Here is a 72,089-nt window from a genome sequence, read left to right as displayed (position 1 = left end):
AAAAACACAGGTGGAAAAGTGTAAATGAAATTGGTAATGCTGTTAAAAATAAACTATGTAATGGGAAAAACAATGGTGGAATATACAAGACAATTCAAAATGTTTTTGAATGACTAGAACTATCAATGATTTATAGTAAAATAAGACAAAACATTGTCTTTATTTTCCAAATATTCTTAATAATTTAAAACAACATAAATTATTCTTTTCTGAGACAAATGACACTTATTCTAAAAAAATGTTCATTCTATGAGAAAACTATCTTCCTGGGAGTGGTATTCAGCTCTCAGGCATCAAACGTAGATATTTTATTGTCTACGCTTCAGTTCTGATTGTCTGGAATTTGTCAGATTGTTCAGTGACTAAATATTATTTAAAGTGAAAAACATTTTATCTACTTGTATCTGTTGTTGAACAAACAACTGACCAGAGGAGATATGATTGAGACCTGATGTTGCATCCTCAAGCTTGACCAAAATGGGAGGCAAAGTGATGAAGAACTGGCCCCTTAGTTCCGTTTGGAGGGCAGGGGAGGAGGTCAGCATCATGCTTATCAATGATGACTCCATGATCCTTTCTTTATTGCCTGAACTGAACTTAAATAAGCTATTCTTTTTTTTTTTGACAGAGGCAGAGACAGAGAGTGGAACAAATAGGGACAGACAGACAAGAAGGGTGAGAGATGAGAAGCATCAATTCTTTGCAGCACCTTAGTTGTTCATTGATTGCTTTCTCAAATGTGCCTTGACCAGGTGGCTACAGCAGAGCAAGTGACCCCTTGCTCAAGCCAGTGACCTTGGGCTCAAGCCAGCTAGCTTTGGGCTCAAGCCAGCGAGCATGGGGCCATGTCTATGATCCTACACTCAAGCCAGTGACCCTGCACTCAAGCTGGACGAGCCCACATCATAGTCGGATGTGCCCGCACTCAAGCCGGCAACCTTGGGGTTTCGAGCCTGGGTCCTCTGCATCTCAGTCTGATGCTCTATCTGCTGCGCTACTGCCTAGTCAGGCTAGCTATCCTTTTATTTTTAAATTCATAACTCCCTTTTAACTTTTTTTTCTTTAATTCTTTTCCAAGCGAGAGTAGGAAGATAGACTCCTGCATACACCCTGACCAGGATCCAACCAGTAACCCCCATCTAGGGCCAATGCTCTGCCCATCTGGGACTATGCTCACAACCAAGCTATTTTTAGTGCCTGAAGTGAAGGCTCCACAGGAGCCGTCCTCAGCACCCAGGGCCAATGTGCTTTAATCAATCCAGCCATGGCTACAGGAAGGAAGAGAGAGAGAGAAGAGGGAGAAGGGGGGGGGGGCTGGAGAAACAGATGGTCGTCTCTCCTGGGTACTCTGACTGGGAATTGAACCCAGGACATCCACACACCGGGCTGATGTTCTACCACTGAGAAAACTGGCCAGGGCCCCTTTTAACTTATTTTTAGAGTGTATAATTTAATGTATATGTTCACAGAATTTTGTAACTTTTATCTTCATAAATTTTAAAGCATTTTAATTACTCTTTCAAAGTAACTCTGTACCCAGTAGCAGTCATTTCTTGTTTCCCCTCATACCCCTCTCCCCTCAGGCTAGGCACTAAGCTTTCTGTCTCTATGCATTTGTTTATTCTGGGTATTTCATGGAAATGGAACTATGTTCAGTGTTCTGTGACTGCCTTTTGTTACTTAGCCTGTTTCCAAGTCTCATCCATGTTGTAGCACATATCAGTCCTTCACTTGTTTATGTCTGTGTAATATTCCATTATGTGGATATACCGCGGTATATGTATTCATTCATCAGTTTATAGATATTTAGTTGTTTCTGAGATTTGGTTATTACTACTAATGCTGCTATGAACATTCTTATACAAGTTTTTGTGTGGACAGATATGTTTTTATTTCTCTTGGGTATGTAACTAAGGATTGCTGTGTCATTTAGTGACGATGTTTAAACTTCTAAGGAACCATTAGACTTTTTCAAGGCAGTTGTACCATTTACATTCTCATCAGCAGTGTCTAAGAGTCTCCACCTAACTACATCCTCACCAACACTTGTATTATCTGTAGTTTTGATTCTAGCCATCCTAGTGAGTGTAAGTAGTATCTCACTGTGGTTTTGGTTTGAATTTCCTTGATGGTTCTTGAAACTACTATTATACTGTTAAAATATAAAGTGAGTTCATTAAAAGTTTCAAGTCATTTTTTTAGTAACCATACATTAAAATCAAACAACACCAAACCAAAAATGATTAGGAGCACTCCCCTGACAGGGCTATGGAAAAGGCTTGTGGAACAGACACAGAGGCAAAGCAGGGAAGTGATTTGATTGTCTATAGCTTAAGTGGTTGCTTTATTTGGGAAAGCTGAGCTGGCTCTTTGTGATTGGTTGTTCTTAATTTTTGTTTTCTTGGATATGAGTGCATTGATAGAAATTGGCTCTGCGTTGGGTTTTGTTTTGCTTATGTCGGCAACCAAGGCATTAAGGCCACCTCAGTCTAATGGCTTCCTTGTTTAATTAATACCCATATAACATTTGTCCTGACTGGAGTTATTGTGGAATATTGTGACTATATCAGGCATTCCTAAGTGTGGAATTGAATGAACAAGTGGCAATCAGAGATACGTTGAGCTCAGCTTTAACCTCAACATATGGAGGAAAATTTGATTAGCTGGGTCCTTGGCTCTACTTGATGCCAGCAATTTCTATTAAGGAAGACTTGTGTGTAAGGTATTCCCTTTAGACTGGAGCCTTTCCCTGCCAGCTGGCTGATGTCCATCAGTGATCAGCACATTAACAGATTGTGTCTGGTCCAACACCTTTGCACTTGCCTCAATAGTTTGTTTGTCTAATGGCTTTTCACCAACATGAGAAGCAGAATCACATCTCCCCTGAATATGCATTCATCTTTCAGTTCCCAAGATGACATTTGCTGCTCTGACCTTGGCAGTCTGTCTCACTCAGCCTCTTCATACAGCAAATGGGTTGTGTTAAAGCTTAGTTTGAGAACAAAAAGAGAACAAGACTTGAAACCTATCATTTTAAAGTAACTAACACATCAGTGAAGACAAATGACAGGACAGTGGTTTCAGAGGTCATGTGCCTTCACAGGCCCAGTTTGCCAAAGTAGTTCTCAAATATTGAGTGCATTGGAATTATTTGGGGAGATATTTTTTAAAGCATGCTCCCCTATATTTTAATGTCTATTGATCTGATTCAGGGAAAAGTGTAAATAATTGTTCTTTTTATTGTTTGCTTTTTTGTTTTTTAATAAACTCCATTCTTTCCCAGGTTGCTGGAACTAGGTAAGGATATGGATGATCAAAACCAGCAAATATTTTAAAATTGTATCCATTTGATTTCAGGAGAAAATGTAGACTATTCTTCGTATACTGGATTTACATTTCATGTTGAACTGAGAGTGTTAGGACACTATTGGAATAATATTATGCATATATACTGGCACAGAGACAGCCAGGAATAAACACTCTATTGGATGACTATAGGATAAAATGCAAACTTCTTCTATTTTATCCAAAGCCTTCCATAGTCTATTCCATGCCTATTTCTTCAACCTTATCTCTTTCAATCTTACCACTCAATAATCTACACTCCAGCCATATTATTATACTTAACATTTCTTTGAATGTATATATGTGTCCTTTCTTTATGGCTTTGCGAATGCTGTTGCCTTTGCCTGGAAAATTTCTTTCACAAACTTGTCAACCTGGTGACTTCATGTTAATTCTTCAATATTCAGCTCAACGCTCTTCTCTGGAAAGTCTTCCATGACCTTATCTGTACCCTTACTTCACAGCTGACCACTCTCTCTGCTGTTATATTTATGCCTTTAATTTATTAATAAATTATTAATGATTAAATATAAATTATTAATTTATTTTTTCCACATTTATTAAACACTTATTCTAGGCTGGGCATTTTTCTAGGCTCCAAAACAATTGTAACATGGCCCATTTCCCTCTCTCAGCTTTCTTGATATACTAGAGGGGACAGAAACACACACAGAAAATTACAATTGAAGTACGGAAAGAATTTGTTAGGGACATTTTTGGGATGCTCTGGGAGCAGACGGGAGAACCTATGGGAAGAAGATACATATTATTGATGCCTTTTGAATTAAACATCAATTTACCCTGATCTGAGTCTTGAAGGATGAATAAGAATTAGGGCAACTGGGAAGAGAGGGTAGGAGAGCAGGCTAATAGCAAAAGGAGAAGCAGCAGGCGCATCTGGATGGCAAGAGAGGGGAGGGCACATTTGTGAGGCCACCAGTCATTGAGGTGGTTGGAGAACATGGAATGAGAGCACTGTTGAAGGCAGGAGGGAAGGAGGGCAGGAGGGGTAGAGGGTAAAATGGTGAAAGTCAGAGCTGCAGAGGGAGGGAGATGGAGATCCATTCCAAAATAATTATGTGTTTATATTGCTTATTCTGTCCTTTCTTTAAGCGAAGGAGGTCTTGTTATATTCTGTCCATAGTTCAGTGATTAGTGCAAAATAAATTTATGGGGGGCATTTTGAAACCATTCATTGAATGAATGAATGAATGAATGAATAAATGAGTAAGCAGATGAAATATATGGGACTGGGATGATAGCTGTGAAAAGTTCACATGGAAGAAACATGCATTTTTCACAAACCATTGGTTGACTTTGAGAAAGGATGTTGATTTCATTCTTTTTACTCCCCATTTCATCTATTTTATTACCATATATTTCCTAAAGAGAAGGTCTGGCCAATATCAAAACAAAACAGACTACTCTGTTTTTAATTACCTTTTCCAAGGCCGCACTAGCCATGCCAAAGCTGCCTGGGTCTAAGGAGAGCAGCGAACAGAAACACTTTGTCTGTTTTCCTTGAAAGTGCTGAATGGAGCGCATGAAGCTTATATTGATAAGGGTTGAATTTTAAGTTTTATCTTTTAATAGGGGTGATAAGATTCTAGTGCCTCGGCCTGCTCTGCTATCTGGATGCTGACGGTGGGAACGGTCACCAGAGTGATGCACTTCACTGTGGCGGGGGGCCTAGGTTAACCTCAGAGAAACACAAATATGAGTGGGTGGAGTGGCTGCTGTCCATGAGAATCTCTTTCCGTCTCTTTCACAGCCTGGCCCACACCATCGGGACTTCTGCCAGTAAGCAAAGCAATGCATTATTTTTCCATTGGCCAAAGGAAGTTTTCTTTCTTTCTTTCTTTCTTTTTTTGCTTTTTGTGAATGGAGATAAAATGTTTCATTTTAAAGGGAAACAATTGGAATTTCATTTTAGTGAAATGAAAGACTGCTCAGATTCTCAGAACATATTGGGAGAAGGTGCAAAGCTGGAGGCAGCAAGCGCCCTGGAATCTTGCAGATGTGAGTGTAAATCCTGTTCCTACAGCAGCAACACAGCTGTGCAGCCTTTAAAGTCACTTTGGGTTTTTTTTTGGGGGGGGTTTGAGACTCAGTTTTTTGAACCTTAACACAGAGAAAATTTTAGATGAGTAAAATGATATGAGTGCAAGTATAATACTTTGAAGATGTGAATATTTGTTAGTTTCCTTATTTTGCTCTTGAACCAAGACAGAGGATCACACCACTTCCCACCAGTCTTCTGTGTATTTCGGAACAAAGTTATGAATACAAAGTTAAGGAACCCAAGGGAAAGCTTTGCACATACAATGTCTTATCCCGCCAGCTGATCTCATTCACTTCAACTCACCAAATATTTATTAAGTGTATGCTTATGCTTAAACCTGCTTGAGAATGTGTAGTTTATAGTTGGATGAGAGATAGTTACTGACTTCTATCCTCAAGAATCTTGTTTTTTACTATAATGACAAAACTTTATATGTAGGACAGGTTACATATGCATGCACACACATAAATAGGTCGGGGAGGTGAGAAATCAGCAAGGGGAAATGAAAGGAACTTCTTAATTTTTTTTGGCCGAGGTAGAAAAGGCTGGATAAGGAGCAAAAATGTCATTTATACAACTATTCTTCCTTAAAAGCCATGGTTTAACCAAAGACAGAAGTCTTTGGATTTCACAAATACCCGGTTAATTTTGCATTTAATACCGCTCACTATGTCTTTAAACATTGGCGCCCTTCCATCTCCAGACAGCTATTTTTCTGGCTGCAATTCCCTCTCCAGAAATCTAATTCATTCTCCCAGTCCCAGCTGAAAGTTTCTCTGTTAGGCCCTCTCTCCTTTTGTATATCTATTACCTAATGTAAACATGAGATATATGTTAAGAGCAAATGAAATCAGTCTCATAAATGGATTTGAAAGTTAATTTCTGCCAAAAATATTCCAGTGACCCCCAATCTGGCCAGAGACCTTTAATGACTTGTCAATACCTGCCTCTCAGTTCTTCTTATCTTCATTTTCCCCCAGGCCCTTCCTTACCAAGGTTGAAAAGCAAAAGCTTCCAAAAAACAGAAAGTCCTCTCTCTTGTTAGCTTCCCTTGAATATCAACTCAACAAGCAGAAGGAAGAGCAGAGCACCATAGATACCATAGGAATCAGTGGTCCAGATGTGGTTCAGACACATAAATGAAAGGACATGAAGAACACAAAGTGTTAAAATACTGTGGGTCATGTCTTTCATCTGTATCAAATTGATGTGACAAGTGAAAATTCACTCAGTTTGTATGGAAAATCAGAAGAGTGAAAGCAGAATAAAAACACGATGAAATTACTCGGCTGAGTAACTAATATTGCCAATTTTCTCTTCTGATGTTGGTGAATTGACTGGAAGCATTTTGATAGTCTTTAAATACTGTGGAATGACTTGTTAGGAAGGCAGTACTCCATGAATATTCTGCTTCATAGTTTGGTCTCCCTAAATAAAAATGATCTCTAATATACGAATAATAATTGTCTAAGACTAACTCACGGCCTGGCTATGCTTTAGGGCCTTAGCGAATGAGTCTTTCAAAATATCCTAAAAAAAAGTCATTGAATTCAACTAAAATTTATTAGGAAGCCATGAGATCTTTTAATATTTATTGAGGATCTTCATGAAACAAACTTTCTTGGGTTCCTAGGAGTATGGATCAAATTCTTGTTCAGTTCTGAGGAAGCTGAGTTCTACTTGTGCCATGAACACCTCCCTACCTGTCCCCAGTTCATCTCGCTTATTTCTGTGGGGTGTAGACAGGAAGATGAGCAAGATGGCCTTGTGGCAGAACAGACATAGTGGCAAGCTTGTTCTCGGTTCAGCATTCACATGTGTTTAAATTGCTTTCTCTGGGATTTCAGTTCCTGTCAAGATTTGTTTTTAGTCTTTTATTAGAAAGAACTCTCTTGATTCTCATGCAATTTGTCAGAAAGCGGGTAATTTCCCCCTTCTTTCTCCTTTCCCTTCACTCCACTTCCCTTCCCTTCCCTTCCCTTCCCTTCCCTTCCCTTCCCTTCCCTTCCCTTCCCTTCTCTTCCCTTCCCTTCTCTTCCCGTCCTGTCCCTTCCCTTCTCTTCCCATCCTGTCCCTTCTCATCCCTTCCCTTCCCTTCTCTTCCTGTCCTTTCCTTTCCTTTCCCTTCCCTTCTCTTCCCATCCTGTCCCTTCTTTTCCCTTCCCTTCTCTTCCCTTCCCTTCCCTTTTCTTCTCTTTCTGTCCTGTCCCTTCCCTTCTCTTCCCGTCCTGTCCCTTCCCTTCTCTTCCCTTCCCTTCCCTTCTCTTCCTGTCTTGTCCCTTCCCTTCTCTTCCCGTCCTGTCCCTTCCTTTCCCTTCCCTTCCCTCTCTTCTTTCTTTTCCCTTCCCTTTCTTTCCTTTCTTCCCTCCTCCCTCCCTCCCTCCCTCCCTTCCTTCCTTCCTTCCTTCCTTCCTTCCTTCCTTCCTTCCTTCCTTCCTTCCTTCCTCCCTTCCTCCCTTCTCCCTTTCTTTCTTTCTTTCTTTCTTTCTTTCTTTCTTTCTTTCTTTCTTTCTTTCTTTCTTTCTTTCTTTCTTTCTTCTTTCTTTCTGTTTGGAAGAAGCTCTAAAAAGTTTCCAGGGCATCAAACAGCTGGTTTTAACCACTTTGCTGCACATAGCATTTATACATAGCATTTTCTTTGTCTTTTCACCCTAAAATAAAATGGAAACTCATTGGCAATGATATGAAACATCTATGTTTTTCCACCTCTTTTTTTATCTGGAAAAAAAACATTGGAAAAACAGATTGCATGCCCAGGCTGTTGGCTTTTGAAATTCCCTCTCTCTTCAGACCTATTATCTCAGTAACAAGAACAGTTTAGATAACCTAAACCTAACCAGCTTTCACTTCAATTTGTCTTGGGACAAGTAGGCTGAGCTTTCCCTCCTCTGTGGAGACAGAAACAGGGCTTTTTTCAGGAGTTAAACTCCACCAGAAATGGAGCAGGAGTTTGAACCATACCCTGCCAATTATTTCCAAGTGAAATAGACTTTTTTTGGATTCACATTCAAGAGATAGAGGAGTGAGTACCATCTTTTATAGGCAATAGGACTGTTTTAGAGGGCCCTGTTCTGGCTCCTTACTTGACCTCATACCACCACTCTCCTTCTAGGTTACACTCAGGGTGCCTGTGCCTATAGATTGCCCATGGAACTCCTTGCCCAAAGCCTTAGCATGATTCCAGGGTTCTCCTGGGCCTCTTGCTCAGGCATGTTCTCTGGAAGGAGATCATATACATATCTTAATTCTGACAGGTGACCAAGGGGTTGCACTTTGAGAGGGTCAAGATGGAGACTAAGCGCTAACCAAATCTTAATATTTGTTCTAAGTGAGGTTTCAGGTCTTGGTCTCTCTAAATCTCAGCTGGGGAATACTTTGCGGATTTTGGCATGAGAATTGTGATGTCGTAAGAAAGCGGGTGTCCTATTGGGATGCATCTGGGGAAAAGCATAACAATATCTGGTTTTTCCTATAGAAGTAACATTGGGTGTAGGGTGCTCCAGCCTAGGGTTAGTGCATGGAGGAAAATCAGGACTAGAAGGGCCGCATTCTTCTCTTCTTAGAGGTAAGTCAATGCTTTACTACAGCCCAGAAGTGAGACTGAGTCTGATCTGTGATCGTGCAAATGTATTAAAAGATCTTATAGAATTGTGGCCAGGCCTCTCCTATTTCCCCTAGCAGAGCACTTACTCTTCAGATGCAGTTTTCTTTATTTTTTCTTTATCGTTGACAAACAAGAGACAGAAAATTTTAATTCTTCTTTTGGCATGAATATGGCTGATTAATATATAATATAACCTTATGACAAAGACTGTGTCTTCTATAATTCAGAGTCCTTAGGATCTTGAGCCAATAATGAGCACAGCATATATTTATCAAATAAATAAATTATTTGAAAGGAGGCTGATCTTCCATATACACAGTGAGGCATATTCCATTCTCGGCTGATTTGGAAATACAAAGTACCTTGTGTGCTCTGGTCAGTTCTCCAAACCAGTGGCTGTTCAGTCCTAATTGCCAAGCAGTGGTCCAGTGAAGACACATCAATGATGGTGCATCTTACTTGGGGTTTTCGTATTTAAGGCCAACCCCCATGGCACACAGGACACTGCCAGATGACGTTTAACATCTATTTTTACTTCTGATTGGGCCTTCTGGGTCACAGCGATTTCCCCTTTCCCCTTGGTTTTCGCTCCAGGTCAGGACAGGGGATCTCTTCTTTTGTTCCCATCCCCCAGGACCTCTCTCTCCCTCTTTATGAGACTCTGTGAGGCCCTGGCACTCATCCTTTGGCCACAGAGTCTGAGCCCGGTTTCCCTCACGGGACACTCAGGTGTCACCAGACTGGCCCTACTCTCATTGCTCTGTGAGTGCCTGTTTGTCACATACATGTATGAATTCTGAGCTTTGGGTCTTGAAATGTCAATATGCATCTATAGTAAAAAATTCACTCTTCAAGAAGCATTAGGTCTTCCAACAGTCAGTACTCAGGAAAACTTCTTGACATTGGCATCGTATGAGCTATGTGTTTTCTGGACTAATCTCCCTCTCTTCCTCTTAATAATTTGGGTCATAGTTGAGGGCTAAGCTGTTTGCGGTAAAATGGAGAGAGAATACTGAGTCTTTGTCCTTTCCCTCTTCCTTCTCTTGGCAGTGTGAACTTCATCCCAAAGCACTTGCAAAAAGGATGTATTCAGTGCAAAAACTGACTGACCAGTGGGGTCAGGAGGCCCATCATGCTTACATCAGTGTTTATTAAGGAAACCCAGTAGGAATAAGGATGTAGTCTGTAATCTTAAAGAATCTGTAATCTACTTGTGAAGATAGAACTAACCAACATGAGACCATATCAAAGTGTGTGAAGAGATTATTAAGTGCCTAACTGGCTCTTAGCAATAAGCTATCATGGAGGCTATGAAGATTTGAGAAGGCTGCTTAGAGGAGACTGATTTGAGATTGTCCTGTAATAATGTTGTGTGTGTGTATATTTATTATATTCCTAGTATCCAATGCAGTGACTGGCAAGTCAAAGATGATGAATATATATTTTGTATAAATTAATGCATTAGATAAAAAGAGAAGAGAAGATGGAGGTGAAATGTGAACTTGGAAGTGAATGTGACATATTTGTCACCCAATAATTAGGTGCCAAGTAAATGGAAATATGGCGAGATCGGTAGAGGCAGATGTGAGAAAAGGAACCCCATTAGTTGTCCAAGTCTCTCTTCAGTGCAACTCCTGCTGTGTGATATTACTGGTCGTGTTCATCAGGGCAAAGCGTGCTAAGCTTGGGTCCCTTTTCTCACTCTAAGAAGTTTTGGGAAAATGTTCCAGGTATCACAGAGATAAAAAACATGGGGCTGCAGATAAGGAGGGGAGGGTGACTGCAGGTGAACAGTAAGAGCCCCTGAGATAGGCCTCTATTCTGCAGCAAAGCCAAACAGTTCAGACTTACACACCCGCAGCTCAAACCCAAACAAGACCATAAAATAGGAGGAAGGGGCTGAAAAGAGGAAAACATGTGCCTAATGTGCAAAACTGCATCTTGGCCTCAATGACTGACCAGCACGGCTTTGCCTTAATATTATTGCTTCCTTAGGAAGTAAGAAGGTCTGTGCAAAATTTTGCCCAAATATGAGGTTGGGAATATAAGCGGCAGAATATATCTGCTGGCATTTGAAACATTTGTTGAATGTCCATTGGCTTTTAGGCTTGCATATATCTATGTCTATATCATCTATATGCATATCTATCTATCTATCTATCTATCTATCCATCCACATACACTTAGATTATTGTATTTGGGACATGGATTCTTTCTTATGGAACTTACAGTCTATTGGGCAGAGAGATAATAAGGAGATAAAGAAGAAATAAAAATAAAGGTGGAAAAATTATTTTTTTTCTATCAAGAATATTCAGATAGATAAAGGATAAGGAATTTAAAAGTTCTAAAATATAGCATAATATATTCTCCCTCCATAAATGGACCTTTTCTTATACTGAAAGTGAGGTTTAAATAATAAAATCAAACAAACTAAACAACAACAACAAAACCAAACAGGGCATAATGGGGCTGTTCCTTGAGCTGGGACTACTTTCAAGTAGAATTTATTTTATTTAAACTAAATCTGAGGACACATGGACCAGCCTAAATGTGCTTATGGAGAAAATGATATAGGGTATTTGAAAGTAGCCATGTTCTAAAAGTATATCTTTGTTGAACTAAGGGGAATCTATAAACTAATAAATGAGGGCTGCCTGGCCTGTGGTGGCACAATGGATAAAGTATTGATCTGCTTAGGCCACTGGTTTGAAACCCTGGACTTGCCTGGTCAAGGCACATATGACAAGCAAACAATGAACACCTATAGTGATGCAACTAAAAGTTGATACTCTCACTCTCCCCTCCTTTCTCTCTCTGTAAAATCAATAAATGAAATCTTAAAAAAAAAAATAAGTGAGGGCTGCAGGGAAAAGAATCTTCAGAGTCAGAAATATCTGAGTTTCAATTCAGTCTCTGGCTTTCCAACTGTGTGAACTTTAGTAAGTTTAACCTCCCCAAGCCTCAGTTTTCTCATCTGTAAAGACATCAATCTTTCCCGGGTGGTTACATTAGATTATTATGTAATATATCTAGCAAAGATTTTAGCATATAATATGTGCACAAGAGCTTGGAACTATTTCAACCTTGTGATACAGTGGGTGGGTTGTGGGTAGAGATGGAAAAGGTTGAGCTGCCAGGATAACACACAGGGAGCAGGGTAGGGAGTGACATTTGAATGAGAGTTGAGAGGAAACAAAAGACACTAAGACTTATTTGCTGGTTGAAAAGAAGGGTTGAATCTCCCAATTATCTGGATACTTGTCTAAAGAACATTGCTATACGTAGCAATATTCTCACTCTTACCTGAAAGTGAAGCATACTCGTCTCTTAGGATTTAAAGGTATTCAACCCTGAATGCTTGTCCTGTTTATTAGAATAGCTGAGGGATATGTTACTGAATAGAGAAGGCTGTAAGGGTGCACATAAATAGTCACCTGTGTAGCTGAATCCCAAATTTATGCAGTGTGTTCTGACATATAGGTAAATACTGCTTCTGATTTATTTTCTTGCATGAATCACTATCCATTTAGTAGTGTGTGTGTGTGTGTGTGTGTGTGTGTGTGTGTGTGTGTTATTTTTCAGAAAAGAATGCATCAAAAATTGTTCTTTAAAGAGGCTTTTTTTTTTGGATAAATAGTCTTTCAGGTGATTATGGTCTTTCAGATTCTTTTTCAACCCTTTCTGCTTCTCTCCCAGGTGGTATAGAAGAATGCTTATGTGACCTCATGGCATTAGGGAAAAGAGAGCCTCAGACCTACCTGCTGGGCTCAACAGTTGCTAGTCTATTTAGTGAATAGGCTGTTTTGAACAGCTCAGTATGGTAATCAGGCTGGACTGATGTTCATCAAGAAAGGACTTATTCTTTTCTGTATCTTTGGTCTTTGTTCTCACTCCTATTTGCTAACGTCCTCGGTCCCAGCCATCCAGTATGGTAGGGTAAAGAGATTCCATGTTCTCCTACTTTCTTGTGGCTCCCCTCCTGAGACCTGTGAAACTTCAGACCTTCTTGTATTCCAAACAGACACAGCCTCAAAGCCCATCTTTCTAGCCAACTGCCTCCTAAGTGCTCTGTGCTCTTTCTCTCCCAACCAGTTTGGAAGTGACACTGAGTTGATGGTCAGTCTTTTTAAAGAGCAGTAGTCTTGGCATTGGCTGTACATAGGAATCAGCTGGAAAGTTTTTCTAATACTGGTGCCTGGGTCCTATGTCCAGATACTATGTTTCAAGTGGTCTGGGCATGTAGAGATAATTTTGTGAAGCCAAGTTTGAGAACAATTGCTACCTTGCAGCCTCCCAGACTAGAAAGTGAGCCACTAGCTCCTGTATTGTTGGAACCCTATTACCCATACAGATGTTCTCACCGTGCCCAACCCATTGCTCAAGGTTTCTCACCCATGGTGGAGGTGGAAATGAGGACAGTGACTTTCCTGTCCCATTACTTCTTCTTTTCTCCTCTATAAAACTGGAAAGGAAAGACCTTATACTTTGCCTTCCTATCTCTTCCCAACTCCCTTTACATCACACATATTGAGTTCTTTTCACTTTTGCCTATTTAAGTTGCTCAGCACTGATATATCAACCATAGCTCAATGAATGCAGAAGAAAAATTTTTCTATCACTATAACATTTGGTGTTCAAGGCTATTATCTTGAGGGAAGATTCAAAAATGCCATTCTAGATTTCAAAACCAAAACATTCTTTCTATATATTTTTTGTATTTCTCTTGTAAAAATCTTAAAATCCACTAATGGAAATTTTAAAAAGGTGGGAGAAGAGAAGCCAATAATATATATATTATGACTGCTACTTGTGCTGGGCTTGAAGATGCCCAGGAGAGGTCAAGCTATGAACCAACGCTGGCTACCAGTAGTGCCAGCATACAGCCACTTATCATGCCGAAACCAGATGCTGCTTGTTTGAGAGATTTTAGTAGACTTTGAAGCAAGAACCAAGACAGGTCATTTGTATAATAAAGCCACTGGAAATAGCTTGCGTTGGCCTAAAAGTTAGGTGGGATGGAGTCTCAGATAATGGAAAGGGCTCAGCAAAGAAACAATGGCCTCTGACAGCACTTCTGTCTAGAAGAAAACTGCTTCACCAGCTCTTGTTTTTATGCCAGACAATTCAGTTTCTCCCTATGTGACCCTGGTGCGTTTCAACCCACTGTCCTAGCACTGGAACTCAAAATGAGTATGTCAGAGTAAGTTTGTTTGCAGGCCCTTTGAACAGAGCTTCCTGGACTTCACAAGCCCTCTGTCCCACTCAGCCACAATCCCTGCTAACTTTATAGCCAGAAGTAATGGGGCTTTCTTTTGGCACTGGAACCCTGATGGGGAGCCTGGTGTGGGGATATGACCCCTTGCTCTTCAGGAGGAAGTTCTGAAACCAAGATATCTCTCCAAATTTTTATTTACCCCATGCATGGGACCAGCCCATTCTGTATCTCTGCCCCTCCTACCAGTCTTGATGTGCTTCTTCTTTACATCCTTAGTTGTAGGACTTCTATTCCACTAGCTTTCAGGTGGTTCTGAATGATAGTTGCTCTGTAGTTTAGTTGTAATTTTGGTGTGGTTGTGGGAGGATGTGAGTATCACATTCATGCCTGCCATCTTGACCGGAACTCCTCCTTCAATTGTGACAAACAAAAATGTCTCCAGACATTGCCATATGTCCCCCAGAAGGGAAAATTATTTCAGATTGAGAAATACAGCCTTAAAGAAGTGACCTCCACATCTTTTAATTTAGGAGACTCCTCATATAATGTCCAGTTTGTGATTGATTACCTAATAGTAAAGATTAACAGTATTCAGGCTATCCAATCAGTTTTCTTTATTGCTTTTTCATTAAATATGAATGTACAAACATTTGAGAAAATAAAATACAAGGACAAGTGCTATAATAAAGGGAAATAATAAAAAATAAGGAACTCTCATTATTAAAAATATTGTTTTATACAAAGAGTTTAAAAATTTTGAAAAGTAAAGTCTAATAAATCTTCAAGAGTATGTAATAAAATGCAAAGATATAGAAAATACGGGACGAAAAGTTAGGGGCATGGCTGATGTATATAGGGAGTCAAAATCTGATTAACAATTTTACAGAAAGAGAGAGCTGTATAAATAAAGGGAAAATATATAAAGAATTAATTTAACTATCTAGAGCTAAAGGGTGCATCTTTATTACAATGACACAAATATTTAGCACAATAAATGAATAGAAGATTATATTTAAACATATCATTGTGAAATCACAAAATATCAAATGGAAAAGAGATTCTAAAATCAGAGAGAGAGAGGAGAAAGAATATGAATTGGTTACCTTACAAAGAAACAAAATAGAAATCATTAGGGCAACAATGTTAATAGTGTTATATTTCTTAATGAAAATGAGTTTTCAATCTAAGATTCTATACCCAATTAAACTATCACTAAATTGTTTTGGTAAAATAAAGACAATTTTTCACTTTTAATAAGATGACCCATCATCCTCCTTTAGGGAGTGATAGATACATGAATTTACCAGAACTTCCAACTGCCTTTTTTTTTTTTTTTTTTTTTTTTTTTTTTCTGAAGCTGGAAACGGGGAGGCAGTCAGACAGACTCCCGCATGTGCCTGACCGGGATCCACCCGGCACAGCCACCAGGGAGCAATGCTCTGCCCATTGGGGTGTTGCTCTGTCATGACCAGAGCCACTCTAGCACCTGGGGCAGAGGCCAAGGAACCATCCCCAGTGCCCGGGCCATCTTTTGCTCTAATGGAGCCTCAGCTGCCGGAAGGGAAGAGAGGGACAGAGAGGAAGGAGAGGGGGAGGGGTGGAGAGGCAGATGGGTGCCTCTCCTGTGTGCCCTGGCCGGGAATCGAACCTGGGGCTTCCACATGCCAGGCCGACGCTCTAACACTGAGCCAACCGGCCAGGGCCCCAACTGCCTTTTTGTTGTCCCACCTGGCTGCCTGACCTCACCCTTACTGGATAATCACCCCTGAGGCAGAAGAGTTCCAAGAAGCTGGTCAACTGCCTCAAGGAGAAATGTTCCAGAAAGCTGAAACTGTAAAACTGTAAAAGGGAACACACCAGAACTTCTGACTCAGTACCTCCTCAGGTTCTCCCAAACCCTATAAAATTCACCTCTAATCTGTTACCAGTGCCCTTCTCCCCAGAGAAGTGCCCAGCGGGGTTCCTTTCTTCCTTTCAATAAAGCCTGTTACTCTGGTCTTTTCGAATTCCTATCAATTCCAACATTTGGTGCCGAAACCTGGGATGGGTTACCGATTGCCTGGATGATCCCTCTTTGCTGTCCAAACAAAGCCTGGACAAACAATTGTAGGTCGATTGGCCAGCAGTCTAACTCTGTCCTGAACCCCTGCTGGACCAGAAGGTAAGGAGTTTTCTCCTTTCCCCTTCCCCTTCCCCTACCCCAGTAGGCTTCTCTTTTCCACAAAATTTTCTCTGGTCGGACGGTTCTCTCTGACACGCCTCAGCTTTTGAGGGGTTTGACTTTCAGTCTCAGTAAACTGCACGGAAGACTAGGTACCTAGCCAAACCTCTCCACTCTCTCGAACTTCTTGTCCTCAGAGCTCCCTGACAGGTGGTGATGACCTCTATCAGGGATGACTCCCACACACGGAGATTTTCTCCTCTTGGGACAGTGACAAAAGGCGGGGACGCCCCCTCTTGCTCACCTGTCTCCATGGCTCTTCAGAGTCTAAGCTTTCTGACCAGACCTCTCTAGGATGTCTCATAAAAAACCTCACTAAGTTGAACCTCTCTTACCTTAAGCCAAAAAAACTCATTTTCTTCTGTAACACAGCGTGGTCCCAATACAAATTAGACAATGATTCCCATTGGCCTGAAAACGGGACATTTGATTACAATATTCTGAGGGACCTAGACAATGTCTGCCACTGGACGAGGAGGGCATCAGAGATTCCTTATGTGCAGGCTTTCTTCTCCCTTCACTCCTGTCCTTAATTTCTGTACCACCTGTTCTATACACAGGCCGTTTTTGGCCAAAGAAACCTTACCTAAAACCTCTGCTCCTAATCTTTCCTTCTTCCTAGACTCCCAACTCTCTCCCACTCCTGCCTGACCCCTGGGGGTACCCCTCTCTTGAGATCCCTCTCTGGTCCCTCTGCAAATCTCTTTCACTTGATTCTCTTTCCTCCAGAGAGCCCCCTTCCCTCTCTTCACTGAATCCTGTTTCTCATTCACTTGCAGATACCAGTCTCTTTCTCCTCCCCTGCTGGCCAGGGGGCCCTCCTTCTCCACTGTGTTCTTAAACTGCTCCTCCCTCCTTACAGAAGGGTGGCTCTGTCTCTTTTTTCTTCTTTGACCCACTTCCCCCACCCTACCAGCTTCAGCTGTCTCTTCCCACTGGCTTCAGCTACAGCTATGCCCTTCTCCCCCTTGTCCTCTCCCCTCTCTTCAGAGCTCTAAATCTTTTTGACTCCTCTGACCACGTGGCACCACCACCAGCACTTTAAACTCCTCCTCCTCCTCCTGCAGATTCTGACCCTCCTTCTTTCCATCCAGCTGCTCACACTGTCCATCCATTTGCTTTCTTTCTTCCTCCCCTCTATGCTGGCAACTCCCTGCCATCTCAAAAAACTTAAAAAAGCAGAATTGTATATCAAGCTATGTGAGTAAGTAATCCGTCTTGTCTCTTTGTTTGTCAAAAAGTATCTCTAGTATAATTTTAATTGAAACAAGTAAAGTGCACTCATTTAAATTACTTAATTCATAATTTGTATGTGAAGTCTTTGTTTAATGTGTAACTGTGTCTGTTTCTAAGGCCTTAAACCAATAATTAACTTGCCTCTTAAACCAAGGCTTACTCATTCCCATGGACTCTCCCTGCAATACATCCATCCTTCCTGTTCGAAAACCTTCAGGGGCTTATCGCCTCATACAAGACTTACTCCTAATCAATGAGGCAGTAATTTCCTTCCATCCAGTAGTCCCTAATCTCTACAGGTTACTGTCACACATTTCCTCAAACACCACTCACTTCATGGTCCTAGACCTCAAGAATGCCTTCTTTACCATTCCTCTACACCCTGACTCTTACTTTCTGTTTACCTTTATTTAAACTGACCCAGACACTAATGCAGCCCAGCAACTTACATGGACTGTCTTACCCCAGGGGTTCAAAAACAGCCCACACCTGTCTGGGCAGGTATTAGCTCAGGATTTAACAGCATGCAATCTCAAAACTAATACTCTCTTACAATATATAAATAACCTACTCCTCTGAAGCCCCTCCCTGCCTGCCTCAAGGAGGCACTCCACCACCCTTCTTAACTTCCTCACTGTAAAGGGATATTGTGTCTTCTCTGCTAAGGCTCAACTTCATTCTCAGTCCATAGTCTATCTGGGCATCACCTTAACCCCCACCACCTGAGGTCTCACCCTAGATCTAACGCAGACACTCCGCAGTCTCCAACCATCTACCACCAGAGATAAATCCTTTCTTTCCTTGGTCTAATAGGTTTCTTTAGAAACTGGATTTACAATTTTGCTCTCTTAGTCAAGCCCCTCAGTGAGATCTTCTGAGCATGGCTTTTAAGGTCTATAATGGCCAAGGAAGTAACAGAAAAGGCAAATAAGACTCAAAAGAAGTCAGAAAATACCAGCTTTTGGCATACGCTCTTAAAGGCTCCAGCGCCCTAAAGGACTTCATAGGGTTCCATCAGGGCCCTGCTTCAAGTGTGAAAAAATGGTCATTGAACTGAAGCCTGCCAGGCTTCCCAGCCCCATTGGTTTATAAATTTTTGCTGTGGAAAGAGGGACACGAGAAGGTAAGCTGCTCCCTTGCTCCATGGAGGGAGGGTTCAGTCTCTTCTAGCCCTGCTCCAGCTACCTCTGACCTGAAATTGCCCAGTGTGCTGAGAATTGCCACTGAAGGCCCAAGGACATCATTTACAAGCCTAAGGTATTTCTTCCAAGTAGCAAATAAACTGATCTCATTTCTTGTAAACACAAGGGCCATCTCCTATGCCTTGCCTGAATATTTAAGTTTTATTTATCCCTCAAAGATCTCTACTGTGGGTATTGACAATCTGAATTTTTTGCTTTATTTAATGTATAGCATCTCCTTTATTTCTCTTGTCTTAATGCCTCATGCCTATTGTAGGCTGGGACCTGCTGCTAATTCCAGCTAGAAGCAGTGGTCACTAGGACTTAAATTCTAACTGCAAAGTATAGAAATGTAACCACCCTTCCCCTAAGTACTTGCAGGATTTACAGGTTACTCAGCAAACTGTTCAAAGACTGTCCAAGAGGCGCTTCCAGCATTACACCACCAAAGGGCTGACTTTCACATGGACAGGTCCACATACCGTGATCCTGACAACTCTCACTGCTGCTAAAGTAGAAAAACAGTATGCCTTACTCCAACCACAAACCAAAAGCTTGTTTGTCTATGTATAGTGAATATATAAAGAAACTAAGAACTTTTTAAATCAGACTTTGGGAAAAGGGAAAATAGGGTAAAAGAAAGTCAACTTAATTGTCACTAAAGGTTAAAGATTTTTAAATCAAGAGTTCTGACTAGAAGCCCTGGCCGGTTGGCTCAGTGGTAGAGCGTCGGCCTGGCATGCAGAAGTCCCGGGTTCGATTCCTGGCCAGGGCACACAGGAGAGGCACCCATCTGCTTCTCCACCCTCCCCCTCTCCTTCCTCTCTGTCTCTCTCTTCCCCTCCCACAGCTAAGGCTCCGTTGGAGCAAAGATGGCCCAGGCACTGGGGATGGCTCTGTGGCCTCTGCCTCAGGCGCTAGAGTGGCTCTGGTCAAAACATAGCGACGCCCAGGATGGGCAGAGCATCGCCCCCTGGTGGGCAGAGCGTCGCCCCTGGTGGGTGTGCCGGGTGGATCCCGGTCGGGCGCATGCGGGAGTCTGTCTGACTGTCTCTCCCCGTTTCCAGCTTCAGAAAAAAAAAAAAAAAAAATATATAAAAATATATATAAAAATATAAATATATATATATATCTATATATATATATATAAAAGAGTTCTGACTAGAAAGGAATTGTATGGTTTTGATAATAGAAGGTATAAGGTATGGAAATACTATTGAAAGAAAAAGAAAAAAGCAAGTTGTTATGAAAGCCAGATATTTCTGGATAAGAAAGTTTATGAAAGCTGAGGGTTTATGTAAGTTGCAGAAGGTTTGTGCAGGTTGTAGGAGGTTTGTACCGAGAAAAAAGAATTTGAACATTCAGAAAACTGGTTTTTCAAAGAATGTTTAATTAGCCACCCTAGCTAACAATCCTCTACTCTCCCCATTTATTAGAATGGCTCTTTCCTCCACCCTGACCATCTAGAACTCAAAAACAGAGAAATGAAACCAACCCCTTGTCCATCTATTCTTTATTCTCCTCTCAACCTGCCTCAACCAATCAGGGGCTTTCTACTCATGTGTGACCAATACCTATATGTGTCTCCCCACTAACTGGACAAAAACCTGTACCCTAGTCTATCTCACCCCAAATATCAACCAAATCCCACCCCATGAGCCTTTTTCAATTCCTAGTATATTACCAATCAATCTAAGGACCAAACAAGCTGTACAGGTAATTCATCTTGTTACTTTAAAAATCTCTACAGAAGTAGGTCTAAGGGAAGGGGAACTGGCCACTGCCCTGTCTTATTCCCACTCTCTCTCTATTAAGCCCAGTAAATTCGTAAGAAACAAACCAAGTCATGAAATCAGTGGTTTCGCACAAACTGGGTGTCTTGACTATTGCCTTTCATTAGTTCACTCACTCTCCTATTTATTTTTCTAACTTTTGGACTCTGCCTCTTACATTTGTTTACTAGTTTCTTACGGAACCATGTGCAGACCTTCGCCAATCAGAAAATTGGAAAAACCCCTTGTTCTTGATGCTAGCACCAATTATAGGACCAATCCTAATTCTGTGCCTAATATTAATATTTACCCCTTTCTTTATCAAGCTTCTGCAGGCTCGAATGAGAGAAATCTCCAGGATTACCTACAATCAAATGCTTTTACAACCCCTACCCCAACTACCCCAAGGGGGGGTGTCATCAATGAAGCCCCCAATAAGGATAACAACAGGAATTAGCTCCAGAAGATAGCCGGCTTGAGACAAACCTCCTTCCAGAACCCCCATACCCTTTTCTTCCCCCCACCTCTTTTCCTTTTTATCATACTACAGAGTTGAGAAATGATAAATATATGAATTTACCAGAACTCCTACTGCCCTTTTGTTGTCCCACCTGGCTGCCTGACCTCACCCTTACTTACTGGATAATCACCCCTGAGGCAGAAGAGTTCCAAGAAGCTGGTCAACCGCCTCAAGGAGAAATGTTCCAGGAAGCTGAAACCATATAACCGTAAAAGGGAACACACCAAAACTTTTGACTCAGTACCTCTCCTCAGGTTCTCCCAAACTCTATAAAATTCACCCCTAAACTGTAACCGGTGTTCTTCTCCCCAGAGAAGTGCCCGGCAGGGTTCCTTTCTTCCTTTCAATAAAGCCTGTTATTCTGGTCTTTTCAGACTCCCATCAATTCCAACAGGGAAGACAGTCCTTCTTTTGTAAGTTCTGTCCTCCCTCAAAAAGTGTCCTACATGTCCTCTTTTTTGATATTGGAAGATTAATCTGTAAATGTCCCTATTTGATTGATGCAGAGTTGATCCATTGCGTGTGATGTGACGTATTTGTATCTAAATCAGTACTTTCTTCTTACAATTATTATTAAAAATTAATAGGCATGTGTAAAGCCAGTAGGCAGGGCCAGGGCCACTATCAGAGCAGCCTGGCCCATGCAGGTTCACATTGGATTCGGACAGTCGGCAAAGAAACCATGGAGCCAAAAACTGGTGGGCCATAGTCTTTAATCTAGCTTGCACCCGGCGGGCAAGTAAAAATACACACTGGGCTCCAAAACCCAGTCACATTCAGTGCTCACAAAGCCACTGATTTATCCGAGTTTCCTAGAATCAAAGGTTTCTAGCTCACCAGCCTTATTCTCCTCAGTTCCCCATCTCCTTCCTTATCCCAGATACAAACTCTGTACAAACTGACATCTCACTCAGCACTCCGCCATCTTGGCTGCTTCTCCTGGCCTACTCCACGTGGCCTCCTTCTGCTGCTGGCTCTACTTTCTCTGCTCTCTCATGCTAATCTCAGGAACCAAGAAACAAACTCCCGCTCCGTTCCCATTTTATAGTGTAGAAATCCAAACCCTTAATCCAATATACATAATAGGGAAGTCTCTAATACAAAGTCACTTCTCTGAGGCATGATAGGATTGTACCACCTTACACCAAAAAGGGTAGGAAAGGCTTAATCCCAAAACCAAGCCCCAGGCTACAAGGATTCTCCCTGCCTTTAGCCCACCCCAACACACATTAATATCACCTGGGCAACGGCCTCTTTAACAAAGTGAGCATAATACATTTTATCTGCCCAACAGCATGTAAGCATAATTACAATATAAAATATTACAAATGTTTTTATTATGCATTATCATATTATAGTGTGTTATTGTTCCAATGAATAAAATGTTTCTTTTATTTATGATATTGTTTTCTTCAATTTATTTTTGTCCTCCATTTCATTGTAAAAAAGTTGGTCACTTTACTTTTAATAACTCAGAAAATTTACTCACACGCTCATTTTAGGAAGCTTCTTGAAAAGGTGCATCTGTCAGAAGTAGGTGCAAGGAAAGAAAATGTAGGGAATCACCCATTTAACCTTGAACCCTCTATCCCTTGGAACTTTAGTTAAAAGCCCTGAGTGAATGTCTCTTGGATGCAAAAACCAAGAAACTGTTTGTGAGTGACCTTTGTTCAGTGACAAAAAATACATGTGAATGGGCTTTAGAAAACTAGCCTAGAGGTTCTAGATTGCCCCTTCCTTTGTGCTTGTTAATTAGCAAAAGAAAAGAATGTTCTGACCAATTTAGCCCTTTATTCATGTAAACAAAATGGCCATTAATCATTCTTCCCCTTGTCACCTGATCTCACTCCCTTGTAATCCTGTCACCTCTGTTCTGCTTCTGATAATAAAAGCTAAGGAGATTCAGGAGGGCTCTCTTTGCCTCCCTTGGCAGGCCTCCCTCTTCCTCTTGACATTAGTTTGTGTCTTGAGTAGGTGTTTTCCATGCGACACCGGTAGTTCTCATCAGGCTGGAGTAGTACAAGAAAGCTCCAATTTAACTGGCTGACACAGAGAGAAAGACAACATCTCAAACAACAAGAAATCTAGAAGTGGATGGTTGATTCAGTTATATCAGCCGAGTTCTAAGTTCTTTTCATTTTTCTCTTCTGTCATTCTTGGTGAGCTGCACGGTTCTTGTCAGAGGATGATCTCTGCAATGAGATATGAAATACAGATATGATAATAGGCAGAGAAAGAAAGAATGTTTTATTCTTGTGAGTCTTTTTCTTTTTTAATTAAAGACTCCATTAAAGATCTATCAGCAAGTTTTCTCTCTTTTTTTTTTTACTGTCTAGAATAAATTATATGCCTACTTTTAAACCAATCATTAGTAAGATGAAAAGTATTAACATGATAGATATATCAAAGTACAGAATCATTAAGAGAAGGATGGGATACAGAAAGAATATAAGCTTTTTATTAGAAAAAAAGGAAAGGGATGTGAATATTATAATACAGCAGCAAAGCAGGGATTAAACCAACAGGAAGACAGGTTATAGATGTGTGGAACTGACCCAGGAAAAGAGTAAAAAGAAATACCAGGAAGAACAATGCTGAGGTCTAGAGCAGTGGTCCTCAACCTTTTTTGGGCCAAGAACCAGTTTAATGTCAGAAAATATTTTCACGGACCGGTCTTTAGGGTGGGACGGATAAATGTATTACGTGACCGAGACAAGCGTCAAGAGTGAGTCTTAGACGTATGTAACAGAGAAAATCTGGTCATTTTTTAAAAATAAAACACCATTCAGACTTAAATATAAATAAAACAGAAATAATGTAAGTTATTTATTCTTTCTCTGCGGACTGGTCCCAAATGGCCCACGGACTGGTACTGGTCTGCGGCCCGGGGGTTGGGGACCACTGGTCTAGAGAGCCCAGGTCTAGATTGCATCAGAAGGGTAAAGAAGTTTAAGTAGGAAAATGTTTTGGTCAAAAGAGAATATGATTTAAAATTTTGAATTGTAATAGAGTACAGGCAAAAAGTAAAAAAATATGCGTTTGAAATTCTGGAGAAAGAACTTTAAGAAAGATCTAGAATTATGAAAATACTACTTAATTCTGGTGTGTTCAACATTGTCATGGCCATAGAAATAGAGACATCGTTGGTTGGTTGACTTTCAACTTCTAAAATCAACCCATCAGTGAAAGTTGGTTATAGATGAAAGGTAACTACAATTAATTTTGACGTTATAGAAGAAAGTTACATGTAAAAAGCGGAGGTGGGAGGCGGGAGGGAAAGAGCTGAAGGAGTTAGCAAGGAGCTAATATTCCTATCTGACAGAGTGGTGGGGTAAGCAATCAAAAGTTACCCTTTTTTGTTAGGGGAACAAGAAATAAAAAAAATAATAATTGTAAAAAGGTAAAGACTAACTGACATATCAATTTTGATTTACTAAGAAAATTGGGGGAAGACAGGGTGAGACTGTATGAGCCAGATGCTGATTTATCATAGCTGGAATTCAAAAGTTAATGTATAAAATAAATAAGAAGTAGGAGCAAAAACAGATAATATCTAGAGATGTGACACTAACTCCTGGGGGAAAAACCCCCCAAAAGAGTTAGAAGTACTTGTTCTGGGGAGGGAATGAGCGGTAGGAGGGATGGGGTCAGATGCCTTTCATGTGTGAGCCCTTTTTATTATTTCTTATTTCAACCATGTGCACACATTCATTTGATAACTGAAGATGCATTATAAAAATGATTTATTTTAACTGTCTTAATGTAGAAACATTTTATATTATGTATTTTCCACGTAGAGCTGCATCATAAGCATTTTCTTAATATAACATAGTCTGTATAATAATTTAATTAATGGCCACATAATATGTTGCATTGTTTCTTTGGAAATTGTGATCCATTAATATTTGTTCTCTCAGTTGCCTGGTGTCGATAAACAACCAAAAAAAGTGGTGGAAATTTTCGGGAGCACTACGTGACCAAAGAATAAAGTTTTGTTTTGTTTTGTTTCTCTGGAAAGAACTAAATCTTGAAGTGGCCCTCATTAGCACCATGCATAAAGCAAGTTCAAAGCCTAGGCAGGGCTGTGTAGAGTTCGACGGTCATTGCAGTGACCCTGGGTGGTGTGCACACACCCTGAGACCTACAAGGCCAGAGAGTGCCCTGTGACAACCTGGACAGCATCAACCTAAGCCTGCCCTTTGCACTGACACTGCCCTCAAGTTCATTTGAAATGGGGTCTGCCAGAAAGATGAGGTTTCATTTGCGAAGCCAGGGCATGGTTTTAATTATCTTTTAGGTCCATAAAAAAGCGAGGGGGGTGGGGATAGATTTATGGCTTTAAATTCTCTTCTTTGCCGTTTATAAAACAGTATTTATCAGGTGTGGGGCACATGGCAGCTCTGGGGAGTGCCAGACAGGATCAAAAGCAAAGCATAAAACCCTTCCCCTTTCAACATACCTAATCTCCTCCTTCTATCTATAAATGGCCACATTAACCTTATAGCTCAGAAGAGAGATTCGTTCTGGCACTTTGCTGTCTGAGGTCTCAGGAGCAAGCGAGAAGCTGGCTTCTGTGTGCCAGGCCTGCCTTGCCTCTCCTTTGATGTTTCCTTCAGAGGAACCGAATCCCGGCCAACAGCATTGGGCGCAGGGCTCTGCACTGCCATTGGGGTGGAGAGCGTCCCTTCTGTAGGGAGATATTTACATCTTTTCTAGGAGAGTATTAGGTAGAAAAATGTCTGGAAAAAGAGCAATCAATCATTCAGGCATTCAGTGCTGTTTAGTGGTCTCCCATATGTCCCTCACACTTCCAGGTGGTGGTAGATTCTAATGAAGCACAAGATATGAGCACAAGTTTTCCTGCAGAAAACTTCAATGTCATTTGGCAAGAAAATCCTATGCATAATAGACTCAGGTTATTAAAGCAATTCTTGGTGTTGAGTTTTGGGAGAGAGTTGGTCATTAGTGAGGCTTCAGATTAAGTTGGGTTTGGCCAGGAAGGTGTGATGTGGACTAAACCTTGAAGGCTTGGTGGGATTTGAATAAAAAGGGGAAAGGATTTAGGGCGCAAATGAAGCAAAAGCCCGAGGCTAGCATGAATGTGACTGGTGCCCAGGAGGAGAGAAGGAAGTTTCTACAAGTGTGTTGCCTTTTCCTGAATTGCGGCATGTTCACCAATGGGAACCTGCAGAAGGCAGATTCAGGAAGCAGAAGTATCTTTGCTTCTAGAAAACAAAGTAACATTTTTTTGGTTCTTCTTCCACAGCTCTGGAAAGAATTTTGGTTTTCAATCTGCAAGTTGGGGATGTGCCATCCCTGAATCAAAGAGTATTGCAGCGAAAAATCTTAGAAGCAAAGAAACCTTACGGTTATCTAAAAAGTAACTTCCACAAAAGTGGGACTTGTTGTTGGTTTTATTCCCTTAGTGTCTAAAACAGTGCCAGGAATATAGCTCAATAAGCACTTATTGAAAAAATTAATGAGTAAAAGCCTAGTCGCTCACACAATTTAGAATCATCTGGCTCCTGCATTGTGAGTCAGAAGACTCAATTTCCAGTTTTCACTTTGTTTTTATTAGCTTGGGACTAATACATAGATATTTTTAGTAACCCCAAACTCTTAAAACAAACAAACAAACAAACAAAACACACCTTGGTCCATTGATTTAATAATTCTTATCTGTCTTAGGATCTCAATTATTGACAATAACTTTTGTTTTCTTCAGCTCTCAGTGTTGTTTTGTTTGTTTGGCTCTGTCTCTCATATTGAAGAATTTCCTCTAGTAGAGGGTGTTCGTTGGTTTTCTGTTCATATTTAAAAATAATGCACTAACAACTGGAATCTCTTTGTGCTTGAGTGGGGTTTATGGACTGGTGGGCTACACTGTAGGGTTATCTGATAGGTCATTTTTTTAAATAAATTTTTATTAATGGTAATGGGATGACATTAATAAATCAGGGTACATATATTCAAAGAAAACATGTCTAGGTTATTTTGTCATCAAATTATGTTGCAAACCCCTCGCCCAAAGTCAGATTGTCCTCCGTCACCCTCCATCTAGTTCTCTGTGGCCCTCCCCCTCCCCCTAACTCTCTCCCTCCCTCCCTCCCATGTCCTCCCTCCCCCCCCACCCTTGGTAACCACCACACTCTTGTCCATGTCTCTTAGTCTCATTTTTATGTTCCACCAATGTATGGAATCATGTAGTTCTTGTTTTTTTCTGATTTGCTTATTTCACTCCTTATAATGTTATCAAGATCCCACCATTTTGCTGTAAATGATCTGATGTCATCATTTCTTATGGCTGAGTAGTATTCCATAGTGTATATGTGCCACATCTTCTTTATCCAGTCTTCTATTGAAGGGCTTTTTGGTTGTTTCCATGTCTTGGCCACTGTGAACAGTGCTGCAATGAACATGGGGCTACATGTGTCTTCACGTATCAATGTTTCTGAGGTTTTGGGGTATATACCCAGTAGAGGGATTGCTGGGTCATAAGGTAGTTCTATTTGCAGTTTTTTGAGGAACCACCATACTTTCCTCCATAATGGTTGTACTACTTTACAGTCCCACCAACAGTGAATGAGGGTTCCTTTTTCTCCACAGCCTCTCCAACATTTGCTATTACCCGTCTTGTTGATAATAGCTAATCTAACAGGAGTGAGGTGGTATCTCATTGTAGTTTTGATTTGCATTTCTCTAATAACTAATGAAGCTGAGCATCTTTTCATATATCTGTTGGCCATTTGTATCTCTTCCTGGGAGAAGTGTCTGTTCATGTCCTCTTCCCATTTTTTTATTGGATTGCTTGTTTGTTGTTAAGTTTTATGAGTTCTTTGTAAATTTTGGATATTAGGCCCTTATCTGAGCTGTCGTTTGAAAATATCAGTTCCCATATAGTTGGCTGTCTGTTTATTTTGATATCAGTTTCTCTTGCTGAGCAAAAACTTTTAATTCTGATGTAGTCCCATTCATTTATCTTTGCCTTCACTTCTCTTGCCATTGGAGTCAAGTTCATAAAATGTTCTTTAAAACCCAGGTCCATGATTTTAGTACCTATGTCTTCTTCTATGTACTTTATTGTTTCAGGTCTTATATTTAGGTCTTTGATCCATTTTGAATTAATTTTAGTACACAGGGACAGGCTGTAGTCGAGTTTCATTCTTTTGCATGTGGCTTTCCAGTTTTCCGAACACCATTTGTTGAAGAGGCTTTCTTTTCTCCATTGTGTGTTGTTGGCCCCTTTATCAAAGATTATTTGACCATATATATGTGGTTTTATTTCTGGGCTTTCTATTCTGTTCCATTGGTCTGAGTGTCTATTTTTTTGCCAATACCATGCTGTTTTGATTATCGTGGCCCTATAATATAGTTTAAAGTCGGGTATTGTAATGCCCCCAGCTTCATTCTTTTTCCTTAGGATTGTTTTGGCTATTCGGGGTTTTTTATAGTTCCATATAAATCTGCTGATTTTTTGTTCCATTTCTTTAAAAAATCTCATAGGGATTTTGATGGGAATTGCATTAAATTTGTATATTGCTTTGGGTAATATGGCCATTTTGATTATATTTATTCTTCCTATCCAAGAACAAGGAATATTTTTCCATCTCATTGTATCTTTTTCGATTTCCCTTAACAATGCTTTGTAATTTTCATTATATAGGTCCTTTACGTTCTTTGTTATGTTTATTCCTAGGTATTTTATTTTTTTTGTTGCAATCGTGAAGGGGATTATTTTTTTGAGTTCGTTTTCTAATATTTCATTGTTGGCATATAGAAAGGCTATGGACTTTTGTATGTTAATTTTGTATCCTGCGACCTTACTGTATTGGTTTATTGTTTCTAATAATCTTTTTGTGGAGTCCTTCGGGTTTTCGATGTATAGGATCATATCATCAGCAAAAAGTGATAGCTTTACTTCTTCTTTTCCGATATGGATGCCTTTTATTTCTTTGTCTTGTCTGATTGCTCTGGCCAGAACTTCTAGCACCACGTTGAATAAGAGTGGAGAGAGTGGACAACCCTGTCTTGTTCCTAATTTAAGGTAGAAAGTCCTCAGTTTTATGCCGTTTAATAGGATGTTGGCTGATGGTTTATCATATATGGCCTTTATCATGTTGAGATATTTTCCTTCTATACCCATTTTGTTGAGAGTCTTAAACATAAAATTGTGTTGTATTTTATCAAAAGCCTTTTCTGCATCTATTGATAAGATCATGTGGTTTTTGTTCTTTGTTTTGTTGATATGGTGTATTACGTTAACCGTTTTGCGTATGTTGAACCATCCTTGAGATTCTGGGATGAATCCCACTTGATCATGATGTATTATTTTTTTAATATGTTGTTGTATTCGGTTTGCCAGTATTTTGTTTAGTATTTTAGCATCTGTATTCATTAGAGATATTGGTCTGTAGTTTTCTTTCTTTGTGCCATCCTTGCCAGGTTTTGGTATGAGGGTTATGTTGGCCTCATAAAATGTGTTTGGAAGTATTGCTTCTTCTTCAATTTTTTGGAAGACTTTGAGTAGAATAGGAACCAAGTCTTCTTTGAATGTTTGATAGAATTCACTAGTATAACCATCTGGGCCTGGACTTTTATTTTTGGGGAGATTTTTAATAGTTTTTTCTATTTCCTCCCTGCTGATTGGTCTGTTTAGGCTTTCTGCTTCTTCATGACTCAGTCTAGGAAGGTTGTATTGTTCTAGGAATTTATCCATTTCTTCTAGATTGTTGTATTTGGTGGCATATAATTTTTCATAGTATTCTACAATAATTCTTTGTATATCTATGATGTCTGTGGTGATCTCTCCTTTTTCATTTTGGATTTTATTTATTTGAGTCCTGTGTCTTTTTTCCTTGGTGAGTCTTGCCAAGGGTTTGTCAATTTTGTTGATCTTTTCAAAGAACCAGCTCCTTGTTTTATTGATTTTTTCTATAGTTTTTCTGTTCTCTATTTCATTTATTTCTGCTCTGATTTTTATTATCTCCTTTCTTCGGCTGGTTTTGGGTTGTCTTTGTTCTTCTTTTTCTAGTTCCTTAAGGTGTGAAGTTAAGTGGTTTACTTCGGCTCTCTCTTGTTTGTTCATATAGGCCTGAAGTGATATGAACTTTCCTCTTATTACTGCTTTTGCTGCATCCCAGAGATTCTGATATGTCGTATTTTCATTTTCATTTGTCTGTATATATCTTTTGATTTCTGCGCTTATTTCTTCTTTGACCCATTCATTTTTTAGAAGTATGTTGTTTAGTTTCCACATTTTTGTGGGTTTTTCCCCCTCTTTTTTGCAGTTGAATTCTAGTTTCAAGGCTTTATGATCAGAAAATATGCTTGGTACAATTTCAATTTTTCTAAATTTGCTGATATTGTCTTTGTGGCCCAACATATGGTCAATTCTTGAGAATGTTCCATGTACACTAGAGAAAAATGTATACTCTGTCGCTTTGGGATGAAGTGTCCTGTAGATGTCTATCATATCCAGGTGTTCTAGTATTTCGTTTAAGGCCACTATATTTTTATTGATTCTCTGTTTGGATGACCGATCTAGAGCCGTCAGCGGTGTATTTAGGTTTCCAAGTATGATTGTATTTTTGTTAGTTTTTGTTTTAAGGTCAATAAGTAGCTGTCTTATATATTTTGGTGCTCCTTGGTTTGGTGCATATATATTAAGGATTGTTATGTCTTCTTGATTCAACTTCCCCTTAATCATTATGAAATGACCATTTTTGTCTCTGAGTACTTTTTCTGTCTTGTAGTCAGCATTATTAGATATGAGTATTGCTACGCCTGCTTTTTTTTGGGTGTTGTTTGCTTGGAGTATTGTTTTCCAGCCTTTCACTTTGAATTTGTTTTTATCCTTGTTGCTTAGATGTGTTTCTTGTAGGCAGCATATAGTTGGATTTTCTTTTTTAATCCATTCTGCTACTCTGTGTCTTTTTATTGGTAAGTTTAATCCATTTACATTTAGTGTAATTATTGACACTTGTGGGTTCCCTACTACCATTTTATAAATTGCTTTCTGTTAGTTTTGTATCTAGTTTGATTCTTCTCTTTTGTTTTTCTATCATTTGTTTTTGTTTGTTTGTGTTCCATACTTCTTTCCTCTGTTGCTACCTTTTTTAAGTCAAGTGTTTTTGTGGTGGTTTTTTTAAGGGTGGTTACCATTAAGTAATGAAAAGGGTACCTACTATATTCATTGTAGTACCCTATCTTATAAGTATTTCTGCACTTCATCATCTTTTGCTACTGTTAATCTCCATCCTCTCCCCCCTTTTTTTCCTTTGTTGTCACAGTTTAAGTTTGGTTTTATTGTGTTCTTGGTGGAGCTGTTCCTTGTGGTGTTGTTTTCTTTTGTTCTTTGAATCTGGTTGGAAAACCCCCTTTAGTATTTCCTGGAGTGGGGGCTTTCTGTTGATAAATTCTCTCATCTTTTCTGTATTTGTGAATGTTTTTATATCTCCTTCATACTTGAAGGATAGCTTTGATGGGTATAGTATTCTTGGCTGAAAGTTCCTCTCTTTCAGGGCTTTAAATATTGGGGTCCACTCTCTTCTAGCTTGTAGAGTTTCTGCTGAGAAATCTGATGATAATCTAATAGGCCTTCCTTTATATGTTGTACTCTTCTTTTCCCTGGCTGCCTTGAGAATTTTTTCTTTGTCATTGGTTTGTGTCATCTTTATTATGATGTGCCTTGGAGTGGGTTTGTTGGGGTTAAGAAAACTTGGTGTTCTGTTTGCTTCTTGAATTTGAGGCTTTAGTTCCTTCCACAGGCTTGGGAAGTTCTCGTCTATTATTTGTTTGAGTATATTCTCCATTCCATTTTCTTTCTCTTCTCCCTCTGATATACCTATTATTCTTATGTTATTCTTTCTGATGGAGTCAGACAATTCCTGTAGGGCTTTCTCGTTTTTTATTATTTTTGAGTGTCTTTCTTCTTCTCTCTGTTGTGCCTCAAGTTGTTTGTCTTTTATTTCACTAATCCTATCTTCAATCTGGGCTGTTCTGTTAGCTAAGCTTGTTACCTCGTTTTTCAGCTCGTGAATTGAGTTTTTCATTTCTGTTTGATTTGTTTTTATAGTTTCAATTTCCTTGGTAATATATTCTTTGTGTTCATTGAGTTGTTTTCTGATCTCCCTATATTGCCTTTCTGTGTTTTCTTGTATATCTCTGAGTATTTTTAAGATTTCTATTTTAAATTCTCTGTCATTTAGCTCCAAGGCTTCCAATATGTTAAGTCTTTTCTCCATTGATTTTTCCACATCTATTTGTGTTACCTCTCTTTCTTTTGTATCCATAATATTCGATTTCCTCTTTCTTATCGGCATCTGAGGGTGGTCTTATTGATAGCACTAATTTGATTTAATAAAGAGTAAAAAGAAAAAAAAAAAAAAAAAGGTAAAACACCCCACAAAAAAAAACAGTAATAATTTATTATTTCCCCCTTTTTTTCTCTCTTCTCTTTCCCTCCTCTCCCCTCCTCAGGGAAATATCATGCCTATAATGGAGGGCCTGATTTGGGGTGAAGAGTTCAAGGGGCAAAAAAAAAGGGAGTAGGGACCTACTAAATGCAAAAAAAAAAAAAAAAAAAGGAAGAAAATCTTAGACAAGCATAAGATGATTTGCTTGTATGTGATGGTCAACTAAGAGATATAATGAGAGGGATAAGAGGGAACCAGAAAAAAGGACCAAAAAAGAATAATAAAGAAGAAAAAATAAAAATAATAAGTAAAAATCTGTTGTATTAAGTGGAGCGAAGACTAAATACAATGGAGACCTTGGGTTGGGAGGACCCAAAATGCCACAAAAATAAACAAACAAGAAAAAAAAATAAAAACAAAAGCAAAAAAGAGAAATAAAGCCAAAAAAAAGCCTTGAGTCCCAAATTAACTAATTTGTTCGTGATTGAGGATTATATGGGAGGAAAGTAAAATGAGAAAAGAAAAAACGAATAGAAAGGAAAAAATAAAAAAAAGAGAAAAACGAAGGAAGAAATAAAATAGGAAGAGAAAAAAAACAAAATAAAGCAAGACAAAAAAAAAAAAAAAAAAGAGGAGAGAGTGAGAGTTAAGTGTTTTGGAGTATAACCTTAAAAGAGGGTGAGGATGAAGAAGAAAAATAAAATGCAACACTCATGGGTAGTGTAGTTCAAGAAAGGGGAAGCATAAAATGGGCAGAGAATAGAAGGACTGAGGTGGAGGAAATAAAGGCAAAAAGATAGAAGAAACAAACAACAACAACAACAACAAATAGTGGATCAAGTTGTAAAGTCTGTGGGTTTTTCTTGATTTTGAGAGGTTAACTTCTTCCTTTTTCTTTTCTCTCCCTCTTCCTGGTCGGTGACTCTGTACCCCAGGCTCTGCCCCTGTGTCACTCTTAGGTAGGGATTTGCAGTTGATGGGATTCTATGGCAATGTCATATAATTGGCTTTAGTCTTGCTGGAAGTAAAGGCTTGTTGGCGTTTGCAGGGTCCAACGATGAGAGAGTTTGCTTTCCTGGATTCTCTCTCCTAGTCCCCCCTTTCTGAATTAGCAGCCTGGTGATCCAGCTATAAGGCTGCAACTGCTTCTGCCTGGGGAGTAAGAGGCTCAAAGAGCTGGGAAATCCCCACTCTATCCCCACTCAGTGCAAGGCTTTGGGAAAGGCTCTGACAGTCAGGGCCTCCAGTGTAATCAGGCGGGGGTGGGAGTCAATTGTTGTCAAGGTGACTGTTCAGCGCCTCTCATTTAGTTGGACCTCTCAACCCAGGCTTTCCACACTTTGTAGCCTGTTTTTGCAGGGAAGAAGAGGCACTAGTCTCTGCTTACGACTAGTGTAGTATAGACCTTATTATCTGCCAAGTCCTTCTTGTTAGCGTTTATCCCTAAATATGGAGGCTCTATTAATCAGAAGTTGCCCCCGCCCCTTTAGCGAGAGGCACTAAAAAATATCACGCCTCTTGTCTTGGAACTCTGAATTGAGAGAGATCTTATCAATTAGAACTGAGGGTGCGCAGATTTCATGGGTTAAGCTAATTTTAGTGATTGGGTCGCAGCTGTGCTTCCGAAGGTATTTTAGGCTGCCTGCGCGCACCCCTCCCCCAACGCTTGATTGTTAGCTTGAATGGCTGGGTGAGGTGCCCCGCCCACGGAGAGAATCTCCCAAGCCTCTCCCGCTCCGCCCGCCGCTGTCGGCTGGACCGCACCAGGCGCAGGATAATGGAGCCCCCTGGGTGTGCGGGCCAGCAGGGCGCCCTGGGCGCATGGAATGCCCAAGGCACGCGCGCAAATGGGGCGCTCCGGGCACCAGTGGCTGGCGACCCCCACTCGCAGTGTGTGGGCCGCTGGGAACGTCAGCGGTGCTCAACCGGACCGGGTGCGCGTGCGGCGGTTCGCGGCGGCCGCTCCGCTCACGGCGGCGGCTCGCGGTGGCGGCTGGCGTTGGCCACTCGCGGCGGCTCCCAGTTCCCAAGTATATGGGCTGACTCACCACAGGTGCACTTCCTTGCGGTTTGAAAGAACGTCCCTGTGGTAGATTCCTCCACACCCTCGTCTCTCAGATTCAAGTGATAACAGTCCTTTCGCTATCAGGTTGTGTGGAACTCCGGAATGCTCCGAGGATAAATTTTTCTGTTTCTAGTTCATAAATTTGTTGTGATTTAGGGGAGAGCTGTCGGACGCGCTGCTCACAGCGCCATTTCCGTGACGTCACTCTGATAGGTCATTTTTTAAAAGACTTCCCATATATAATAATCCTTTCTAGTTGATTAGGTAGTTTCCCAAAAAGGAATCTCTTGTCATTTGTACAGGAAGAATAAATTTGGTTACCTCTTGGAAGCCAAGTTGGGGAGGAACACAGAGTGGGATTTTATCATATGTGATTTAACCGGTTACTCTTGTTTTCAGTATAGTACTCCCACACTCTGCAGAACCTCATGTCTTCAGCTCTAGAATGTCTTTGGTTTGGCATGTGCAAAAACTATTCTTTGGGAAGAAAGGATGGGCAGATGACCAGCTGAGTGGGAGGGATGAAAATTCAGGAATATGGGAATATAAATATTTCCACAGAAACTTTTAATCAATCACTGTATTTTCAGTGTTATTTCCACCACTATTTTCAGAGGTCTTGTCACCTCTGATTCCTGATCCTTTCTCAGGTAGGGTAAATCAGTCTTCCATTGCTGCCAGAGGAAGTTTCCTGTTTCTCTGTCCTGCTAAGTCAGCCTGAAGTTCTGCTTGCTGCCTACTTTGCATATTCTACTGATATGTCATTAATATATAATATATAATATATAATATATAGTATATAGTATATAGTATATAGTATATAATATTATATATATATATAAAATTCTAATAGTAAATTCTTAATTTCTTCAACACCCAAACCTGCTGCTGTCCTTACATCAGTAAATGAAACCATCAATCACTCAGTACTCAGATCATCTTAATTTTTTTTACTTTTACCTTCCTGTTCAATACACCTTTGACTTTATCTCAAAGTAATCCTCAATCATGCTTTTTCATTGCCTCTACAGCTATTGACCTAGATCAGTCCACCATTATTTTTCACTAAGATTACTCCAAACTGTTAATTCTATTTTTCCCTGCTAGGAATGTTCTCTACACAGTAGACAGAGTGCTCTATAAATAATAATCTGTAAATGTGATTATGTAATTCCACTACTCAAAGTACTCCACTGGCTTCCCTTTCCCCTTACCTTTAAAATAGAATCCAAGATTCCTTCCTTAGCATTATATGTCTGCCTACTCAGATTATATGCCTCATCATGATTGCTCTCTCTTCTTTCTTTCTTTCTTTCTTTCTTTCTTTCTTTCTTTCTTTCTTTCTTTCTTTCTTTCTTTCTTTTTTTTTTGTTATTACAGTTTACATTCCATATTATCTTCGGTGGTGGGATTCAGCCGGTTTGCTCCAGTTTGGCCGAAGCGATACTTAATTTTTTGTTGAGTTTGGCAAAGCGGTTGTTAAAATGGCACTTGTGATCAGGGGGTTCTCTCTAAGTTGGATGCCTGGGCAGCTGCCCAATGTGGAAATCACAAATTTACATTCCTTACTCTTTGTTAACATTCATCTGTGCAACAGCGTATTCTAAGTACCATAGTAATGTTCATTCCATCCATAGGTGAAAAAAATTGCAAGTGAGGATGCCAATCAAGAAGCAATATGGAAATATCTTAAATAACAGTTTTATTGTTTTTGTCAGGTATTATATGATACATTTTATTAATATTTTAAAACTTTTAACATAATCTAGTTTTGTGTACCTCTTTTTTTGTTCTCATTTAGGTATTAAATGCATAAAATAATAAACTACCTTTTGGTATATCGTTTTTATATACTTAAAATGGTCATTAGAGCAGAGAACCAGTTGTTAAATTATTTGAACCCCACTACTGATTATTTTGTATTAGTTTTAGGTGCACAGCACTGTGGTCATACAATTATATACTTCACAAAGTGCTCCCTCTGATATTTCTAGTACCCAACTGGCACAAGACATAGTTATTATAATAATATTAATTATATTTTTATACTGTATTTTCAATTTATGTGACTATTTTTTTAATTACCAACTTGAACTTCTTAATTCCTTTACCTTTTTTACCCAGTTCTTCAACCTCCCTCGCTCCGTTCTAGCAAGCATCATCAGTCTGTTCCCTGTGTCTACAAATCTGTTTCATTTTTGTTTGTTTATTTATTTTGTTCTTTAGGTTCCACATACAGTAAAATCATATGGTATTTGTCTTTTTCTGTTTGACTTATTTCACTTAGCATAATACTCTCTAGGCTCATCCATGTTGTTGCCAGTGGTAAGATTTTATTCCTTTTTATGGCTGAGCAATATTTCACTGTATATACCCACCACTTTTCATCCACTTGTCTATTGATGGACACTTGGGTTGTTTCTACATCTTGGCTATTACAAATAATGCTGTAATGAACATAAGGGTGCATATATTTTTTCAAATTAGTGTTTGTTTGTTTTTCAGATGTATACCCCGATGTGAAACTCCTGGGTCAAAATGAAGTTCCATTTCCAATATTTTGAGGACCCTCCCTACCGTTTTCTATAGTGGATGCATCAATTTGGATTCCCATCAACAATGCAAGTAGGTTCCCTTTTTCCACATCCTCAGCACTTACTGTTTGTTGGTTTATTGATGACAGCCACTCTGTCTGACGGTCTGATATTGTGGTTTCAATTTACATTTCTTTGATGATTAGTGACATTGAGCATATTTGCATATATTTATTAGCCATCTGGATGTCCTCACTGGAGAAATGTCTATTCAGGACCTTTACTCATTTTTAAATTGTATTTCTTTTTCTTTTCTTTACTCTTTTCCTTTCCTTTCCTGTCCTTTCTTTCTCTCTTTCTTTCTTTTTTTGGTATTGAGTAGTATAAGTTCTTTATAAATTTTGGATATTGATCCCTTATCGGATATATCATTGGCAAATATCTTCCTCCATTTAGAAGGTTGTTTTTTTGTTTTGTTGATGGCTTCCTTTGTTGTGCAAAAACTTTTCAGTTTGATATAGTCCCATTTGTTTATCTTTTCTTTGCCTGAGGAGATATATCAGAAAAACTAGAGAACTATGATCTCTTGTACTCATTACTCTCAGCCATACTACCCTTCACTGTTTATTAAAGATCTTCTTGCCTCAAGACCTTTTGCTTGCTCATCCCACTATCTAAAATTCTCTTTCTATAAGTATTGTGATTCAAAAATAAAAATGCTTTCCCCTTTCTATCTTTTCACATACCACAGTGTAAGTTCCTCAGTTCCAAAGACCACTTTATCCACTGCAATATACCTAGTGGCTAGAATAATCCTGGCATATAATAGACACTCAAGAAGTATTCATAGAATGAATTATCAAAATTTCAATTTAATGAAGTGTCAAGTGGAAGTGTTAACAAATGCATGACTTAAACAGGCATCTTTAAACCCATGGTGGCTCAGTGGATAAAGTGCCTCACCTGGTCAAGGTACATATGGGTATTGATGCTTTCCTGCTCCTTCCCCCTTCTTTCTCTCTCACTCTCTCCTCTCTAAAATAGTATATGTGCTGCCGAAGCGAGCACACCTCTCTAAAATAAATAAAGAAAATCTTAAAAAAATAAAGAGGCATCTTTAACTGGAACATGAACATTTTTAAACATAGGAAATCAATTAAATTAAAAAAGAGCTATAATTTTAGTAACTATTTGCATACCTCAAGTCTTAAGAGTTCACCATTTTAGAGACAGTGAATTCCACCTTTAGGGAGAGCTAATGATTTTTAAAAAGTGTTTTTAGCTTACAACTTCACAACAATAGTTAAGTACAAAACCCCAAATAATCTGATTTAAAAAGGAGTTAAGTAGATATTTCTCCATAAAAAATATGGCTAATAAATACATGAAAGATGCTTAACATTACTAAGCATTAAAAAATGTGAATCAAAATTATTATAAGATACTACCCACACTCATTAGGATGGCTACCATTAAAAAAAAGATCACACAGAAAACAAGTGTTGTGAGAAGTTAAAAAAAATAAAAACTTTTTGTTCTGTTAATAGGAATGTAAATTGGCACAGCTGCTTTGAAAAATAGTATGATGGTTTCTTTAAAAATTAAATGTAGAATTACCATACTGTTCAACAATTCTACTTCTGAGGATGTACTTAAAAGAATGGAAATTAGGGACTCAAGGTGATACTTGTATATCCATGTTCACAGCAGTATTATTCACAATAGTCAAAAGGTGGAAGCAATCTTACTGTCAAGTGATGGATGAATGGATAAACAAAATGTTGTCAATACATACAACACAATATCATTCAGTCTTAAAAACAAATGGAATTATGATTCATGCTACAACATAAATGAACTTTAGGGGCATAAGCTAAGTGAAATAAGTTAGTCACAAAAGGACAAATATTGTGTGATTTCAATTATGTGAGATACCTTAGACTAGTCAAATTCAAAGAGATAGAAAGAAGAATGCAGATTACTAGGGGCTGCGGTGGGGGGAGTAATTTCTTAATGGGTTCAGAATTTCAGTTTGAGATGATAACAACATTCTAGAGATCAGTGGTAGTGACGGTTTCACAACAGTGTGAATGTACTTGATGCTACTGATCTGTACATTTAAAAATGATTAAAATAATGCATTTTATGTTGTGTATTTAACCATAATTTAAAAAATATATTCATCTAAAATCAGACAACCAGAATATTTCACCTACAGGATCTTTTTCTAGCCCTCTAGTAACAGGAGAAACCTCTTATGACATTGATAGAAACATTTGAAAACAGTAATTAGTGATGGAGCAAGAGATTGCAATATGTTTTCTAAATTAATGCTTTCTGGTTTCTTAGTTACCTTTCTCCATCATACAGTTTGGGAATGTCAGAGATCTCAGAACTTTTAGCAGTGTTCAACAGGCATCAAGTAACCTTCTCAGAGTTTATTTAATGGAATTGCTAATATAACTTACGATGTCATAAAGTATTATTAAAAAGGAAGAGTTTATGGTCATCATATGAGCTAACAGTATTGTTTGTGTTATTGTTTTGGCACTATTTTCCAGAGCATCTAATCAGCTAACGTGCATTGTCAATTTCCAAGAGTATTCTGGGCTTCTCAAGTATCATTGGTCACAACTTTCTTTTCCATTTCAATAGTGTTCCATGAAACATCATTTTGGAAAATTTTAAATAGTGTATTGTTAACTCTGTTGTATTTGCCTGAGTGTCATCAATTCAGTTTTTTTTTAACTGGTTTGAGAAAAAGAGAGACAGATCGACGTATTTTTCCACCCATCCACATACCCACTGATTGACTCCTGAATGTATCCCAATCAGGGATCAAACCTGCAACCTTAGTGCACCAGGACAATGCTCCAACTGAATGAGCTACCAGTCCAGGGAATTCATGTGCTTTTATTAAGTGTATGTTTCAAGGACAAGAATTATTTTTGCATCTAAGCTATGGGACATTTCTGCGCTTGAACATAATTTCATTGAATCGTTCTCTAAGAAAGTTAACATGATTTCTTGTGGGATGGTACAGAAACACATGCTCTGCATTCATGAGGAGCACTGTTACAATAACAGATATTTGCTGAGCTGTCAGACTCAGAATCATCTCATGTATCTTACGTGAGTGCCACAGACCATGTTTTGAATTTTTTTTCAGGTCTCTGGAAACACACAACTTTTATATACAGGTTCACATTTTTTTTATTTATTTATTCATTCATTCATTCATTCATTCATTCATTCAGTGAGAAAGAAATGAGAAGCATCATCTCATAGTTGTGGCACCTTAGTTGTTCATTGATTGCTTTCTCATATGTGCCTTGACCAGGGGCTCCATCTGAGCCAGTAACCCCTTGCTTAAGCCAGCAACCATGGGGTCATGTCTATGATCCCATGCTCAAGCCGGTGACCCCATACTTAAGCTGTGAGCCCATGCTCAAGCCGGTGACCTCTGGACGTGGGTCCTCAGCATCCCAGGCCAACTCTCTATCCATTGCATGGTCAGGGCACAATTTCTTATTCAAAGCCCAAAATTGCCAGGTATATCTTGTAATTGGAGATTTGTGAATTTTAGAAATATCACATTAACAACAGGCCCTCATATTCTAATCTTTGGGTGGGGGGAGAGTGGAGAAGTTTCCACAACAGGATTCCTTAAGAAAAATGGCTGGATGCAAGTGCTCTTAACTCTATCCTCCCTGACCTTCTTTGTCCAACTTTCTCTAATATAGTCTTAGAAAGATGAACACATTTGTTCTTACTTGCCACTTTCAACTGAGGAAGGTGAAAATACCCAAGTTATTGGAAAGCAAAACAAGAGTGAAGTTAAAATGGTTATAGGACCTAAGGTCAAACAGCAAATTTAAGATGAGATTGATAATGGAACTTTAAAAAATGAGTATAATTTAATTTATGTAGTAGGATAATTCAAGGCAGAAGTTAGAGGTGTGACTATATCACTTACTACTTATGGGGCTTTTGACAAAACCATCCTGTGATGTTTCTGTCTCCCCACCTACACAACAAAGATCGAGCAATCATTTTATTGTCCACTTAATAACTCTAATCAAAACAAATTACATTATAAATAATAGTGTCAACGATATTGTATAGTGTCAGATGGGTACTAGATTTACTAGGGTGATCACTTCGTTAGTTACATAAATGTCTAATCATGGGGTTGTACTCCTAAAACTACTATAATATTGTATGTCAACTGTAATGAAAAAATAAAAATATGTATTTTAAAGAAACATTATCTGCTAACAGGTTAACTGCAAGTGAAATATCTGTGTGGTGGAAATAAAAACAAACAACTAACAATGGCATTGTTTTGTTCCTGAAGGGAATCCTTCCAGAAAAGACCACAGGAACGAACATTAACCCCCTTGGCCCTCTCGGCCGTTTTACTCTACTGACAGCACATTGCACTACATATTTAATGTGTCCAGTAAGGATTTCATAAGTCAGAATTGCAAACATTAATGAACTGCCAATAGAATGATTAACAACAAGTGCTTTGAAGTTCCTCAAGTATGCACTGAGAGAGAAGAATTTATAAGAAAAATTCTAGATGTGGAACTTTATCCTGTAGTTTATTTATGGTAATTTTTTTTGTATTTTTTGAGTTGAAATACCTCTCAGATGCTCAGTTTTGAACAAACAGAAAAACAGCAGGAGGATAAAAAAACAAGGCTGAATTTCAGTCCCACAGACCTCAGCAAGAATAAGAAATAAACCCTGTAAATGATGTTCCATTTCCACAGCCCCCAGAGGCAGGCTTGGCAAAAAGTAATTTAAAAACAGATCGATTCTTCCTCCCCCCTCGCACCCCTTCCCTGGTTGCCCCAGCCCGACGCTGTTGGTTCTGAAACCTCTTCATATTAATTAAGATTCCTGGCAGTTTGCTCTTTTTTCCACTCCTCTTTCCTGGGAACCACCCAAGAACACAGCTATTAGAACAGAAGTTGTCTGAAATTTTTGCAAAATCCTAATTTCAGGAAAATAACACAGAACCATCACCTTGGAGTCTACCTGGTCCCTGCTCCCCTTTGCTGATGAAGTCCAGAGAAACAAAGTGATCTGTTGGGTGTCACAGCTAGTTTGCAAAAGAGTTGTTACTGATCATAGGTCCAAGAGCAGTACCTTTTCCTCCAATACTGTATGCTGCCTGCTGTCCCCAATTAAAATAAGATAGTTTGCTTTATAACTCACTGTTGCAATAAATACCTCTGGGGTATGGCACAGAGGTAGACGCTTCAACCATGACATGAGCTCCATGTAGTTGGGTCCTTATAAGTTCAGCACCTGAGAAAAATTAAGAGGAGAATTGAAAATCATATCCAGCTGGGCGTTAGCATGTGTTAAACAGGGTTTTGATGTTCAAGGGTTTTAAGTGCGTGACTGGTACACCTCAGGGCAAGGCCCAATCTTCCCTGAGAATCTGTTCCTGCTTTTCTTTCTTTTCTCATCTAATCAGTCCCATTCAGTTCTCAATTCTCTTTCTCACTTTGCAAAGTGCCCGACAAATTACTGCTATTCTCTGTGAATCTCTAGTTTCTTTTTGGTTTCTGAACTCATATCCTCATGAGAAGAATATGTCAGGGTAAATCTTGCTTAAAACATATTTAATAAAGTTTTAGGAACATAATGAAAGCAAAGACCTTTATATAACATTGATAGTTCTTGATCTTGCATTTTCTAATTCTCTTCTGGAATGTGCATGTTTTCCTTAAGTTTTATTCTTGTTTTTTCCCAAAAATTCTTTTTTTACTCTTCAGCTTCAACAGCATGTCTTCTGAACTATGGACTGCCTTGAAATGTCAAGATTATTAATACAAAGTTGATTATATTTTTGAACAAGTTTTTTGAACTGTATAGATTGCAACTTATTTGATTCAACCTAAGATATTACAAGATAATTTGGAAGAAACATACCTTTTAGCAGAAATTTTTTTTCTTAGAGAAACCACACAATAAAACAATGATCTTTACTGAAACTTGTACTGTAAAAATTTAAATATTTAAGAAAAAAATTGACTGAAATAATTTGTCTATTTATAGAACAAGAGCCCTCATGTCTCAGTTTGCTCACAACTGTCTCTGTTTTATTTTTTGCCTCTTGCCCAGCATTTCATCCTATTTTGCATTTTCCCTGGATTTTTCACTTTTCAACAAAGTATTGTTATTAATTGTTGCATTAAAATAATGAACCACTGTATTAGATTGGGTTTGGTAGACCTCTGCTTTAATTCTAAGACTGCTCTGACTCCTTCCAGTGGCATGTGAGCTGCGTGTGTGGTGAACAGAGGTCTCAACCTAACCTGTAGTTAAATCACTCCTTTTAGACATAATTAATAGATGGCTCCTTTTCAAGGGGCAATGTCAAATACTCACTGATAAAAATGAAATGTGTTCATTCAAGCAATGTGGGATGGCAACTTCTTTCTGGTCTTGAGTGATACTTGGAGAGTGCTTGAAGTTAATGCCCTGGTGACCACTTTTTTCCCTCCACTGGTCATTGGTGACATGGCCTTACCATGACTCTTCCCAGCCACCAACTGACAGTATCAATCACAAATACGAAATGTGCACCTGAACTAGCAGCTGAGTGCCTGTATAGATCACATAGTGAATGGAGTGAATGCTTTTGCTACAGTGATTGTGTCACCATATATATAATCTAGATCTATAGCTACTATCTTCTTTTTTTCTTCTTTTTTTCTAAGTGAAAGGAGAGGAGATAGAGAGACAGGCTCCCACATGCACGCCTAGCAGGATCGACCTGGCAATCCTGATCTGGGACTGAGGCTCTGCACATCTGGGGCCTTTTTATCAACTGAGCTCCTTTTAGCATCTGAGGTGAAGGCTCCTTGGAACCATCCTCAGCACTCGAGTCTGATGCACTTGAACGAATGGAGCCAAGGCTGTGGGAGGGAAAGGGAGAGAGAAAGAGAGAGCAAGGAAAGGGGGGTGGAGTGGAGAAGCAGATGATCACTTCTCCTGTGTGCCCTGACTGGGAATCAAACCCGGACATCCACACTTAGGCCGAGGTTGTACCATTGAGCCAACTGGCCAGGGCCACTACTACCTTCTTGTTTGGTGATACTTAAAATTTTTTTTGATTGGTTTTAGAGAAAGAGAGAAACAGAAAGAGAGAGAGAGACATCAATTTGTTGTTTCACTTATTTATGCATTCGTTTGTTGATTCTTACATATGTTTGACCAGGGATGGAACCCACAACCTAGGTGTATCAGGACATTGCTTTAACCAAATGAACTACCTGGCCAGGATGGTGATATTATTTATTTATTTATTTATTTATTTATTTATTTTGCAATAAATTTTTTTGACTGAAATAAATTCAAAATTAAGAAAGGTGCCTGCTTGATGAAAATTTTAGTACATACTAAATTTTTATTTTCAAGAAAGTGGATGATGAATATATAACTTGCTTAAAATGTTTGTCCACATTTGCCATTCATTGTGAAGGCTGTGGTGTCGTCACTGACCATGGTGAAATGAGAAAACACACACCTGCCGCTGAAGCACCAGCATCTCCCAGAGAATGAACAGTTTAAGGCAACCATGCGGGGGCTATGCCTTTGTATCTGTAGTTCTAGAAGTGTGCTTACATACATGAAGCTTGACTGTTCAAGTACATTTTTTAAATGACTGTTCTTCTGATAAATTATTTTTTATTCTAAGTCTTCCTGTGTACATAATATAGAAACTGCAGTATAATTCCTACTGTGTTGGCTCCATTTACAGAATAAAATATTCACTAGCAGTTAAATGATGATACTTTATATTAGTGTGATTAACTCAGTTTTTCATCTGAGCCACAGAATACAGAAAAGTGATTTGATCAATTGTTTTCTCACTTCTGCCAAAGATGGTACATAACATACCATTACACCAGATGTATGTATGATCACATATAGTGGGTGCCTTGGAGCATGAGAGCTTAATTCTCTTAAAGAACCTGGTCGAAAAACCTAAGTCTCGGCCCTGGCCGGTTGGTTCAGTGGTGCAGCGTCGGCCTGGCGTGCGGAGGTCCCGGGTTCGATTCCTGGCCAGGGCACATAGGAGAGGCACCCATCTGCTTCTCCACCCCTCCCCCTCTCCTTCCTCTCTGTCTCTCTCTTCCCCTCCCAGAGCCGAGGCTCCATTGGAGCGAAGATGGCCCGGGCTCTGGGGATGGCTTCATGACCTCTGCCTCAGGTGCTAGGGTGGCTCTAGTCCCGACAGAGTGGTGACCCGGATGGGCGGAGCATCGCCCTCTGGTGGACGTGCCAGGTGGATCCCGGTCGGGCGCATGTGGGAGTCTGTCTGGCTGCCTCCCCATTTCCAGCTTCGGAAGAGTGAAAAAAAAAAAAAAAAGAAAAACCTAAGTCTCGTGTTTCAAATTGAAACTCCAGGGGGCTCCAAGATGGTAGCGGAGTAGGCGGACGCACAGACGCCCAGCTCGCAACACCAAACTGGAATACAAATCAATTTAGGAAAAATCAGCATGAAAAACCAACACTGAACTGCAAGAACAGCTCTCAAAAACCAAGGAGCAAAGAGGAAGCCACAATAATCCTGGTAAGGAGTGCCTGAATCTCCTCTGCTTACAGGAGCGGAAGGGGGGAGGTGAGGCTGAGAGCCCAGAGAGGATTTCACAGAGGAAAAAGAGCAGAAACTACTGCTCACAGCCACTTACCTGGCGACCAGGGAGCAAGGTGGGTTGAAAAGACCAGCTTATCTCCCAAGTGGAAAGGACAGGGAGAGGGACAGACTGTGAGGGGCTAAGGTATGCAAGAAACAAAATAAAAAAGCTGACTCATTCATGCTGGAGGCGGCCATAGCTGGGGGAGGGACTGAACCTTTCACAAAACAGAGCTGAAGTGCTTCCGGATCAGAGATCTCCGGACATCTATCCAGCTCCAATCAGCGCAACAAGACACAGCTGAAAACAAGAAGTGGGGAGGAGGGGCAGTAACTCAGGTCTCCATGGAGATCTGAGATACACCTCCCCCTACTGAAGCTGAGAAAAAACCCTGCCCCCAGTGAGATTAGTTGGTGGAAGAGACCTTCAGCGTCTCAGGTTACACCCACAGCATTCTTGGTTACAGTTTCAAGGAAGCCCCCTGCTGAGATCAGTTAATAAGACTATCACCTGTTAAGAAAACAAACAAATCAAGACTTCAAAGCTGCCCAAATCCGAAAGTGGATTACAAATAATAGCTGATACCAACCCAAGAAGACCTAGAAATAACACAACTGAAAACTGGAGGCAGACAACACCAAGCCTAGACTCAACCAACTCTACAAATAAAACAAAAAAAAAGATGAGAAGACAAAGGAGTGCAATCCAAATGAAACCACAAGAGACACCTTCGAGAGATGAACTGAGTGATATGGAAATAATCAAACTTCCAGATGCGGAGTTCAAAATAATGATTGTAAGGATGCTTAGGGATCTTAGAACAACAATGGAGGGGCAGTTTGAAAACCTAAATAAAGAAATAGCAAGTATAAAAAAGAATCAGTTGGAGACGACAAATACAATATCAGAAATAAAGACCACAATGGAAGGAATTAAAAACAGGATAGATAGAGCAGAGGATCGAATCAGCAAGTTAGAGGACAACTGGAATGAAGGCATGAAAGCAGAGAAGAAAAGAGAAAAAAGACTCAAAAAGTCAGAGGAAACTCTTAGAGAGCTCTGTGACAACATGAAGAGAAATAACATCTGCATCATAGGGGTTCCTGAAGAAGAAGAAAAAGAACAAGGGATAGAGACTTTGTTCAATCATATCATAGCTGAAAACTTCCCTAAATTAATGCAAGAGAGACTCTCACAAATCCAAGAAGCACAGAGGATTCCATTAAAGAGAAACCCAAAGAAACCTACACCAAGACACATCATAATTAAAATACCAAAGCTAAGTGATAAAGAGAAAATATTAAAAGCTGCAAGAGAAAAAAAAGTTATCACCTACAAAGGAGCCCCCATAAGGATGACATCTGACTTCTCAACAGAAACACTTGAGGCCAGAAGGGAATGGCAAGAAATATTCAAAGTAATGCAGAACAAGAACCTACAACCAAGACTACTTTATCCAGCAAGGCTATCGTTTAAAATCGAAGGAGAAATAAAAAGCTTCCCAGACAAAAAACAACTCAAGGAATTCATTACAACCAAACCAATGCTGCAGGAAATATTAAGAGGCCTGGTGTAAACAGATCAAAGTGGGAAAAGAATACAGAAAAAAAAAAAAAGAAATACACCTTTAAAGAAGAAAATGGCAATAAACAACTGCATATCAATATTAACCTTAAATGTAAATGGATTAAATGATCCAATCAAAAGACATAGGGTAGCTGCGTGGATAAGAAAACAGGACCCATACATATGTTGTCTACAAGAGACACACCTTAGAACAAAAGACACACATAGATTGAAGGTAAAAGGATGGAAAAAAACGTTTCATGCAAATGGAAATGAAAAAAAAGCTGGGGTAGCAATACTTATATCAGACAAATTGGACTTTAAAACAAAGGATATAAAGAGATAAAGAAGGCCACTACATAATGATAAAGGGAGTAATCCAACAGGAAGATATAACTATTATAAATATCTATGCACCTAATATAGGAGCACCCAAATATATAAAACAGACTTTGATGGATTTAAAGGGCAAGATCAACAGCAATACTTTAATATTAGGGGATTTCAATACCCCACTAACATCACTAGATAGATCCTCAAGAAAGAAAATTAACAAAGAAACAGTAGACTTATTGGAAACACTAGATCAACTCGATTTAATAGATATCTTCAGAACCTTTCACCCTAAAGCAGCAGAATATACATTCTTTTCAAGTGCTCATGGTACATTCTCTAGGATAGACCACATGTTAGGGCACAAAAGTGCTCTCAACAAATTTAAGAAGACTGAAATCATATCAAGCACTTTCTCCGACCACAACGGCATGAAACTAGAAATGAATCACAGCAGAAAAGCTCAAAAATTCTCAAACACATGGAAACTAAATAGCAGGGTGTTAAATAATGAATGGATTAAGAATGAGATCAAAGAAGAAATAAAAAAATTCCTAGAAACGAATGACAATGAGCATACAACAACTCAAAATTTATGGGACACAGCGAAAGCAGTGCTGAGAGGGAAGTTCATAGCACTACAGGCACACTTTCAGAAGCTAGAAAAATCTCAAATAAACAACCTAACCCTGCATCTAAAAGAATTAGAAAAAGAACAGCAAGTAAAGCCCAAATGTAGTAGAAGGAAGGAAATAATAAAGATCAGAGCAGAAATAAATGACATAGAGGCTAAAGAAACAATACAGAGGATCAATGAAACTAGGAGCTGGTTCTTTGAAAAGGTAAACAAGATTGATGAACCTTTAAGAGAGGACTCAAATAAATAAAATTAGAAAGAGAGAGGAGAAATAACAACTGACACAACAGAAATACAAAATATTGTAAGAAAATACTATGAAGAACTGTATGCCAAAAAACTAGAAAACCTAGATGAAATGGACAAATTCCTTGAAACATACAATCTTCCAAAAATCAATCTGGAAGAATCAGAAAACCTAAACAGACCGATTACAACAAAGGAGATCGAAACAGTTATCAAAAAACTCCCAACAAAGAAAAGTCCGGGGCCCGATGGCTTCACAACGGAATTCTACCAAATATTCAAAGAAGAACTAACTCCTATCCTTCTCAAACTATTTCAAAAAATTCAAGAGGAAGGAAAACTTCCAAGCTCCTTTTATGAGGCGAGCATAATTCTGATTCCAAAACCAGGCAAAGACAACACAAAGAAAGAAAATTATAGGCCAATATCTCTGATGAATATAGATGCTAAAATCCTCAACAAAATATTAGCAAACCGGATCCAACAATATATGGAAAAAATCATACACCATGATCAAGTGGGATTTATTCTGGGGAGGCAAGGCTGGTACAATATTTGTAAATCAATCAATGTGATTCATCACATAAACAAAAGGAAGGAGAAAAACCATATGATAATTTCAATAGATGCAGAAAAAGCATTTGATAAAATCCAGCACCCATTCATGATCAAAACTCTCAGCAAAGTGGGAATACAGGGAACATACCTCAACATGATAAAAGCCATCTATGAGAAACCCACAGCCAACATCATACTCAATGGGAAAAAATTAAAAGCAATACCCTTGAGATCAGGAACAAGGCAGGGTTGCCCCCTTTCACCACTCTTATTTAACATAGTCCTGGAAGTCCTAGCCACAGCAATCAGACAAGAAGAAGAAATAAAAGGCATTCAAGTTGGAAAAGAAGAAGTAAAACTATCATTATTTGCAGATGATATGATATTGTATATAGAAAACCCTAAAGTCTCAGTCAAAAAACTACTGGACCTGATAAATAAATTCAGCAAAGTGGCAGGATATAAAATCAATACTCAGAAATCAGAAACATTTTTATACACCAACAATTAACAGTCAGAAAGAGAAATTAAGGAAACAATCCCCTTCACAATTACAACCAAAAAAATAAAGTACCTAGGAGTAAACTTAACCAAGGAGACTAAAGACTTGTACTCGGAAAATTACAAAACATTGATAAAAGAAGTCAAGGAAGATACAAACAAGTGGAAGCATATACCGTGCTCATGGTTAGGAAGAATAAACATCATTAAAATGTCTATATTACCCAAAGTGATCTATAAATTCAATGCAATACCAATTAAAATACCAATGACATACTTCAAAGATATAGAACACATATTCCAAAAATTTATATGGAACCAAAAGAGGACACGAATAGCCTCAGCAATCTTAAAAAAGAAGAATAAAGTGGGAGGTATCACACTTCCTGATATCAAGTTATACTACAAGGCCGTTGTACTCAAAACAGCCTGGTACTGGCATAAGAACAGGCATATAGATCAATGGAACAGAACAGAGAACCAAGAAATAAACCCACAGTTCTATGGACAACTGATATTTGACAAAGGAGGTAAGGAAATACAATGGAGTAAAGACAGCCTCTTTAACAAATGGTGTTGGGAAAATTGGACAGCTACCTGCAAAAAAATGAAACTAGATCACCAGCTTACACCACTCACAAAAATAAACTCAAAATGGATAAAAGACTTGAATGTAGGCCGTGAAACCATAAGCATCTTAGAAGAAAACATGGGCAGTAAGCTCTCCGACATCTCTCGGAGCAATATATTTGCTGATTTATCTCCACGGGGAAGTGAAATAAAAGACAGGATAAACAAATGGGACTATATCAAACTAAAAAGCTTTTGCACAGCTAAAGACAACAAGAACAGAATAAAAAGACAAACTACACAATGGGAGAACATATTTGACAATACGTCTGATAAGGGGTTAATAACCAAAATTTATAAAGAACTCGTAAATCTCAACACCAGGAAGACAAACAACCCAATCCAAAAATGGGCAAAAGAGATGAATAGACACTTCTCCAAAGAGGACATACAGATGGCCAATAGGCATATGAAAAAATGTTCAACATCACTAATCATTAGAGAAATGCAAATTAAAACTACAATGAGATATCACCTCTCATCAGTCAGAATGGCGCTTATCAACAAAACAACACAGAATAAGTGCTGGCAAGGATGTGGAGAAAAGGGAACCCTCCTGCACTGCTGGTAGGAATGCAGACTGGTGCAGCCACTGTGGAAAACAGTATGGAGATTCCTCAAAAAACTGAAAATCGAACTGCCTTTTGACCCAGCTATCCCACTTTTAGGAATATACCCCAAGGACACCATAGAACGGCTCGAAAAGGAGAAATGCACCCGCATGTTTGTGGCAGCGTTGTTCACAATAGCGAAGATCTGGAAACAGCCCAAGTGTCCGTCAGAGGACGAGTGGATTAAAAAGCTTTGGTACATATATACTATGGAATACTACTCAGCCATAAGAAATGATGACATCGGATCATTTACAATAACATGGATGGACCTTGACAACATTATACGGAGTGAAATAAGTAAATCAGAAAAAAACCCAAGATGAATCCATACATAGAAGGGACATAAAAATGAGACTCAGAGACATGAACAAGAATGTGATGGCAACAGGGGCGGGGGGTTGGGGGAGGGGGGATGGGGTGAAGAAGGAGAGAGGGGTTAGGGGAGGGGAGGGGCACAAAGAAAACCAGATAGAAGGTGACAGAAGACAATTTAACTTTGCGGGAGGGGTATACAGCACAATCAAATGTCAAAATAATCTAGAGATATTTTCTCTCAACATATGTACCCTAATTTATCAATGTCACTGCATTAAATTTAATAAAAAAAACAAAAACAAAACAAAACAAACAAACAAAAAAATTGAAACTCCAAAAATAGTTTTTTTCTACTAGTTATAAAATCAAGTAAAGCTTTTTGTAAGTTCATTTGTTCAAAGGTGAAATTTCTGACATTATTTTAACTACTTTTGTAAAGTCAGTTAAAAATTTTAACACTGAGACAAAATTATAAGCTTTGTGATAACAGAAATGCAAAGTTTGGTGGAGCACAACTTCAATGCCAGTAATTTCCAATTTATTTTAAAAAGCTTACCTTTTTCCTTTTTTTTTTTTTATTAGATTCCACATGTTAGTGAAATCACACAGAACTTGCCTTTCTCTGCCTGGCTTATCTCACTCAGCGTAATGCTCTCCAGGCCCATCCATGCTGTCACAAAGGGTGAGATTCCTTTTTTAATGGTCAACTAGTATTTCATTATCTGGAGGGATTGTGCAAAAAAGAAAAAAGAGAGAAAAAAACTCGTGGACATGGACATCAGTGTGGTGACTGCAGGGAAGGAGGAGGGTGGGGGACAGGGAAGAGGGTGTAAGGGTGGTAAGTGGTGAAGGAAGAAAACTTGACTTGGGGTGGTGAGCACACAATACAAAGCACAGATGGTGTGTTGTGGAACTGGGCACCTCATACCCACATAATTTTGTTGCCCAATGTCACTCTAATAAATTCAATAAAAAGCAAGAAACATTAAGGCCAAATTTAACATAATAATACTGCTTCAATAAAACTAAGTTCTTCAGAAAAACCTTTGTGACAGTTTTAGTTGTAGCTACTGGTAAGAAACTGATTAAAGTGTATATATGCCAAGAATAATCACTTTATGTTTTTAATGTTCAGAAAATTAATATAAGGGAGTTTCTAAGTTTTTGCTTTAATGCATACAAATGCATGATATTTTTGTCTTTTATAGAATTTCTGAAAATGGTTTTGAATAGAAATGCTTTTATGTATCTATATTATAAAACCATTTTTTTCCTATTAATTGGTTTTAGAGAGAAAGAGAAAGAAAGGGAGAAAAGGAAACATCAATCTTTTGTTTCACTTATTCATGCATTCATTGGTTGATTCTTTCTTGTTTTTTCCCTGACGGGGGATCAAACTGGCAACATTGCAGCATCAGGAAAACACTCCAACCAACTGAGATACCCCTCTAGGGCTATAAAAACCAGTGTTTATAAAATCAAGAAATAACCTGTGGAATAATGCCCCTCTTCTTTTCCATTTGGTTATGTCCTGTCCTCAAGGCCAGTCTAAGTCTGGACTTGAGCAGGAAAGATTTCTCAGCTTTTTATCCATCAAGAATTGTTCATCATCTGAATTATCTTGGAGTCTCTACAGCCTTGCACTGAATTACTTTCTTACACATTTTCTGTGGCTTTTAGGTAGTGTATATTACGTCTCATAACTTTTATGTTTCTGTATAAGGATAGGTGCTAACAAATGTATAGTTGATAACAATATCGTCACCCCACATGAAAAGAAATGGTATCTCAGATGGGTTTTAGATGGAAGGTGGGGAGGGATGCAAACAAAATGTATGGACTGTGGCAAACCAACAGTTATAATATTTTCTTCTAGCAACAGAAACTCTTCCGACAGTTCTGATCCTGCAAATGACAAGAAAGGCCAGGTGATGGTGGCGGTGATGGTGATTGTGAAAAGGGCATTGGCAGAAACTTTTCCTTTAATCAATCAGAAAAAATGAAAAGGGAGTTTGGAGTGGGTATATAAGATTATAATTATAAGATTGAAAATAAGCCTGACCAGGCGGTGGCGCAGTGGATAGAGTGTCGGACTGGGATGCAGAGGACCCAGGTTTGAGACCCCGAGGTCGCCAGCTTGGTGCGGGCTCATCTGGTTTGAGCAAAGCTCACCAGCTTGGACTCAAGGTTGCTGGCTTGAGCAAGGGGTTATTCAGTCTGCTGTAGCCCCATGGTCAAGGCACATATGAGAAATCAATCAATGAACAACTAAGGTGTCGCAATGAAAAACTGATGATTGATGCTTCTCATCTCTCTCCATTCCTGTCTGTCTGTCCCTATCTCTCTCTCTCTCTCTGTCTCTGTAAAAAAAAAAGAATCGAAAATAAATGTATTCTAGATAGTCACATTGGTAAATATGGTATTTCAAAAGTGAAATAGGTAAAGAAAATGTCAAATGAAAGGCATTGAAGAAAAGGAAGAGAGCCTTCACTGCAGTAGGAAAATAAGGAATAGAGGAAATGAAGTGGACATGGAAAGGGTATATTTATTTTGCCTTTTCTTAGAAGAGCCTAAAATGTGATGGGTAAAATTCATTAACAGAAACAGATTTAAAAAATATCAACAGAATAGAATGCAGGAAGGAAAAAGAGGATTGGTGTAAATAATGCTATATTAAATTGGTTTTGAAGAAGTCTTTATGGGTACACGATCTCCAGCATTAGCTTTCAACAAGAACAACAACACAAGAGCAAAATGTTCTTGTGATTTTAAAATCAAGGTATTGATACAAATAAGTGCTGGGAATTAAGGCACCCTTAGCATTCAAAGACTTAATATCAGATTAAAAGTACTAAAAATCAATCATATTTTATGTATATATAACATTTTAGAGAGGATGTAATATTTTTCTATTTTCTACATGTAAAGCATGTTCATTGGAGACATTGTTTTATTTTCTTTTTTTATTTATTAAGTGAGACAAGGGGTGACAGAGAGACAGACTCCTGCATGCACCCCAACCAGAATCCACCTGGCAAAGCTCACTAGGGGGACATGCTTTGCCCATCTGGGGCACAACTCTGTTGCTCAGCAACAGAGCTCTTCTTAGTGCCTGAGGCAGAGGACATGTGGCCGTCCTCAGTGCCCCAGGACAGCTTGCTCCAATTGAGCCATGGCTGCAGGAGGGAGAGAGAGAGACAGGGAGAGAGAAGTGAGAGGAGGAGGGGTGGAGAAGCAGATGGGTGCTTCTCCTGTGTGCCCTGCTGGGAATTAAACCTGGGACATCCACACTTTGGGCCGATGCTCTACTACTGAACCAACCAGACAGAGCCAACACTGGTTTTCTAACATTTTCATATCCCAGCCACCTGTAGAATCATGAAAAAATAAATATATAAATAAATAAGGTAAAGAAGAAGTTTTAACTTCATCTTGTATGGAAGACATAGGAAGAATGTATGTTTAGACTATGCCAATTTCTTTGTTTTCTCTTATTTTAAAATAATTATTAAGAGAAAATTAGAAAACCTCAATATGTTATAAAGAAGAATTTAGAATCGGATTAAGGAGACCTCATTTTTTTCTTCTGGACAAGGTAGAACTAATTGTGGACAAAGCAATACACCCTTGGGTCTCAGTTTCTTCACCTCCTAAAAAGGGATTGTACTAAATGACAGTTGAGTTACTTTCTCAGACATGGTTTTAAAACCTGTGTTGTGATAATATGACCCATTTATCTAAATGTGAAGATTCAAGGGGTAGAACAGATGAGAGCAAAGGAACTGTCCAGGGTGCTTAGAAACACTTGGGTCCATGTATTCTCAGGAGTTAAAAAGCCACAATGTGATTCCATCTGTTCTTCATCTGACATTTCTACTCTTAAAAATGTAGTAAGCTATTCTTCCAATATCAAGTGGATAGAATTCAATGTGATATCAGTTTCCTTTTGCTTAAGGGAATATTTAGAATCATCTCTGTTCTGTCTTCCACTAGTTACTGGTCTTGAGGCCAGTCGTTTCATTTATTTGTTATTTAGAGCAGAATATCACAATAATTTTTATGGCATACTTGCAATATTGATTTTTTAAGAGTTCTCTCAGGGGATCTGAGACAGTGTACATTGTTAAGGAGGTATAAGGGAGAGAGACTTTGAGAAAGACACATTTGACCATAGTATAAAAATAATAAGAAGAAAACGAGAAAGAGGAAGACATGAAAGGAAGATAAAGGGAGCTAATTGTAAGTAAACAATTCCCTGTTGTTTGACCAAGCCACATTGAATGGGACTTTCGGTGGGCACGTGTGTATGGGTTACATTAGTTTGTCACACTATGACCTTGTACACTATCAAGTCGTAGTTGCCACAGTTACATGTTGATGACCTGCTTTGGTGGTAGTGTGGGGAATGATGCAATGAGAATATGATTCTGGTGAGTTTTAGTGAGGGAGAGGCCAACTGCCTGTAAAAGGGACAGGTGAGAACTTCTAGAAGCTGATCTACTAGTACCAAGACTATCTTGAAACTTCACTCGTGTGCCTATTGTTTCTGCCTGGATCTTCTGTCATCTCATGTCACACTGACCATTCCTTCCTTTCTGGTTCTATGTTGAACTTGAACCAGAGTTTCTAACCAATAAACATTTGTGAGAGCAAATGGCTTCTCTCCCAATCAACTCTCCCAAGGATCCGGGCCCGAGATGTTTTTTCACTTTTGAATGTACAACATGGCAGCCAAGCATTCAGTCTAGTAATTATCACAGCACCAGAAACTGTTAACTTCTATAGTCCATACTTATAACTGATACACATTTTCCACGGAGCTCACACATAGGATTTTATGAGTTGTTAGGCTTGGAGGGATATACAGGTTTTTTGTTTATCTGTTTTTTAGTGAGCAAGGCTTTATTTATTAACTCATGTCCTCTGTCTGGACCTTCCTTCTCTGATTAGTGCTTCTCCCCCACCCCAGATGCTCCCTACATTCTCATGAAAGGGAACTTTGTACAGGTACAATCACATCCAATATACGCTACTTTTATAAATATATGCCAATATATACTTGGATCCCAGGAGCTGGTAGAATTTAAGTTTGGGTTGAAGTTGTTTTTCTATGTAGGACATTTTTCCTTCTAGGATAGAGGAAATTGTGTGTAGGCATTGCCCCTTCAAGTTGCTAAATTGCTGACAACAAAATCTAGGCTAAGGGCTGGGGATCTGAAGTTGTAGGCTGTTTGGGACAGTCAAAGTCTTAAAATAAGTGTGATGTTCAAACTGACAGGAAAGAATCATTGAGGTCATGCTGCTGTGCCACAGAAGACTCCCAGGAGGGATTTGGTAAGGATTAGACAGTGCCAGGGCCCCTGCTTAGCACAGCAGGACTTTGGTCTCAGCAGATAGTTTGTAGAATACAGTGGTATCTTGACACACAAGTACTTTAAATCATGAGCAATTTGAGAGACAAGCAGTCACTCATGGGATTTTTTGCTTTAAGGCATGAGTGGATATTTGAATTATGAGCTTCCACCACCCTCCACTAGATAATGTTAAGTGTGTAGGGAGTAAGTTATGTCAAGCGATAGCTCATAAAATGAACACCTCCTTCGCCAATCTCCTCCACCTCCGCCAGCATCTTCACCTGATTTTGAAGGTAAATAACATTTCATAAACCAGTTTCTTTCTTTACATTCTCTCTTATTATGTGTGTGTGTGTGTGTGTGTGTGTATATATATATGTATGTATTTGTTATTTATAAAGTGCATTTTCTTATTTAAAAGTATATAAAACAAAAAATTTGTGTGGTTTTTGAGAGCCAGAATGTATTAATTGCATTCCCATTAATTTAAATGGGGAAATTCGATTTGACACACGAGCAAATTGAGTCATGAGCTTGGCCATGAAGTGAATTAATCTCATGTGTCAAGGTACCACTGTACACAATATAACCAAGACAGAAGTCAAGACGATGGACTTATCAAATAGATAGAATTAGTAGGAGTCAACCTTATAGACACATGGGTGTCAGGACTCCTCAGGTATACTGATTATTCATTAGGTTGTAACCTATGTTCAGAGCTGGGACATTAGCGGGACATGTAGTGGAAACTAGGAGGAGGGATGATGAAGGATGGCTCAGAAATTCTGGGAATGAATGACTAAAACATCTGTAAATGTGTTTGCTTCGGCCGAGAACAAATGAGAGGAAACATTTTGGAAGAAAGATGTTGAGCTCTCTTTTTGTATATAATATTGAGTATGAAGTCTTTATAACATAGTCAGAAGAGGCTGTGTAGTAGGTAGTAAAAAAAAATGTGATTTTGGATTTTGTTTGAGAAGACAGCCTCAGGATGACTTAACATCTTGATGCTGATTTTGATTTTGACTTTCTTACAATGATGTCTCCTAGATATTTTTCCTTATTTAAAAAATTTCTTATGTATTTATCCAGTGTTTTCTGGGGGCTTTGTAGTGAGTTTTCAGGTTCTCAGTTTGCCATTTTGGTAGAAGCACATTACTGGGTACTTAGTAAATCCTTTGAGATAAAATAAATGAACGAAAACTGTGGATAATGAGTACACTGGATAGGGAAATGAAGGTAAATCCTTCAACAAAATGATTTTTAAAGTCAAAAGAAGTGGCAGGGCACCCAGTCGTGGGCTGGATGGGAGACAGCAAGTGGGAGGGGAGGCTGGAGGATGGGGGAGCAGCCATCTCCATGGAGGGGTCGTAGAGGCTGAGTAGGAAGAGATCTGACATGGAGGGGTGGTATCTGGAGATTGTTAGGTCACTGTTAAGAAACTAGTGTGTGTAGGTGCTGAGAGAAGAACCTAAATTATAAGAAGTTGGGAAATGTGTGGGAGAATAAAAGATGTGACTGTGAGAAGAAGGTGAGAGGTAAAACGGTAGTTCGAGTGCGAAGCAGCGTTAAGATAAAGGAGGCCAGAAATTTGAAGTTTTATTCACACCTCCACTAACTGTGATTTAGAGTTGCAGAACAAACCAAATTTTATTAGCTGAGTCCTGTGATTAATATTGAACCGTACACAATTATTAAAAGTTTGGGGTGCAGTACGTAAAAAAAGAACGACACATTTATTAGGTCATTGCTTAGAAAATAAAGATAGTGGTCTAAAACCCACAAAGCTTTACACAACTTATTATTACTTTCTAGCCTCCTTTGCATACCTTACAGATGATTATAATAAAGTCAGAGACTCAGCTAGGTTGAGCTATATAAGCCTGAACAGTCATGATTTTAATGTTTCGATGCATAAAAGATTAAAATGGAGAAGCCCTCACTTAGTGTCTATGAACCAGTGTCTAAAAACCTTCCTAGAATCATTTAAGGATCATTAAATATTTACCCGAGGAGATGTCAAAACAATTTTAGTTCTATTCACCGAACTCATTAAGCTCAGCTGTTTTTGTCACAGAAGCAGCTGAAGGAAGTGGCAGAAATTGGAGAAAAGGTGAGAAAACAAGTGTGAGGCAGGGGAGGTGATCACAGCTTCACAGTTCCTGTCCTGCGTTTACCTTGCATTCTCCCAGTAGGTGATATGTTCAATAAGGCCCTTGTAAACACACCACCAACTTTTTGCTAAAAATAGGACCAGGCGGACATGAACTTCTTATAAATCTCATAAAAATGAGCATCGGACGCCCCTGCTGTCTTCTGACGGTGAGATGTCCGGAAACTCTGAGCTCGGACCGTTCCCTTTATGCTCTTTGGCTGCAGAGCCAGCGCACTCATGGACACCCACTTCTCGTCATCAGCCTGGCAGAGTCCAATGTGGCACGGTCTCCGTGGACTGGGTTGGCACCCGCTCCGGACAGACAAGGAAAGTGCCACAAGGACTCATCAACCATCATTCCATATGGTTGTCAAATGTGAGGCGTAGAGCTGCTTGTGGTCATCTGCTGTTTGCTAGGATGAGATTCATTAGGGAGCAGGACACATGAGCATGTTGCTTTTGGGTAAGTGGAGGGCAGCCAGCTGAGGTCAGGCTTTCCACCGCCTCGCAGAAATCACTCACCCTGAGGGCCCGGGTAAACACAAGCACTCACACTTGCTTATGAAAACATCCCTTCAACCCCAGATAGCGCCAGAGAACACAGAAGGCTCAGATATAGCAAAAATGCCTTCCCTCAAATTCTCAAACTCCAGTACACTCATCCCCATAAATAGATCTTCTTATGTGTAACCTGTGCTTAAAAATTGGATGCCAGTAAGTTGAACTGGCACATGCATTCTTTTTTTTTGAGGATGCTGACTGGAGAAAAGATTCAAATAATTTTGCACATGAAAAAATAGAGACTTGTTTCAACATTACACAACAGTGGTGCTAATGTGTCTTGGGGACATGGATGTTTTTGCGAGTCTGCTGAAAACTAGAGACAGTTTCCCTAGAAAAATGCATGCATGAGAGAGGAGAGAGAGAAAGGGAGAGGGAGAGGGAAGGAGAACAACAGGAGGAGGAAGAAGGGGGGGAGAGAGAGAGAAAGCACTTTGGATACTATACTGCTTACAAAAATTAGGGGATATTTGATAGCTTCATATTCACTTTAAAATATCCCCTAATTTTTGTGAGCAGTATATTTCAGAAGGACTGCCCTTCTCTGAAGCTCATTTTGGGCTTTCATGTGGCTCTGGGTTCAGGATAAGAGGCCCTGCACAGTGCACCATGGAAAATTATCCTGTGCCTTAGCAAACTCTGAAATTTTAGTGAGGGTTCTCTATGGACCAGTAATTTTATTAACCATTTCATGGATCTTATTTTCTAATTTTCAAAACAATCTTGCAAAGTAGCTACCATTATCTCTCTTTTATGGATGAGAAAACTGAGGCTGAAAGATAAAAATAACTGGACAGAAAAACAGTATTTCCTAGTGGTTCTCACCCTAGACTCTGGTGTCAGATGACCTGGGTTCAAATTCTGTTTTTTGCACATATTAGTTAGAAAATTCTGGGCAAGTGTTTCATCCCTTTGTGTCTCAGTTTCTTTAGCTGTCATGGGGGTAATGATGGAATTGTTACTTCATAAGCTCTTATGAAGGGTAAATAAAACCAGTCATGCCAAGTGCTCAGAACAAGGACAGGCACCTGGTGAGCGCTCAATAAATATTTGTAGTAGTGGCTGTTGTGGGTAAAGGTCACAGCACTAATAAGGAGAGGAATTACACCAAGCCTGGCTGCCTGGAGCAGAACACTGTCTGCCACACCACGCAAGTTTACAAACTGGTTTTACATTTGTTCTTTTGCAAATCATGTGATGTTCCCAAAATTTAGTTTCTGCATCCATAAAATATAGACAATGATAGTCATAATAAAACACCCCTCGGCTTTGTTGAAAGGATTATGTGACAAGACAATATGGACAGTTTGGTAAACTGTCAGCTGCTGTGCCAGTATCCACTGCTGTTATTGGCGATGAGAGAAATAATCTGACCCAAAGCAAAGGGCCTTGTGTTTGCACTTCTACGTTTATCGTCATGGAATTGAACTTTTATCAAGTGCATTCACCTCTGAATCTAATTTGGATGACACAAGTCATTGAAGGATGGCCACAATTTTGAAACGAGTATTCCACAATCCTGATGACTCTTAAGCTCGGATATAAAGTAGAATTTAAGCACCCCACTGGACCTTCAATAACATTTGCTTAAAGTAGGAAGAAAAAACCCCCAAAGTTTTCCTATTATTAAAACAAACATTTGAGAATCACATTTATGTTTATCCAAAAACTGAGAGGACATAGTAGTAGTTAAAAGTTCATTATGTTGGCACAGAAACTTATATATTTTTAAACATCAAGTTCATTGTCCTCAGCAGGAATGCATGATTTCGGTTACTTTTCAAAAGGTCAGTTTATTTCTGGGAGTAATATTTCTGCAATGAGAAGAATCAGAGGTGAAAAGGGGAAGGACACAGCCTGTGGAATAGATTACATCCCTTTCTGGGATCCCACGGGGAAACTTAGAAACTAGAGTGTAGCTGTCCTAAAGTGAAGACTTCTACTCCAGAACAAAATCACAATGTTGCAAGAGACTCGTTTAACCACATTTAGTTCCATCTTGTTCACAGAGGCTAATTCTCTAGACATCTACTCAGGTCTTCTTTCTGCTAATGCATGCCCATCAACTTCTTCAGAAAGTAGTTGACAGTATACCATAAATTGACCAGGCATATATCGAATGCCTAATAGTTACATGATGTGTATATTAACCCAAGACAAAACATACGGTTTCTTTTCTTCAGTTGCTCAGCCCAGTGGAGGAGACAGTTTTCCAAAATCTTATCCCAGAACTTGCAATGTGTTAGTTGCTCAATCAATGCTGGTTGAAAAAAAATGACTTCATGAAAAAAATCATAAATTGGTATTGGAGAAATGTGGCTAGAAAATTTAGCTGATTTTGTAGTAGGGGATGGTCAGAGAGGAAGTCCCAAGCGAAGTGACAGGTGTGCAATTTTGGTAGAAAGGTATGTGCTTGCTGTGTGGGAAGCGAGTGAGAGTTATATAGGAGAACACGAGGGTGAAACGGCAGGATGGCCGATGGATTCCTTGAGGAGCATTGCTTTGCTGAGGGGCCATGTGTGAACGAGGATGGAAAAGGCAGCTAGCATGACACACAGGGGACAAACTGCCACTGCTTTAGTATTCTAAATAAAAGGAAGTTCGAGTTTATTCTGTCCATCTGAGAAATCCTAGGAAGTTTCACATAACTAATCTCTTTCTTTCTTTCATTTGTCCTCTCAGCACTTTGCACTCACAGAAATCCGCTGACATTCTGCCCGAGAGAGCAGGGCGTTTTGCACTAAGTCTGAGATTTGGGCATTCAAGCCAGTCCCATCCCACCCCAAGGGTCACCTCACACCCCCTGCTTTACTATTTACAGGTTCTTCACGTCAGTTCTGCCTTCTTCCACGGATGGGAGGCCAAGTGGCTTAGGCTGAGACTGGTCGAGGGCAGGGTTCTGGAATTACTCACCTGAACTGTGGAAAGTGGCTTCTTGACCTGGCATCCAAAAGAAATGCCAGGAGAGAACCACAGTGAGTAGTCTGCAGCCAGGATACATGAATACAAAATGGATGAGCAAAGGGATCTGAGACACAGGGTTAGCGATCAGGATCTACAGGAGGTTGGAAGTAGATGTCGGGAGGGGATAGTAAGTCTAGAGAAATTTCCTGGGCTGGTTTCAGATACTTGTGATTCTTTTGAAAAATTTTCTGTGGCACACTATGGGGATGGGCAGAAATCAGTAATGGGGTTTGTGAGGCAGCTAGCTGTGTTACTGTGTCAGGCTTGCTCGCTGGTTTACCAGCTGCAAACCCTTTGCCTGATTGGTACGTGAGCGTGTGGCTGCGCCACGTGTGTATGGCCTATGTAAGGCTATGGGTGCTTGTGCTCAGAGGGATTGTGGCTGGTGGATTGTGGATTGCCTGTCACCACTGTGAGGAGCCATTTTTACTGTTTATTTGCCAGAGAAGAGGTTTCCCCTGCCTGTTTGCTCATCCGCCATTGTGAGACTTTATTAAATGGAATGGACCAACGCTTTCTGGCTCCACAGTTCCTCTATCATCTGCCCGGATCCAATGTGGACCTGCCTGGCCTCGGCCACCGGCATTACAGGGTGCACTGTGGACCCCTTTTGTGGGCTTCCATGCCATGGCATCCTCTGCATGCCCACTGCGTTTGAAATCATGTTTCAGTTCCTGTATTCCTCACTGGATTGGGACTCCACAAGAGCAGGAACAGTGGCTGCTGTCCATTTTATGCCGCAGTCTCAATGCTCAGCTCAGTGGGTGTGCAATAATTACTACTGAAGAAATCATTGGCTGGAAGTGTGCTTGGCTTTGCTTTGCTGGCTGGCTCTGCAGGGTATATGATTAGTAGCTCTGTTGAGATGAAAGTGGTGGGGGAAACCTTGACCAAAACTTGGATTCTTTGCAGCTCTTCTCCTAAAGGAAGGGGCTAGGACAGACTTTTCTCTCTGGAAAGAAGCTGCTAGCTTTTGAAGTCGTACCTGAGGGACCTGTAGAGAATCTTGTCCACTCCTCCACCAGGGAACACAATCCTCCCCTGAACTTCCTTCCTCCTGCAGGTGGGGCTGGAGTTTTTGGTGTAGCAGACATTCAGGAAATGCCTGTTGAATTGACTTTTTAATGTGCCATACAAGAAAACAAAAGGCAAGACATTTGAGATTTTTCTGAAATGAGGAAAACAATTTGGATAAAGTTTATAAGAAGGAAGAGGGCTTTGTTACAAGTGCAAATTTAGATTTGGAAGTTCGCCCTACCCTCATTTTATATACAGGGACCCTGAGAACCAGTGGATGAAATGCTTTGCTCGTCCATGCAAATGCCTAATTTCATGTGTCTGTGCAATGCATAAACTTTGGTTTATGGATCGGATCATTTGCAAATTCATCACTTGAACTCCACTCTCTGACCTCTTCTCCCACTCAGCCCGTCCCCGTTTTCAGGAGGAAGAAGGTAAGTGTGCCTGGTCTATGATTGGAAAACAGGCTGAAGGTGGTGAAGGCAGCAAAATAAAGAGCCCAGAGTGTGCACCTTATTAGCCTTGATTTCCTCTTAACTTTGAAGTTTCCTCCAAGGCTTTGAGAGTTTTCTTTTATTCATACACACGCGGCTCTGTACCTCCAGACATCTTTCCAGCTACACACACACACACACACACACACACACATCTATAATTTCTACAGACAGCTTTGATGGATATCCGTGAGACCACATGTTCTTCCATTCATGCTTTTTCTTTCTCTTAAATATTTATAAAGGTTCACAAGCAGAAATAAAAGTCTCTCAGATTCAGAGCCAACTAAAAATAACACTTCTATTTCTTGCCAGGCAATCTGGCATCAATCAGGGCCATCAGGAAGATGCTGGGGAGGAAAGAAGAGGAGCTGATAACCTTTGTATCCAGTTTTTTAGTCATCCCTCTCTGTTATTAATAAGTTAGCAAGACTGACAGCATGGGATGTAACCCAGATGCTAGAGGCCCCTCCTGCTGCTGAAGATAGCTTCTTCTTCCTTGGTTTTCTGATAAAATGTATCCATGTGAAGAGAAGGTTTTAAACTAGCTAATTGCCCAGGAACTTAGTTGTTGGGCAAAAGAAAGAATGGGTGGAATCTTTGGGGTTGGGTGGAGACTTTATGAGACTTCTAGATAACCACCATTTCTATTCATGGGGTTTAAACTGAACCTTGGGCTATATATGGGGGATGTGATTAACCAATGCACTCAGGAGTGGTTACTTTATAGCTCAGGTGTCTAGATGGGTTTCTTTTCAAGTCTTGTGGCTCCCCAGGGTTATACCATTGGGAAGCTTGGCAATCATTCCTTCTGTTCTAGGATCACCCATCTGCTACTTCTAGCAGAATGATTTGAAGTTTCTCCTGGGGATTTGGGTCACTTCATCTCTTCCTGGGTGTTGTTGCAAACAGTAGGAGTTCTTCTCTGAGAACTACAACTATTGCAATTCTCGTCACATTTCTCTGGTTCTCTTTTTCATAGCTGTGGAAAGACTTTTATTTTCTTTTGGTTTGAAAGGAAAAAGAAACTCATGTTTTTAGAACATAATGTATTTTTGTTTGTTTGTTTTTGTCTTTACCTCTCAAAACTTTGGTTTATGTGTTTAAAAGCTTTGAATTTCAATACTTTTATCACTGATACGGGTTTTAAGGGCAAAATTTCAAATGTAATGCTTTAAATTTGATTCCTTTTTTTTTTTTTTTCCCTGCATCAGCTGCTTTCCACAGGATGGTGTATAAAGTCATTACTACTGGTGGAATGGAAATAAAGACAATGGAAAGTAGAATGTGGAATGGGTACAAGAGAGCAACAAGAAACAACCTTAGATAGGGACTCAATGTGCTATTTTGTTATACAGTCCAGAGCTTTTCATTGTCATCTATTTAATCCTTTTAACCTGGATATTGTCATTAGGAAGGGGAAAAGAAAATTCTTCACAAATGGATTTGCAGTGGGAAAAATGAAGTTTGATATGAATACAAATCCGAACCAGGAAAGTGACATTAATAATCTACTGTATCCTTCATATTGTGTGTATTGGTTTTTCCCTCAAAGTGACCAAGTGGCAATCTCACCTTTCAGTTCAATAGAATCATCACTGTGTCTCCTGATGGAATTAACATGCAAAGAAGGGAATTACAGTGTTGGCTGAGGTGATTGCTTCTGACTGTCAAGGAGAAACAGGAATAGTACGTACTCTATAACAGGTGAAGAAAGACTATGTCTGGAATGTAAGATTCCTTAGTGCTCCACTGTGCTCTATGACAAAGGCCAGTGGAAAACTACAAGCAGGCCAGACTCTTCAAGGTTAAAGGTTTGGGTCACTTCACCAGGTAAAGTTTCACGACAAGCTGAGGTGCTTGCTAAAGGCAAAGGGAATACAGAGCGGGTAGTCAAAGATGGTGGTTGTAAATAGCAGCTATGAACATGAGACTAGACATGGGTACCATAATTGTCATGAGTTCCTCCTTAATTTGTTATGCAGTTGTTTGTAGGTACACATATACACTAAGCAAATATCCTTTCTTTCTTTTGTGTTCTATTTCTTTAACATGTAGCATTAGATTTATTGACCTTATATTAGTATTTAAGTGTTAACTTTACATCATAGTTATGGAACATCAGGAAAAGAGTAAACATCATTCAAGAACTTTACTTTCTTTTCCAGGAAAAGGATTAGTGTGTTTTGAGTTTCCACAGAGAGTAGTTGGCTTCTCAGCCTCCAGAATTTGTGAGCTAATTCCTATAATAAATCTCGTCTGTGTCTATGCACATCCCATTTGTTCTGTTTCTCTGAAGAACTCTGATTAATACACGTAGTAAATGCTAAACAATAGCAAAGAATCTGCTGGGACAGTCTAACTGGAAAAATTAAGAACATTTTATGGAAGAGGTGAAATTGGAGGCTACATAGGAGCCTAGTTTTTATAGGTGGTGTCAGTGCCAGAGGTGGCTCCAGGCTAAGGAGCGGACTGACATGTGGGCATATATAGTAATACTGGAATATGAAGAGGCCAGCTAGTAAACACCCATTGTAGGTTTGCTGGCTGTAGAATCTGTTTCTGTATTCCACTCTGCTATCGTACTGTGAAAGCAGCCATAGATAATGTGTAAATTAAACAGGGTGGTGGTGTTTTGATAAAACTGTATTTACAAAAGTACCTGATTTGGTCCCTGGTCTGTAGTTTGCCAACTTTTTTCCCCAAGAATTGAGAGCTATGCTCCTGGATTGAGCTGAAAATTGACTAATTAGTGAAGAGCATTGAAATCTGGGCTAAATGTCGTGAAATATTTCTATGACAATGGGAAGCCACTAGAGGATTATAAAGACAAAAGCAATCAGAAAAACAATAAATAACTTCTCTGATGATGTTGACTATGGATGAAAATGAAGAGAAGACACACATTTATGAGGTCATAGTAAATAGAGTCTATTAAAAATTAACAAATTTCTGATTCAAGTGGTAAGTATGATAAAGACTCCTCTCAATAGTTAATACATATACAATTATCCCTCGTCTACTGCAGGGGTTACGTTCCAGAACTCCCCCGCGATAGGCGAAAATCTGCAAAATAGCAACCTTATATTTATTTTATTATTTATATATATTTTAAGGCTTTATAACACTTCCCCACACTCTTATAAACCTTTCCACACTGCTATCAATATTAACCTTTCCCACACTTAGTTTGCTTATTTCACCACAGAAATTATTAAAATAATAAATATATTAAAAAACCTATATACCGCAAACTCCTGCGATATAGCGAAAAATCCACGATACAAAATTAGATAAATACAATTTAAAAATCTGCAACACAGTGAGACTGTGAAAAGTGAACCGTGATAAGGTGAGGGACAACTGTACTCCTTTTTCAGAATTCCCTTGTATTACGCAGGATCTCAACAGAAAACAAAGGAGTACTTAAATTGGGCAGTTAGAGTGTAGTAGAGAGACTACTTATGAAGATGTGGGCAGAGTGTGAGAAAAACATAAGGAATAATATAATACTTTCAAATTCATCAGAGTAGATTGTAGGCTTCCCCAACAGGATGACAGGTAAGAATGGTTTCTGGAACCCAGAAAATAAGGGTTGAAGTGGAAAATGATAGAATCTCAGCCCCATTCCTGAAGATGCCACAGGAATGAAGAGTAATTATTATTTTGACCTCACTATCTCTCCGACAGGTACTCTCTACTGATCAAACACAAGAGGAAGCAAAGGACAGGTAAGCCTTTGATGCAGTGTGTATGGTTCAGCCTCCCAAATGCAAAGTAGGATGGAGAAGGGTAAACTGCGTCTTTGGTTCTGATGGACGAACACTTGAAGTGGGTGGTGAACACACAGCGTGGTAGCACAGAGATGTCTTGTGAAGTTGGGAATGTCCTTTCTCATTATGGCTAGTGATTGGGTTTACTCTCCTAGAGAAGAAGTTTGGTGGAGATATTTACAGTTTTCTGACTATTCATGTGGTCTCCCAGTTTTCAACCTCTGGTGTCAAGTAAGGTCATATGACTAGTTCTAAAAAAAATGGACTCTAAGTGGAAGTTGTATATGTTACTGCTGGATTAAATCATTTCAGGGATAGCACTTAACAATGTGGCTTTCTATCCCCCCCCCCCCCCCCCCCGCTGGCAATCTAGAGACCTTGTATGTCAATGCAGAAGAGTGCTGAAAAGGTGGACTGAGGCCTGACTGACCTCATGGAAGGGAGCTGCCCCGGAGAGCCCCTGGACCTGTAGCAGGCTTTGCATCATGATACATAAAACTCTGTTACAGTTGTGCTGAGATTTTGAGGATCAATATTCTCCTGCAGTATAACCTAATCATCCTGATTAATGCAGCTGGGAAACTTCCAGCTTCAAATATTGGACTCTCAAAATGTAATTGGCTACTATTATTTTGCTAAAGGATAGTCTGCCAATATTGGAGACTGTGTGATGTATTTTAGAAAGAAGACCAACCGCTGCTAGTGGGTATCTTCTTTCTGCAGGACTGTGCTGGGGGTTTACTAATCTTGGCATCCTTATCACTCAGTTTATGCATTATTCTCATTCTAAATATGCTTCTTCCCCAAGTTTCACCTCTCTACATTTCCCATCCAGATGTAACCAAATAAGGTAGTTAATTCAGAATCACTGTTTCTTGAAGGATAAAGGTTAATTGAATTGCTTGATTTGACCTGGAACCGAGGTTTTTAATTCAGAATCAAGACTCTTGTATGAACTGTGGTAAGAGCTGGACTTGGCAGCCAGACAATTCTGTTTGCTTCTCACTCCAGTTGCTTACTACCTTTATGTGCGTTACTTAAGTGAGCTTCAATTCTTTCTCATTTGACAAATGGTAACACCTACTTTGCAGGGTTGTTATAAGCATTTTAAAAAGACATTATCTAAGAAGTAGCACAATGCATATAGAAAGTAAATGATTGACAGTCTTTCTTATTTTTGGCCTGTGGGAATTCAGGTAAGTGTGTGTTTTATAATATTTGAGCCACAAGTCTGTACTTCAGTTTTGGTTATGTTGGCTGGGCCTCAGTCTCATACCGATTTGAGGGGGTTTAATGAAATTCAAAATAGATATTTTTGCTTGGAGAGTATTCTACAAAAAATAACATTCAATAAAAATGTAGAATATTGCATTGGTAAGGTTGTTTGTGGATCAGAAGTTGGCCAGTTGGCCCAAGAGTCAAAAAATGGGGTTATTGGCCCCATCTATCATTGTTTTTAGATATGTAATCATTGTTAACTAAGTTATTCTCACCAGTGCTTGAATCCTCATTATTAAAGTGGAAATAGGCGTGCCTGACATGCCTACACTCACAGGGTTATTATGAGGTTCAAAGAAAATAACAAATGGAAGTCTGTGGGGATTTATTAATTGGGTACAAGCTATTACATATTTTTCCATATTTAGCACAGTGTCTTGCATTTGACTAAATGTTGCTGAATGGAGATGGAAGAATAAATAAAAATCAAATAAAAGGAAATAGAAAAGAGACTTGGGTTACAGTCAATTTCCCCTGAGAATAGAGAAGCAAACATTGCAGACTGCTAGCTTAGAATTTTGAAGACTTATTAGCAAGACTAGGCTTAGTAAATTAAAGCTACAAAAGTTCCACACTAGAAAGACTTTTGAACATCAACAAATATAATCCTCTCCCTCCATTAGGAAAGTGAGTACAGACCGTGGTAACAGCTTCTGGATAGTAATGAAGTTGGGGTCTCAATCTTTGTCTTCAGTATTTAAGATGAATGCTGTTTGCATTCTAGCCAGGCAGCATCCTTTCTGGCTTGACGGTCTCTCCCTCAGCCCTGAAACTGTGCAAACTGTAGGGAAGTAAGTCTGGCCTTATTAGCGTTCACATGGATAGGTCTGATTCATGTGTTTTGTTTTAAATTATTTATTTATTATTTTATTATTTTATTTATTTTTGACAGAGACAGAGAGAAGGACAGATAGGGACAGACAGACAGGAAGGAAGAGAGATGAGAAGCATCAATTCTTCATTGCAGCACCTTAGTTGTTCACTGACTGCTTTCTCATATGTGCCTTGACTGGGGGCTCCAGCAGAGCGAGTGACTCCTTGCTCAAGCCAGTGAGCTTTGGGCTCGAGCCAGCAACCATGGGGTCATGTCTATGATCCCATGCTCAAGCTAGCGACCCTGTGCTCAAGCTGGTGAGCCTGCGCTCAAGCCAGGGACCTGGGGGTTTTGAACCTGGGTCCTCTGCATTCCAGTCCAATGCTCTATCCACTGCGCCACCACCTGGTCAGGCTCATGTGTTTTGTTTTAGATCCACAAACTATATACTTGTTAACTTGTACATATTCTTCTCCCAAATCAGTCCTGAAAGTAATTATAGTTGTGTTCTGAGAATTCAAGAGTGACAGGTAGGTTTTTCATTTTCACAGGCTCTGCCTACACTTCTAAGATCTGAAGGATCCCCTTCAACTGAAGAGGACTTTGCATGTGATCTGTTCTGTATGGCCTGGTGTTTCCAGGCTTTTGTAGAGGTTTAGGCACATTGGTGATGTCACACTCTGGTATAGCTCTGTCATAAAAACACTTTCCATGTTTAACTGGTTTTGCAGTAAGAATCCCGAGGTGACACCAAAGTTTGCTTCTGAATTGGACCAATCTCTGGCCTGTGAGACTAAGGCTTCAATGCTAAGGAAAACTGCTGGATTTCTAAGAGCATCATGTTGTTGGCAGGTTGACAGCCAAGTTATAGCTCCTGACTCACCACTCTCAATTGGTAGTACATGAGAGTACATGTGGTGTGAACATGTGATTATTTGTACAATGACTTGAAGTGTAATATGAATCGAGTAATGCGCTTTCCTACCATAGGTGGTTTCTTACCACAAATTGGAAAAAACCCAAAATTGGATTTCAGCACAGCTCAGAGGTATTCATGCTTGTGTGTGCTCTTTATATCCTTTGGCCCCGAAGAACAATGGAGAAGTACAAATTTCTCTTTAGCTTGTGTAGGATTATTGGTTGTTAGCTCACAATAATTGGTTGTTCAAGACAATTGATTACAGGGGTCTTCATACCAAAGTGAGGACTAAACTTGGGTCTTTGATGTAAAATGCAAGCTGAAACTTTCACACATCCTTCTGAAAAACAAATTTAGTTTCCTCTAGTCACAGGCATGAGTATTTTTTATGAAAAGATATCTTAAGTTGAAAATGTAGAAACAGTTATTCTTGATTATATAATTTTAATATCAACCTAAGTACATAAAATACCTCTCTTTTGGGTCAAAATTATCTTTTAATATTAATAGTTCTGATCTAATTTTGTGTGTGTGTGTGTGTGTGTGTGTGTGTGTCTTCACTTTGGGAAAACTTAAAACTGAATATGGGTCCACTGATTGACTAAACTGATTAGATATGAAGAATAGGGAATGCAGACAAGGTATTCACGATGACTCCATGTTTCTGGTTTGTGGTGTTCTGCACACCTGGTAGAGGGAGGAGGAGTGGGTTTGTAGAAGTGTGAATACATTGGCTGGTGTTTTAGCTAATAGCATCATGAACTGGAGGTAGATTTATTGAACCACCTTCTTCCCCATTCCCATCTGAATTTTATAGAAATGCAATAATCCCAACCCAACTTTTACTTCTGCCTAGGTTTAAACATTCTTCACATTATTATTTCTAACCTTTAATCTAGTGACTTAATGGAGCTGAGGATAAGAGAATTGTCCTTTGTTTTCTCATATACTGAGCTCCTCGGATACGGCAGCTATGAATTCCGTTTACCGCTGTAGCTGCTTAGTTGCTGGGTGATCTTTGTTAAGAACTTTTCATCTCACTTGGGGCCTGAAAAATAAGACCAAGGAAGTTAACCTATATCTGAGTGTTAGGTCCAAGGAAAAGCAAATTTCAACATTTCCCCTGGCAAATAAAACTGAGATGAGACCATTTACTCATATACTTCACAGGAACATGTAAAACAATAAGAGAAAGGGGTAAAAGATGACATGAAAGAGTATATTAAATCCTTTTTCAATTTTAAGTTTTCAAAATTTGGTTTGAGAAATAGGTGAGGGTGCAAGTCACTGCTTTTGATAGGGACGAACAAGAGATAAAAAGAACCAGTGTGTGGTGAATATTTTTTGATAAAAAAGAAAACAAATTCAGGTATCTGTGGTAACACAGTTTGTCTCCTTGTTTATCTGCTCAAACATCCCTTAATCTACACAGAAAAACCACTGTATAGTCATCACATTGCCCCAAATCTCTCTTAAGGGGCTGACCTGAAAATTAAGATGGAAATTTCGTGACTGGAGCATG

Source organism: Saccopteryx bilineata, chromosome 2 (assembly GCF_036850765.1).
Source record: "Saccopteryx bilineata isolate mSacBil1 chromosome 2, mSacBil1_pri_phased_curated, whole genome shotgun sequence".
NCBI classification, from domain to species: domain Eukaryota; kingdom Metazoa; phylum Chordata; class Mammalia; order Chiroptera; family Emballonuridae; genus Saccopteryx; species Saccopteryx bilineata.
This window is presented reverse-complemented; position numbering follows the sequence as displayed.